Source organism: Nicotiana tabacum, chromosome 7, assembly GCF_000715075.1.
Source record: "Nicotiana tabacum cultivar K326 chromosome 7, ASM71507v2, whole genome shotgun sequence".
NCBI classification, from domain to species: domain Eukaryota; kingdom Viridiplantae; phylum Streptophyta; class Magnoliopsida; order Solanales; family Solanaceae; genus Nicotiana; species Nicotiana tabacum.
In genome coordinates, this window is record NC_134086.1 from 359,452 (window position 1) to 431,540 (window position 72,089).

The 72,089-nt window shown below is 39.2% G+C and overlaps 3 protein-coding genes across 3 annotated transcripts; 1 reads left to right on the plus strand and 2 right to left on the minus strand.

Moving 5' to 3' along the window:
- Positions 1-16,055: 16,055 nt before the first annotated feature.
- Positions 16,056-17,984, minus strand: LOC142182612 (uncharacterized). The gene is made up of 4 exons (XM_075256812.1): positions 17,476-17,984; positions 17,061-17,234; positions 16,463-16,940; positions 16,056-16,343 (listed from the first exon to the last, which is right to left on the minus strand). Exons 1-4 carry the CDS (start codon positions 17,982-17,984, stop codon positions 16,056-16,058), a joined length of 1,449 nt encoding a protein of 482 aa, XP_075112913.1.
- A 284-nt stretch (positions 17,985-18,268) lies between these two features.
- LOC107830860 (uncharacterized) lies at positions 18,269-19,312 on the minus strand. The gene has a single exon (XM_075256813.1). The coding sequence runs from the start codon at positions 19,310-19,312 to the stop codon at positions 18,269-18,271; it is 1,044 nt and encodes a 347-aa protein (XP_075112914.1).
- Positions 19,313-22,614: 3,302 nt separating this feature from the next.
- Positions 22,615-29,687, plus strand: LOC142182623 (rab escort protein 1-like). Its single transcript, XM_075256828.1, has 9 exons — positions 22,615-23,392; positions 23,904-24,026; positions 24,682-24,781; positions 25,756-25,794; positions 25,909-26,155; positions 26,236-26,311; positions 26,807-27,005; positions 28,954-29,040; positions 29,258-29,687. The coding sequence occupies exons 1-9, from the start codon at positions 22,695-22,697 to the stop codon at positions 29,342-29,344; spliced, it is 1,656 nt and encodes a 551-aa protein (XP_075112929.1). The 5' UTR covers positions 22,615-22,694; the 3' UTR covers positions 29,345-29,687.
- The last annotated feature ends 42,402 nt before the right edge of the window (positions 29,688-72,089 follow it).

Sequence of the window (72,089 nt, forward strand, 5' to 3'; positions counted from 1 at the left end):
TCAACAAGAATGAGAGCTCATACCCTTTCCCGAACTTCCTCACCATGTACTTGGAGAATAAGGAAGTCGAGGGAAGGGACTTTGATATGAAGGTGAAACCAAAGAGTCCACTCTCCTGGTACCGACTTCAGGGTTCCGACAACCCCAAGTCCAAGGGCAAAGCTACTACCTCCACTGGCCAGTATGAAGAGCCAGTAGTGGTGGCCACTATTTCTGAGCCCTCCTCTGCCATGCCACAGACTTCCGCAGGACCATCTGCTTTAGTGCCTTCTTCATCAGCATACCCTCTCACTGCACATCGGGTTAACGAAACTCTCTCCAGCATCAACAACTGAATACAGACAGCTTCATCTAAGCTGTTTGTCATATCTAGCACAATGGCAGCTAAGTCCATTCCAACTCAGCCTCGGGTGCCCGCTTCAGTGGAGGAGTCTCTTAGGGAGATTCTGGACAACATAAAAAGTTCCTGGACAACCAGAAGCTTATCATGGATGCTTTGGAGGCTCAAGAAAAAGAAATCAAGGACCTGGACAAACAAGCAAAGAAAATAAAGAAGACTCGGGCGTCAAATAAGTCGGTGAAGCTGCTAAGGAAGGAGGTTAAGGCAATCAGATCAGCTAGAGACATCCATTGGATCTACTCTTGGAGGAGCCAGTTCTAGCATATCAGGCAACACAGGCACCAAAGCAGGAGGCTGACAGAGAGCCCATGAGGAGACGAGTGATCCTTCAACCTGATGACTTGGAGATTGAGATGGAGGACCCTGAGAGAGGTGCCTCAAGCCAGCCATAGGACCCCGAGGGAGGTGACCCCACTGATGTGCAGGATCCGATGCAGACCTCATAAGGAGTTTTCTTTACTCACTAACCCCGCTTTGATCTTATTTTTGCTTTAACATTTTTTTTGGGGGGGAGGGGGGTTTCTATTTTGATGATTTGATGACTGTAATATAATTATGATACTTATTTTCTTTATCGTTATTTTTCACCTTTGGTTTGTATATAACTTTACCATTTATTTTTAACTTTTTGTTATTTTTCAATTTCGGTAGGTATATAAAGTTACTTTTCCATGTATATATTCATTCCCCTTTTATGTATATTCATCTCAATCCCCTATTGTACAAATTCATTTTACTTTCCGTATTTTACTTTATAACTTCTTTTGCAATTTTCCTTAATAACATAACTTCTTATTTCATTTAGTAGCTTCTTTTTCAGTTTGTAGCTTCTTACTTTTACAAGGTTTTGAGATCAATAAGCCTTTGGTTTTCTTAATGTCACGGTTCTTTCCAAAAGTGGAGTTTGTATGAACCGGGTGGCTCTTCCCGGTGATGGATGGCTTGACAACCTTCTTAAGGTTTTGAGTCCATTTTCTTTTTATTTTTATATGAATAGTAGTAGTGAATAAAAGTGACTCAGGCAAATCTTCACTTGGGCCTAGCACATTTACCTTTGACCTTATGCTTAGAAACAAACTTATTTGCAAGGAATGGTGCTAGTTGTGACCTTTAGAATATGTGTTGACTAAACAATCATCGAGTGGTTTTTAGGGACCATTTTGTTTTGCTCAAATCTCAGCTAAGGTTGTTGTGGGACCTCGACTCTGTCTCTTTAGCAATCCAAGAGCTTGTAAGGTGAGGTATCGATTTACAAGTCCAAGTCCCGTGCCAATAAGTGTAGAACTTGCCCTGAATGTTTGTCTAGGCGAAATTCTAAGTGTAGCTCGAATTGAAAAATGATTGTAGGCTCTCCTTGACCCAAATTAAGAGTTGAAAGCATCTATAGCCCACCAAATATGTTATCCCTAGTCAACCCCATTGAGCCATAGCATTTATCCTTTGAATAACCATGATACAAGCCTTTATCCGTTCCAAAATGATGCTCTCTTGGTATCCGATATTTCCTTATCACAATTGGAAAAAGTTTAAGTTTAGGGGGAGAGATGAGGAATGCCAAAGTGATAAAAGATACAAAATGAAGAAAAAGGGAATGCAAAAAGAAAGAAAAAAGAAAATCCAAAAAGTCAAAAAGAAAGTGAAAAATGTAGAAAAAAATGAAGGGATTCAACAAAAGCAATGATGAAAGGCTTGGAATGATTATAAAGGAGAAAAAGGATTGACATGAACAAGAAAGAGCGATAGTGTGTCTCTCTAGTCCCCTAGGGAAGAAGAAAATGACTCAAAGAGTCAAGAAAGTGTGAGCCGAAATGAGAAAATGAAGTGCTTAAAGAAAGATGAAACCTTCATATACCGATATATCCTACCTTGAACCAAAAGCCTTCATTTAATTCTCACAGAAGCCCTATATGATGTCGAGTTGAGTAAGCTTACATTAGTGGAGATTCACATAAGGGGCAAGATTATGGTACTTAGAGCTGGACTTGTGGCCTTCCTTTGAGAGGGATGAGCGTTCTTTTCCACAATCCTTGTTCTGAGTGCTACAATCTAAAATGAGGTTTGCTTATTGAGAGAAGAAGAACATGAGTTTGGGTTCAACAATGACCAGTGTAGTAGAGTTTCATTGATGAGTTAAGTCAACTCTTGATGCTTTTGTGTCGCATAAGGGATATCATACTAAAAAGGTTGTGTGTTTGTTAATAATGCATTTGAGTTGAAGGTAATTGCTAGTCCCATGTGATGCCTACTGAAGTCACCTTGGAACAGCTGAAATTTTTCGTTCTTTTCCCTTTTGGAGGTGGGAATTGCTTTGTTTGTTTGAGAAAAAGCTTGAGTTTGGGAGAGTTGATAACTAGGGATTCTAGCATATCTTATGCTCCTTTTTGCTTATGTTTTGGATAAAAAAATGTGTACAAGTATTCCTGGAAACTAACTTATTGTGCTTGTTTGCAGTGTTTGGTCAAAATGAGGCAAGGAAGTCATAACCGACTCATAAATGAGTGCAACCTGTACAAGTTCAAAGCTGAGCTAAAAATGCTGACAACAATGAAATAGTGCGGCCGCGGAAGGTCCACCGCTTAGGAGACCATAATTTCGCTCTCAGAGGAATTGTGGTTCAAAGAAGGAAATGCACAACAGACACCGCTGACAGCGGTGAAATAGCACTACAGCAGAATTACTTGACCCGGCCGCTATCCATATTCCGCTGAGGGCAAAATTGAGAATCAGAGGACTGGAGATTTGAGCTCAAATGAAGAGTGCGGTCCGCGAACATATTTCGCAACCGCGATTGAAGATGACGTTGAGGCGGTCACTTTTCCACTCCCAGCGGAATCAAGTCCAGACCAAGCTCAGAAGAGAAGAAACGCGGTCCGCACTTTCTTTTGCGCGACCATAAAAATCCAAGCATTGACGCACTCACTATTACGCTGTCAACGAAACCTCCGTAGGGGAATTTTTGTCCAGTAGTTTTAGTTGTGTATAAGTAGTTCTTTTTCACATTTTAGGTTAGATTTTGTTTTTGAAGAACATGTGAACCGTCGTACTTAACTATTTTGAGTAATTTTAGAGTAGCTTTTACCATTAATCTTAGATTCTACTCTTGTAACTTTTTATGGGTTATAGTTCATCTCCATCTTTGATTTCTACCTTGATTATGAGTAGCTAAACTCATTACCTAGGGTTGTGACACAAACCTAGTGTGGGTATTTAATGGATCTTCAATTTTAGGGCTTAATTGTTTATGGGTTAATGTTATTTAGCATGAATAATGTTTTAATTGTTGAATTGGTAGTTGCAAATACTGATTCGTGCCTATATGACTTAGACTCTTCTTGATAAAGAGAGTCTAAGTCTAGGAAATTTAGGCTAACAAGAAATTGGGGTACGTTCAAGAGATTGATAGCCCTAATTAAAGGGTTAAACCTAGAGATAGTAATACCCGACTTGAGCAATTTTGCTTGCATTGTTTGGACACCCAATTGTGCTTGAGGAATCCAATTCGGGCAAAGTCACTCGAACTAGTGAAAGGTATAGAATGAGTAATTATGTGCAATGGTTATGTTAAGATCCCAATTATTACAAGTTTGTCCTATGTTTTAGACCCGATTAGATACTCGCCTAGGTGTAAGTCACTTACCTAATGCCTTTTATTAACTGAGAAAACCCTTAAAAAATATTATACTTAGATTACTTTCAGCATTTATTAGTATAAAAGTAGAATAGAAACAAAATAAAACATTGTTAGAAGTGCAATTAAAAACAACATGCATAGCTAGATTAGATAGAAACCCAACTCCAAACTAATGTTAGCTCCTTGTGAATATCGATCCCGACCTTTCGGGTAAAAGCTGCATCGACCAGTCTTGCCATTTTACAGTGGTATAGGGTTTGACCCGATCACTTTTTGGCATCATTGTCGGAGAGTTAAACGGTTTTAGCTATCTATCTGACTAGTTTTGTGTCTTGTTTTTCTTTCCTTCTATTTTACTAACTTGTGTGAGTTAATCGGTTTAGGTACAACGTGGCAAACAATGATCTTATTGGAAATGTTTAGGGAGAGGAGGTAGATGATAATGCTGAAGATGAGGTCCCTCTAGTACCTGAAGCTTAAAGAAGGGCCCACCAGGCCAATGACAACATTCCAGACCCTCCCCCAGTGCTTTTGCGAGTGGTTCCTTGGGTGCTTCCAAATGAAGGTTATGCGAGTGCAATTGTCCCACCACGGATCCGGGCAGGCAATTTCTAGATTACAAATGTGATGTTGACTTGGAGCAACGAGAGTACTTTATAGGTGCTCCCCATCAAAATGCATATATATATCTAAAGGGATTTTGTGGATACCTGTTGGAGAAGCAAACAAACTAATGTATCGGAGGATGCATTGAGATTGTGATTGTTCCCTTTTTCACTTAGAGAGAAAGCTTTGGACTGGCTTGAAAGGCTTCCCAACCATTCCATCACCACACGGGATGAGTTGACCGACAAGTTTATAGCTAAATATTTTTTGCCAGGGCATATGGTGGCATTGAGAGATGAGATCTTGGCCTTTAAACAAGAACCTAATGAACCACTTCATGAGATCTAGGAAAGGTATCGGACGATGGTGAAAGACTGTCCAAATAATGACATAACCAAAGCAATGATCCAGCAAACATTATACCGTGTCATTAACATGACCAATCAATGTGTAGTGAACCAGCTAGCAGGGGAAACTTTATGAACACATCTTATGCTAAGGCATGTGAGTTATTAGATAAGATGGCAGATACTTCCTCGATGTGGCAAAGTCGAGCTAATGTTCCACAAGGTGATCCCACAGTCATTCACAGCAAAAGGAGCTTCATGACCACGACCAAGCAATAGCGGAGTTGACTACAACAATGAACCAGTTGGCAAAAGCTCAATTGCAGCAAGTTCAAGCGCCAAAACAAGTAAATGCTATGGAAGGGGTAAATATGTTGGTCAATAAGAGGTAACAAAGAGGTCAACAAAGTCAAGGAAATCCGGATCAATATGAGCAGGGTAGTAGTGGATTCAACCAAAATGATGGGTATGACGATCAGAGTGAAGAAGTCCAGTATGTAAACAATTACCAAGGACAACGGGGCAATGCTCCAAACCAACAACAACAGTGGAGATCCCAAGGAAATTGAGGGAATCAAAACCAATAGGGAAATAGCAACTGAGAGAATAACAATCAAAATTAGGGCAACTAGGGTGGCAACAATAGTAATTGGGGAGGAAACAACAACTAGGGGGTCGGAATAATAGTAATCAACGGAATTGTGGGCCGGGCTTTCAAAGCCCTCCGATGTATCAATAACCAAACAACCCGCCTCCATTTCCGTCCCAAGGTTCAGCTCGTCAAACAATGAGATGGGAAGGATCGAGATGATGTTTGAGCAAATAATGAAAAAGAACGCCGACTCCGATGCTCAGTTGGCATCCTATAATACTTCTTCCGGAACTTGGAGGTTCAACTTGGCTAGATTTTGCAATCTTTGAACACTCGCCCTAAGGGGGATCTACCTAATGATATGGTAATAAACCCAAAGGGTGGGAACAATACTGAGCATGCAATGGAGGTGATCACAAGGAGCGGTAGAGGTGGTAAAGTAAATACCTCCAAGCAAAAGGAAGTTATTAGTGATGAGGTTGAAGTGCTAGATGATGATGTTCCAACAGTTGATGAGCAAGTGAATGAAGAGAATTTAAATGCAGAAGTGAGAATTGATATTCATGATAATGAGGTGGAGACTCAAAATGATGTGAACCCGTCTCGGGAACACATGATAGACATGCCGGAAATGGTAGTGCCAAAGGCTAAGGCTCCCTTGCCAAGGCCTCCTCCACCTTACCCACAAAGACTTGTGAAGCAGAAGAATGAAAACCAATTCAAGAAATTTATTGAGATGATGAAAAGCTTGTCAATTAATGTTCCTTTGGTGGAAGCTCTTAAGAAAATGCCGGGTTACGCCAAGTTTATGAAAGACTTGGTGACTAAAAAGAGATCTATGGATTGTGAGACCATCAAAATGACTCATCAAGTTAGTGCAATTGTGCACTCGATGACTCCAAAGCTTGAAGATCCTAGAGCATTCATCATTGCATGTACCATTGGGAGTGTGGATTTTGCAAAGGCATTGTGTGATTTGGGAGCAATTATAAATTTGATGCCTTACTATATGTTCAAAACTACAGGTATTGGTCAACCGAGAGCTACTTCAATGAGATTGCAAATGGCGGAGAGAACAATGAAGTGACCGCTTGGTATTATTGATGATGTTCTTGTCCGTGTTGACAAGTTTATTTTGCCTGCGAACTTTGTGATTCTAGAATGCGAAGTCGACTATGAGGTGCCTATAATATTGGGAAGGCCTTTCTTAGCAACTGGGAAGGCATTGGTTGATGTGGAAGCAGGAGAGATTACCTTTCGGGTGGGTGACGAAAATGTTGTCTTCTATTTGTGCAAATCAATGAGGCAGCTGAATAGTAGTGACGTTTGCTCTTTTGTGGATCTCGTAACGGAGGTGATAGTTGATGACACTGTGAGCACGTGATTTTTTTCCCTATATGAAATACTCGTATAAAATCCCAAGAAAATAGATTTTTCTTAGTTATTTGCCATTTTCAGGAATTTTGTAGAATTTTATTAATTGTTTGCATTTTTGTGCATGTTTAATTTTTTTTAAATCATGAAAAAATACCAAAAATACCATGCATTGCATTTAGGCTTTATTTTTATATTTTTTAGGATTAATCAATAATTATTTGTTTCATTAAAATGAAAATCACAAAAAAATAGCTCTTTTTTTTTTTTTACATTTTTTACCTTTTAATTTTTATGTTATTGATTTTTCTCTTTTAATTTAGAATTAAGTTGTTTTTATAATTTTTATAATTAGATAATTAGCTTAATTTTGCAATTTAGATTGATTAGGATTTTAATTTAGGATTTTTAATTAAAGGAAAAGAAAAAGAAAAGGGAAAATAAGAAGAGAAGTTGAAAGAGGGTGTTTAATTCGAATTTGGGCTATTTTAATACCCCCAAATCGGCCCAAATTACCCCCCCCCCCCAAATCGATCCAGACCCAGGCCTAAAAAGCCTACTCAGTCCAGCCCCCATTAATCAAAATGTCGTCATTTCCCATCCCCTTAATCCCAGTCGTTGGATCATTTTGATCCAATGGCCCGCAACTGATTTCCTTCTTCCCTTATAACTGTCGGATAGACTCCCCTACCCCAAAAACACATTCACAGACCCTACTTCATCTCTCTAAATCGCCGCCGCCAGCCGTAAATCGTCCTACGGCAGCGGCGATACTCCAGACCACCCCAAAGTTTCACCCCATAATCCCTAGCCTCCCCTCATCCCTATCCCACTATCAATTTCCCCAAAATCCCCACCTATTTGCCTTAATTTCGAATCTGAAATTCCAAAAGAAACAAAAGCCCTAATCCGTTGCCTCTTTCTGATTTCAATAACTTTTCAAGGCTCGATTCGTGCCAATCGATTGTTCTTGGTAAGAACAATCGATTAGTATCATCTTTAGCCCATTTCGAAGCATGCCGGATTCCAGTATATTCCTCGCTGATTGGCCAAAGATTCGTCGCCGTCATCATTTCATCTTCACCCATGCCCGGCCAAATCAGTATATTCTTCTCTCTTTCTTTACTTTGTCTCTTCTTTCTTTTGGTTTCAGATTATCAGTTAGGTTTTAGTTTTTGTTTTGGATTGTTCAATCGAGTTTGTTTAAGACAGGAGATTTAGGATTAACTTGTTAATTATTTTGTTAATTGAACCGGTTTAACATTTTTGTTTATTCAATAAATTGTTTTGTTGAACAAGACAATTGGGAATATTAGTCAAGGGAACGTTTGGGGTTAGAAATGTTTGGTTTGAGAGTAATGTTTGAACTTGTGTGTTCTTGTGGTAGTTGTTTGTAATTAATAAAAGCTAAAGGGCTGATGTGATTTGAAAATGGTGTACATTGGGCATTAAAATCAGAGTTTAGATCATTAAGGTGTTTGTTTGTATTAAACAGAACTAAAAGGGTTTAGTTTGAAGGTAGGAATGGACAAACTTTAGGTAAAATATCAGAATGTTCTAAGAATATCATAGTTGTCCCTATCCTTAGCATAAAATGTTAGAGTTGAATAAGAAAAAGACAGACAGTTGTACAGAAATGCTATACTATTCTGCAATATAAGAAATTAAGTCTGGATATTCCTTTTTGATGCTTTTTTGTGCATTCTATAAAAGGGAAACATTACCTCACTCACACACAGAGAATTGAGCATTATTCCTTGCCTAAAAGTTATGAAAAACAGAGATTTAGCATCATATTCTGCCTAAAAAAAATCTGAAAAACACACACATCAGAGATCTTAAAACCCTAGAAAAATACACAAAAACGTTTCGACACTGTTTGATAGAAAAGGGCTGAATTGGTTTGCTTTGGATTTTTCTAAAAAAAATACCGCGACTGAAACTGGCCATCCTAGCTAAGAAAGTCGACTAGCTTTCGATGCTTGGAACGGTACTATCTATACTTGGATGTCATCTTTTTAAAAATGGTCGTCCTCCGCTCCTCCCGCCGGTCGCACTCAATCTCCATAATAAGGGTCTGACATGCAAAAGAAAGAGAGAATAGGTCAGTGTGAGCAAGTTACACATACAAAATAAACTTAACCTAACATGGGAAAAGCAAACTTACTCGCAAATCCATGCAAGAGATACCCAACGATAGATTTGCATCTCTCATCGTCTGTAGCGTCCTATTCTCGGAAGTTGCGCATGGGGGAGCGAAAGCCGACACTGCCTGTTCTGAGTTGGCCAAGAGGTTGTAATCTACGAGAATTACTATATGCCAATTAGGACCCTCCGTCCTTATCTCCATGCGAATATCCCTCTCCACAAAGGTTCGTATCTTCCCAGGGTCGACGTCTGATCCAGAGTTATCGTCCCCAGCAGGGATAGCTCTACCTCTCTAGTCGCCGATGATGAGCCACCTTCAGCAACCCAAGTAATCTCTACGCTACCACGAAGCCCTTCAACTTTAGAGGGCCTCTTCTTCATGGAGGCACCCACCGCAGAAACGGCCTCGACGTCTGGGGTAAGCACAAATTCTGCTTCCAAAGCAATGAATCTTTCCAACTCAACATCAACGGCAATGGACTTACCGGTCTCCACCCTTCGTCTTTTCCTCGGTGATGCCTCCTTGCCGTAAGATGACTAGTCCACAAGGTGAAAGATAGGCTGACAAGAGATTTCATACGGTATGACAACAGTTTGAAGGGCAGAGTCCCTCATTAGCAGAACTTGAGTCTGACCTCCTCGAGCAGACTCAGCTAAAGTGAATTGCATCCCGGCAGAGGCCACCGCCTAGCAAAATGCAAGCACAAGAACTTTCGCCTTTTTGGAAGCTCGCCGACCTAGCACCAATGAAAGGTCACATCAAAAGGCGATAGCGAGCGGCAATAAGTTGGAAGGTAGAAATAATACTTATTGGGCGAAGTCTTGGGCCCAAAATGCTTGTGGGAAGACGCCCAATCGCGAATTCCCACGGTGTGGGGGTAACATGCGAGTCACCTAATATTCAATATCGAAGACGAGAGAAGGTACACGCCTTTCATCTAAAAATAGAGAAGCCATAAGTAGGCCGAAAATTAAAGAAGAAGAAGAATAGAGAAAATAATGAACTTATGGCAAATGATGATAGTTCTATTGCTTAGGGAACCTGGTCGGATGCCACTAGATGCTCGGTCTTGATGAAGAAGTATTTATGCCAGAACCGCCGTTTCGCCTTATCATCCATCCCAACCACCAACCCTTTGGTCCCACGATATCGCAGTTGTATCATTGTGCCTCACAGCCGGCCAACTCTACGTACTTCGCCAGCATCATAAAAGCTTTGTATAAATAAGGGGAGAGCTGCACCGAGCAGACATTGTAAAAGAGGCAAAGATCCTCCGCTAATGGGGGAGAGGAAGAGAATGACCGACTAGGAATGGATAAATATAGAAAGTGCAATATCCGAGTCGGTGAAGTTTTACTATGTTGCCTCCCGCCAGAATAATTTTTACATGAGAAGGAATACCATATTTGGACCAGAGTTTAGCTATTTGACGCAGCCCCGTCTCAGAAAGCTCCTGAGCAGGAGCGGGAACAGGTTTTTTTGGGAAATCATTTCTGACTTGAGGATTCTTAGGAACCACCTCCTCTACGGTGGGGAAGCTTTCTTCCTCCTCAGTCATGGATTCCTCACCAACGGGAGGACTGGCCACCGATAAAGGAGTGGCATTGGAAACTTCGTCGTGAATATAAGGGGAATTTGACATATTTCTGTAATAAAGTGTATACAACAAAGTCAAAAATAAGATATCAACCGGGAAACAAATCAGGGACTAGAACTGAAGAAGCTGCAAGAAATCGGAAGTGGAAATCAGAGAAGAAGATCAAAGAAGAACAATATGCATGCAAAATGGGAAATGTTGAATGTTTCAAAATAAAGCCCTTCTCCTCTATTTATACGATTGGATGATACCAGAATCGAGGCAAAAAGCTATCGATGACACCATAATCAAAGAGACAGAAGCATATACACTGCATTGGGAAGACGCGTAATGATGACGTGCGTGGCCACGACGTCATCCTACATTAGCCACACCAACCGCAGCCTTATGGACAATGCTGCTAGTTTGACCTCAGCCGATTCTATTCAACCATCATGACCAAATTTCCTGTAAACAGTTGCATACAGAATCCACTCATCGAGGACATCCAAGATCATGACCTCAACAAGCGGAGGGAGTAACTGTATTGGTCAAAATTTGGACTGAGATTAATAACTGCAAATGGACGTAGTCGAGGATTCAGCTAACCACGGCACAATGGCGAGAAGTTGTCTTAGGAAGGATTAGTGCCGAGGTTAAGTAAAGAATGTACAGAAGTAATGATAGAGTAAGATTAGAATATGAAGAAGGAATATTCCATTGGATATTCTTTCAGTTGTACTTTTTAGGGTTTCTTAGGAATATCCCCTATAAATAGGAAGAGAAAAAGAACGAAAAGGATCTTCTTCACTTTTGGGATAAAAAACACATTATAAAGGTTGACTACAGAGAATATACAAAGCTTGTTTTGTCCACTGATTCAACTATTCAACATCTATCTTTTACTTACAAGATCCAAGGATCCCTTATCCACCTTCATTTTATATTGTCCCCACGTTGTTGTCAGGAAGGAGAATCACACGAGTCATCTAACATTTGGGTGACAAGTTTCTCCTTATTACATTTATTGCTATTATCTAAATCAATTGCGGGCTTTCTTTATTGCATTCATTGACAGTCATTGAGCGCTCTTAATCAGTATTTAATATTATTGAACACGATAATACATTTATTATTAATACATTAAGTTTCCACATCTAGTAGTTATTATATTTAACTAGGATTCACCCCCTATTTTCCCACTAATTCATTTCAAAACAAGGTTTAACACTTTTTTGGTAAAACATAAAGCTATTTTATTTTTAGTCCGTTCCAAAAAGAATGACTCCTTTCTAAATTTGAAAACAATTTATTTTAAACTTACAATTCTACCCTTAATGAGAAGCTTTTATAATCACACAAATACTCTGGCCCCTTTTTGACTTGTTTAGGACCATAAATTTCAAAAGTCTTCATTTTTTCTTAAACTCCGAGCCCAATCAAACAGGTTCACATAAATTAAAACGGAGGTAGAAATATTTTACATTTTATGTGACAGTTATCTTGTGAATGTGTTTATTCTTAGATAACTAACATTTACCAGCTCATATTGCATTATCAATCTTTCAATCATTTTATAGAATTTGTCTTTCACTTTGATAGGTATCACTGTATCACATAATACTCTAATAGCATCTATGAATTTCATTGCATAACATCTTTAACTATCATACCATTATCTTGAAATACCAAGTTAGACATGTGAATTGTCTGTTTTTGCACGTTACAATCATATCTACCTCTATCTCAACTTCTATATGTTGGCTAAACTTAAAATAATATATTTAATGTTACTCTACTTATTTGAATACACGTACCCTCTAAAGTAATGCTCAATAGTTTAAGATTTTATTACTTCTAAAAAAAATACTTTTGCTTCAACTCAAAAGTACTTTTTTCCTTCTAAAAGCTTAATCACACACCTTATTTTTTTTGGGGGGGGGGGGGATTTTTGGCCAAAAAGAAATATGGCCAAACAGGCTATTAAAACTATGAGTCACGATCATGAAACGCCTTTATATCTTCGATCACTATTCCATAATAATTCCTTTGTACATATATTATTATACTATTTATATATTTAGATCATGTCTATTCTATGGCACATATTGATTTTTGTATTCCCAAATTTACTGTAGACAACAAATTTGCATCGAGAAAACAAAAGCAAAATCAAAAAATATTGCAACAAACGTAATATTGATTTTAAATAATATGAGTGTACAATATATATGAATCCTCTGATTCTTCTTTCCAATAGTAAGTAAATTCAAGGGCCATTGAGCTTGATCTTGAATCTCTATTTGTTGCCCCGAATGATGATCTTGGATTCAACTAGCACAAACTTTGATTTGAACTCGTACTCCTGATTTTTCTTAGTTCTTGAGCTTGAACTTGATTTCTTGAACTTGCACTTGATTGCTTGAAACTTGAAACTTGTAGAGAAATTTGTGGCGTTTGATTCACGAGCTCTCTCTTTCTTCTTGTTATAACTTACGGTATTTTTCCTGGGTAATGAAGACCCCTAGTTATAGTTGTGGGAGGGAAGAGTTATGATAAGAACAAACTCTATCCGACCAATCAAATTGATGTGTGACAAGGCCACATTTGATTGGCCAGAACATGTCACTTGCACCCGTGACGCGGTTTCATTAGCCTTTTAATTTGGCTTGTCATGCCTTATCATTTTGACATATGGCACAATCTTATTGGCTCTTTCGTTTGACTTGGCGTGCCAGATTATTTGACACGTGGCATCAAAATGGGCCTCTAGGAAAATTGACATTTTGGGCTTAATGAAATGGGTTCATCATTTTAGCCCCAATTAAATGGGCTAGCTCAATGAATTTGGACTTATTTATTTAATCCATGTGTATTGGACTTATATAATTAATCCAATTATATTAGCCGATAATATTTATTTGGACTACTACATTTAAAATATAGTCCAAATTACTTTTTGAATTTTGTTTCGATAAAACAGATATGCTTACATTTACATCTTACTACTATTTTTCAAAGATCAACACTCTAATTTGGATGGTTCTGTGATGATCTTATTTTCTTTTATCTTGATTACCACAAATTTTATGTGGATCAATGTTGTATTTGTATAAAATAATTGGATTGTAGCGAGGATTCTTCAAAAAAGCACGAGCTAACTCGAAGATCTGGAATCTTGGCTTAGTAATGAACGAAGGAATGCTTTTCGAGCTTTTACACCAATATCTTATATAGTAGTATTTGATGGAATCCAAAAGTTCTTAGTTTTGACAAGCTTAAATGATCAAAATTACTAAAGATATATGTAAGGTATAAATTACAACTAAATATCTGCTTTAAGAACCTCTGTTTAAAACATATTCAGCTTTTAAAATATTATTTAAAGTTTAACCAGCTTTAATAAACTACACAGGGCTTATACAATTACTGGTGTTGCTGCTACTTCTTATTCTTTAGAAAATTGCCTAAGCCTAACTTTGGACTCAAATGTCTAGAATTTGAAACTTTAAACGGGCAATTTCAACTTCAAACTCGACTTTAATGCATAAAAGTAAGGTGAAAAGGAAAAGTAAAAGGTAAGTCACAGACAATAACCGTTTTGCTAAAGTTTCACGATCTCTATCTTTGTTATAAGGACGTAGTATACTACCAGAAGTAAGGTGAAACTGTTGTTGGAGAAAGTTAGAACCCCCGCCAGATCCAGTAGAAGCGTCAGTACCGCTGCTAAGATTCGGCATTTTTACGACATCTATTTGAGCTTGTATCCATAAAGGTTTGTGTTCCTTAGCTAAGTGCTTGGTTAAACCTCCATCCACCCGATTCTCCATGTGCAAATCGTACCTTACATTTTGCATATATAGCAACTCTGTTGACTTTATCATGTTCAAAAAAAAATTCCATATAGGTGATGTTTCGTACGTTCAGCCTTAACCTTACCCCTTACAGGAGGTACAAGAGGTAAAGCTTCAAACCGAAATTGACTTTGAGTTGGAACTTGTGTTGTTGGACTAGTGGGTGTTTCGTCTAATACTTCTTCCTCAATAAAATATCATTGTCTTTGTAAAGTTTCATGATCTAGTTGTTCTCCCAAATTAATATTATGCGGAGGATCGGGAAAATGAAATTTCATCAACATGAGTCATTTCATCTATATGTTTTCGAATTCTACGAGAATGATTAGGATTAATACAACTAGCACCTTTACTACTTTTTAACTACTTTTTTATTTTTAAAAATGGATGGGGTATGGCAAATACACTTTTAGGTGTCATAATTTTAAATACGAAAATAAATTAGAAAAATTAATACAAAATTTAAAAACGCAAATGAAATACGAAAATAGAACACGTAATAAACAAAAAAAATAATGCACTAAAATGGTACGCAAAAATTAAATATTAAAATTAGGAGATGGAATGAATGCACCGTGATTAAATATTGAAACTTGAAGAAATTGCCCAAAAAATTGCTCCAAATACTTGACGAATTAATTTGAAGCTTGAAAGTTGCTCCAAAATTTTCCCAAATACTTGAAACGTAGTTGATTGTGAGAAAATTGAGAGTAGAACATAGATAGAATGTAAGAGATTTGAGAGAGAATAATTAATTTTTGTGGGAAAAATAAAGAAGGATGGGGGTATTTATAGTTTAAAATAGGAAAATTTTTACATTAGAACAATTGAGCTTCACATTAGAACAACTGAGCTCCCTACATTTCAATTTTATAGCTCATATTTCAATTTACAATCAACTAGCCCAAAAATAATAGGCTAAGATTCAACATTCAACTCCAATGGGTTTTCAAAATTACTATTTAATTTTTAAAAAATATTCCTCAAGCTTTTAAGTTAATTTTCGAATCAGTAACTATGACTCAAATATTAGTTCAACAAACCAAATTCATTTGGGTGGTGAAAATTAGATTTTTAACAAGCTTAAGTATGTGGGTTTAAATTTCAAATTTGATTTTATGAGAAATTTGGAGTGTGTGTTATTTAGACTTGTTAGAAATCGTATAAGGAGGTCGTATATAAAATTTGAAGTCATTTAATGGAGATTTGGACTAGTTTTGAACAAAAATTACAATTGAAAATCGTGAAAGAAGTTCGTCTACAGACGCTAGTATAAAGGTGTATAAGGTGTGTTTCTACACTCATATACATTTTTTTGGTAATTAAACTTTGTATTACCAGGGAAAATATTTACAAGTAAATCAAACCCTTACAATATGACCTTCTTTCCTATACTTCACCCCCTCCCCTTGTACTGCTATTTACATTTGTATCTACCTATTACACTGGGTACCAATCTAATCTATGTAGTATTCCCGCTGTATGCTTGGTACTTCGACAATGTATCTCCTGAATGATTCTCTTACTCACTGCTTCCCAACCTGTCTCCTTTGCTTGAAAAATTTGGTATTCATTTCTTGCCAAACATGGTATATTGTTGCTGCTACTGTCATTTTATACAATTCTGCAGCAGCTGTATTTCTTTTAGTCTTTCTTTCAGCCCAACGTAGTTCCTCATCCCAGCCAGCTATAGGTCTTCTAATTCCTTGCCATGTTAGCAATGTGCTCCATAATGCCTTTGCATATGTGCATTCAAAGAACAAGTGTTGTATAGTTTCATTGGCTTGCTTGCACAAGACACACTCCTGGTCCACCTACATCCCCCACTTCTGCAGCCTATCCATTGTATATAGCTTCCCATGAGCTGCCACAGTTAGCATAAATGTCCATCTTGGGCATCCTGTATTGTGGCAGACTACCCTCCTCAACTAACCTTCTCAAATCTTCCACGTAGCCTGTGATATATGTTTTTGATTGAGCAACTTTGCATGTTCATAATGTCTTCATAGCTTAGCCCTGCTTCCATGAATGTCTCCTTTGCTTTTATGATCTTCTGCACCATCCAAGATGCTTGTTTCAGTTGAACATCCCATATGTGTCTCCCTTTGATGTAATAACTGTGTATCCATTGGATCCACAGTTTCTTTTTCTCCTTGCATAAGTTCCAGAATTGCTTGCAGATGGTAGCCTTGTTCCACATAGCTATGTTCATTATGTTGAAGCCTCCTGCAGATTTAGGCAAACAGACTTTATCCCATGCCAATAGTGCCTTTTTTGATATACTTCCATCTCTAGTCCACAAAAAACTCCTACACATTGCTTCAATTAACTTTGTAATCTTTTTAGGCAATACAAAGATTTGTGCCCAATATGTCTGTATAGAAAACAACACAATCTTGATCAGTTGGACCCTGCCAACATAAGATAGAAATTTGGCAGTCCATGATTCTATTCTTCCCATTATCTTGCCAATTAGAGATTGGCACTGAGATATGGATATTCTTTTTGAACTTAGTCGGGCACCTAGATACCTTACTGGCAGCTCACCCTTTTTGATTCCTAGGAACTCTGTGATTTCCTCTTGATCAGTTTGTGTTACTCCCCCAAAGAAGATAGAACTCTTGTGTTTGTTGATCACCAGGCCAGAGGCATTTGAAAACTCCATGAAGCATTGTAACAAAAGCTTTATTGAAACTATATCACCCCTGCAAAACAATAAAAGGTCATCAGCAAACCCCAGCTGCAAGATTTTCATCTTTGCACACTTAGGGTGGTAGTTAAAATCTGGGATTTGGTTCAGTGTTTTGAGGATTCTTGTTAAATATTCCATTGCTAGAACAAACAGAAATGGAGACATAGGGTCTCCTTGCCTTAACCCCTTCTTAGCCTCAAATGGTTTTGTCAGGTTCCCATTTATCATCACAGTATAAGTAACAGTCTCCATACATGCCAATCCACTTCACAAATTTGTCTAGGAAAGCCAGTGCATTTAGAACTTGTTCCATGAATGGCCATTCAATGGAATCATAGGCTTTCTGTATGTCCAGTTTCATCATACATCTGGGTGATACTCCTCTCCTTCCATAGCCTTTCACTAGTTCATGACTTAGGATTATGTTATCAGTTATCACTCTTCCAGACACAAAAGCTGATTGTGTGTTATCTACTAAGTCATCCATAACTTTCTGCAATCTCCTAGTTATAACCTTAGAGATCACTTTATACAGAACTGTGCAACATGAGATAGGCCTATATTCTTTAACACTCATAGGGTTTCTGACCTTAGGCACTAAGGTTATTGCTGTACAGTTGATAGGTTTGTGCATCTGTACTATTTCAAAGAATTCCATCACTGCCATTGTTATATCTTCCCCTACAATCTGCCAAGTCTTTTTGAAAAATAGAGCATTAAACCCATCATAACCAGGTGCTTTAAGATCACTGATATCCTTCATGGCTTACCACACTTCCTCTTTTGAGACTATCTTTATTAGCTGAACCTGTTGGTCTCTATTTAAAGTTGTTCCCAACTTCATGACATTTGGGTTGATGGCTGGTATGCTTTCAGCTCTTGATCCAAGCAATTTTTTATAATATCCTAGTATCTCTGCTTCTATATCATCCTCCATAATAAGCTGAGTTCCCACCTCATTTGTTAAACTTTGAATTCCATTCAAGTGATACATGTTCTTCATTTGTGCAATAAAAAATAGGCTGAATTAGAGTCTCCCAACTTCAACTAGTGCACTCTTGACTTTTGTCTGTATATGCTTTCTTCTAATTTTTCTAATTCACCCTTCAGTTCTTTTTCTTTGTCAATCAACTCCTTATTCTGCAGCTTTGAACTCATTTCCTCCTGTATTCCTTGCAATTCCCTCCTTAATTCTTTTATCTTGTCATCAACCCCTTTGTAATGTTGAGTGTTTAGGTTCTTGATGGCCTCCTTTACCCCTTTGAGATTGTTCCATACTTTCTGCATTCTACCATTTGTGCTTCCATCCTTCCAAGCTTCTTCTATGTGTTGCATGAACTGAGGATGTTCAGCAATACAGTTAAAGAACTTAAATGATTTGTTCTTCTTTCCTTGTGCCTGACAGATTACTAATTTTAGTGGTGAATGATCAGATACCATTGGTTCCAGTATCTGAACTTTCACATGTGGCATAGTCATCATCCAAGCTATATTTACAAGCCCCCAATCAATTCTGCTATAGGTATGATTATTAGTCCAGGTGTAGTGCCTCCCCACATACTGCAACTCATTCATCCCTGTATCCCTCATATACTCCTTAAAATCTTTTGTTTCCATATCTTGGACCTCTGTACCATATAGTCTATTTTGTGAATGTACTACAACATTATAGTCTCCCATAGCTAGCCAAGGTCCTTGTTGTATGTTGTGGATTTGCCTCATCTTGTCCCATAGCTTCAATCTATCTTTCACAGTATGTAATCCATGTACTGCTGAAAAACCAAATATAACAGCTTTTGCAATAACTCTGACTTGACCATGTATCAGTTGCTCCTCTATTTCCACTGGCTCAAATATGTATATTCTGGGATCCCACATGATCCAGATTCTGCTTTTATAGTTTACACTTGAATTGGATACCCATTCCCAACCAGGTGCTATTTTCTTGATCACTACATTCTCTTTTTGATCTTTTACTCTATGTTCTACTAAAGTTATTATTGCTTTATTGTTCCCTCTTATAAACTCCTTTATCTCCTTTTGCTTATAAGTTTTATTCAGTCCCCTCACATTCCAAGTTATCACACTCATACAGGTATAAAGTATGGGTGGTGATACAACCCTTGCACCTCTGAACTCCTCCCCTGCATAGCACTTGTACCTGGTTCATCATATGCTTGATTTTTTGCTAGACTTTAGAATCCATTGCTTCCAGATATCTCCTGGTCCTCTGCTTGTTTGGCTTTAGCTGCCCTAGCTACTCATTTTCCTAGGACAGTTATCCACCCCTCTTCCTTTCCCAGGCTATCATTGCTTGTTGGATTTGGTTCATTCTGTTGGTTAGCCACTGATGCTTCATTTTGTACATCAACCTTTTTCTCATCAGCCTTCTTCACATTATCATGTTGCCTGTCATTTCTGAGCCAGACTTGCTTATTCTTTATTATCTTCCTCTGCTGCACCACTCCCTGAGGCTGCACTATTTTAGTTTCTACACAATCATGCCCTATTTTCAAGCATTTTGTGCAGTATTTTGGCTCCCAATCATAAGTGACTTCTTGCTGGATTAACCTTCCCTTGTGATCCTGTAGCTTCACATATCTAGGTAGAGGCTTTGTAATGTCCATTTCTATCAGCATACGTGCATAAGAAATCCTAACTGACTCAGTAGCACATTCATATGCATATATTGGATTCCCCAATGTGCTTCCTATCTTGCTTAAAGCCTTCATACCCCAGCAATTTATGGGTAAGTTTGGAAACCTCACCCATAGGGGAATGGTTTTCACGACCTCATCTTGTACATTAAAGTCATCTGACCAAGCCTTCATTATCATAGGTTTGTTGTTAGTCGTATGTGGACCAGAGTATAACACTTGATCCCTCTCCTCTAAATTAGTGAATCTTATTACAAAATATCCCTCATTATGATAGAAGATTTGTGGCTTCACTGAGAACTTACCCACTGAGGTCAGAAATCGATCCATTGCTCCAATTGTGGGTGTTTCCCCAATCACATATAGAACAATAGCAGACCTCCATTTCTCAGTTTCTAGTTCGACATCTTCCATTTCTAGCTTAGCAATTTCCCCCCATTTTGAACTGTTGGAGCTATGTACTGTAAATTCATACCTTTCATAGCCAACCTGTTGCCTGCAACCACATTTGCCCAGGATTGTTCCATGTTCATCTTCCTTGCTTCTCCTTGCTCACCATCTTTAATAGTACCTGAGCTGTATGGTACTGTTGCATTCTTATTCTACTTCACTCCTTGTGTTTGTACTGCCTTTTGCCCGGATCCTTCAATTATAGCTTGCTCAGCTGCAGGAGTAGTTGGAATTTCCTTCGATTTACCTTTGATCAGCAACAGATCTGCTTCTACTCTGCTCAGCTCACTTTGTATGTTCTTAGGAGTACAATTTCCACTTGGTTCCTCGATTCGTACCCCTTTTGGTGACATAAATAATTCTAACACAACATTCCTTGTTTCCGTTGATCTCTAATCATTCACTGGTATCTTCGTCTGATTCTGTTTGGGTCTGCCTCTCCCTCCATGGCTTCCAAGCACACGTTAGCAAGGCCACGTTAACGTGCGCCGAGAGAAATGTTAGAATAGTACACTCATATACATTATTATACAAGATTATACATAGTTATACAAAAACTGACTTCGTCTTCTTCCTATCGTCTTTTTTGAAATTTTATTCAAATCTTGCTCAAATCTACTCCACATCACTTCAAATTTAAATTTGTGAACTCATTTTGATATTTTCAGTCAATCCGAATATCACCAAATCCAAACAACTAACAAATTCATAAATGCCTATTTTCGAAAGCAAAGCTTTGAATGATCTTCAATGGTGGACTTCTACTCTTTAATTTTCTTACATTACAATCAAGTGACACAAGAGTAGAAGCAGAAAATACACGATCCCTTGAATCATATGTAGAAGATGTGAGAAGAAGAGAGAGTGAAAGCAATGGCCGTGAGAACACAAATTTAACTCCATAGATGTTAGAAGCAATGGTTGTAAGAACACATATTTTGAATTTGCTAGTGCTTTCAAAATATGTACAATGTGGGCTAGGTAGGGTAAAACATAAAAATATGGGTCATTTTTTGTTATGGTGTGAAGTCATGTGTATTTACTTATAATTCTTTCTTTAAAATAGGCCAAAGCTGTAATTTAATAAACTTAGGAGTTAAATTAAAAGATTGGAGGTAGGGCGTGTTTTGGAGGGTAGGGGCCAAAAATGACCGTTTATAGCTGGGGCCAAGGGCTAGTTTTGCAAAGAATGCCGTTGGCCGGCAGTTCTTTTTACCAAAACAAACCACGCGGGCTGGCGGGTCAGACCGGGACGAGATGTGAACGAGCTGGCCCATCGGAACAAAATGGGAAGCCTGTCCCATTCCCTTGTCCCTTTTATTATGGGCCCAGTCCCGTTTAAGAGTTAGTGGGCCGTGCCGGGACCGGACGGGGACGGGCCAACCCGTTGGACAACTATAGTTTTATTATAGCTGTCCCTTTTATTCCCTTCCTCCAGTTTTATTATTGAGAATTTTACACCCTATAGAAAATCTTAGTACCCTATTTATCTTAAATAAATACCATTTTAAAATATTACATCCTATAAATATCTTTTATCCTTTATAGCAAAATATCTAATTATAGTTACATCCTACATTTAAGGCACCATATATGCTAAATAATATTTTTCTCTCTCCTTTTTAGTATTTTCTCTCACATAATCACCATTTAACTCCTAAACACGTTCTCTCTCTCTTTTACATTGTGAAATATGCAATGTATTCAACTGTATTTTTGTTTGCAACTGTTCAATTTTCCAGTAAGTTTTCAAATGTATTCATATGTATTCAGCTTACTTATTTTTTATGTCATGTGTGTGGTATCTAGTTTTTAATATGTATTTAGCCTTGTTACTGTATTTAGTCTTCTCTAAGTGTTTGTAGTTGTATTGATATGTATTCAAAATTGATTTGCTATGAAATATGCAATTCTGTAAGTGTTTGCTCTGTTTTTTGCTTCTTTTCACGAAAAAAGGGAGAAGATTATTCTGCTTTCTTTGAGCAGATTAATATGTACTCGTATTATTTCTTTGAGTTAAATTAGGAGACTATCATGTGAATTTATTTCCTTCCGTTTTTAACAAGTTTAACTTCCTAGAATTTGCGCAAAAATGTTACTGTATTTTATTTGTATTCAGCTTGAATACAGATAAATACAGATACCCATTAACTGGAGTTCCCGTTTTTACGTCTATTTTTTTGGTTGTATTAATGAATACAACTGCTTAAATATATGAAATACATTGTATAATTTATCTATAACAAGTAATATAACAAAGCGTATCTATAAATGACTAATTAGGGCTAAAAGGTGGTGCTTTACGAAAAGTTCTCTTTTATTATTTTCTCTGTATATTGACAGCCTGCTCGTGGTTCGCCGAGCCGATGGATGAAAGTGGGTCGTATCCTCCAATTGAACCATCCAATTTCGACCTTATAGTGGTCGGCACCGGTCTGCCGGAGTCCATACTAGCCGCCGCTGCCTCCGCCGCTGGAAAATCAGTCCTTCACCTCGACCCTAACCCTTCATACGGTAGCCACTATGCTTCTTTTCCCCTTCACGAATTCGTATCATATATCCAATCTCAATCCTCCTCCGAACCCTCAATTCCACAACCTGACACCGCTTCGGGTTTCACCCGACTTCCTCTAACCACCCGCGCGCTCTACTCCTTTATAGAAATCACCTCTTACTCCTCGGAACCCTTGGAACAATCTCGAAAGTTTAACATTGATTTGAGTGGGCCCAGGGTTTTGTTGTGTGCTGATGCTATGATTAATTTAATTTTGAAGTCGGAGGTGAATCAGTACATGGAGTTCAAGAGCATTGACGGGAGTTTTTTCTACGACGGTGAGGGCAATTTGGAGAATGTACCTGATTCACGTAGCGCAATATTCAAGGACCGGAAACTAAGCTTTACTGAGAAGACTCAGTTGATGGAATTCTTCAAGCTGGTGCAAGGGCATTTTGAAGCAGCAGCCGCTGCTTATGGTGGGGAGAGGAAGAGCATTTCAGAGGAGGATTTAGAGAGTCCGTTTGTGGAGTTTTTAAGCAAAATGGGGCTTTCTTCTAAGCTAAAATCGTACAGATCGAATCGCCTTTCTCTCTTAGTCATAGTTTCCTGTTTTCTGTTATTCCTTTTACTTTTCCTGTCGTTGTCGTTTGATTATGTCGTATGCTTATTTCATGAATCAAATAGTCCTAATCAAATATTAAGGATTATTGAATGTGTGATTTCTGTATGATTGTGATGTTGCAGCCTAATAAATTAGGAAGCTTTTCATTTTAGATTGAAAGCATGCGATACTTTTCTAAAACTACTTCAGTAAACAAATTAAACTGTGAGGATATTGCTTGTACTGCTGTTTTGCCTTTCAACATATGGAGAAGAAAATGGTTAATTAATATATAAATGACACTGCTTTTCGATCTTTATCACCTTTTAGCATTTCAATTCAATGAACGTAAGACTGTTAGTTCCCACTTTCCTTTTTATGGTTGTTTATCCAGAATTTGGGAATCAGAGTAATTTTTTTTTGTACATTAGATTCTAGCTATATTCGTCTGACTTAGTAGTGATCTTTTCTTTTTAGGATTATTCTATATGAAATAGCAATGGCAGATTATGACCAAGAGAATAGGGATGTTTGCAAAAGTGTTCTTAAGACAAAAGATGGTATTGATTGGTTGGCCCTTTATCACTCATCCATTGGCAGGTTATACTCTCACCCTTCCTTTGTACTTAAAACAGTCATGTAGAAATCATAAATACCTCTTCCATTTTTGTACATAAAACAGTATAGTAGTGCACTAATCCTGAATGTACCTCGCCCATTTGTACATAAATTGGTAGTTTACTAATCATGAAAGTATCTTTCCATTTACTGGCTGTTTAGCTTTAGCTTTACCTTCTTCTATGTCCATAATTGAACTTCATACTCCTAACTGTGGAAATCCTGAAAATGATATTATTAGGCTAATCTATTTTTATTGTCAATTCTCATCCCTGATACTGAAAATAATAGTTCATTAAGATGCATGCTTAGGTTATACTTGCATGTGCGGATGAAAGAGGTCTAACCTTGGAATACCCACTTATCTGTTTTTTCATGTCTGAGATTCAAAAGTCAACCTGGAAAGCTCTATGTATAGTTGGGTTAGTCTTTTTGCCAATGCAAATACTCCCAAGAATTAATAATTTTTTGGAACTGTTAGAAAAAGAGAAGGGGATTCTATCTTGAGACTAGTTAATCATAATCATTGACCCTCTGAGTTGGAAACTTATCTTTGTATGCCATGACATCTTATGGTCATATGCTTCCTTCTCGTCAGCCAAATTCTTATAGTTTTCCCTTTGTTTACAAACTTTAGGTTTCCTAATGCACCTGGTGCTATGATTTACCCCATTTATGGTCAAGGGGAACTTCCACAGGCCTTTTGTCGTGGTGCTGCAGTAAAAGGATGCATTTATGTAAGTCTTTTAACATGTGTTTTCCTTGGACAACTCCAGTGTATTATCACTTAGTTTTGCAATTTTGTTCCACCGAGATTCTTTACCCTTTTTTCCCTTGTGTTGTTGATTGCAATGCATGGCGGAGAGCAGACAATGTCCAAATATGCATTATGTTTCTGATCATTTTTGTGTTTTGGTTTTATAATTATCTTACGCCCTGCCATCCTCCTAAAAATAGAGAAAAGTTCGTGTTTTGTGAAAATTCCATCATAAGGTTCCACTAGGGAAGTGATAGAGGTGCATAACTTAGGACCAAAGAGATCTCCTAGAGATCGCAAATTTGCAGTTGGAGACTTATCAGATCTCCCAGCATGTAACTTGGGGAGCTTAGCTCTAGCCAGGAAGTGTATTAAACAACTTTGCAGCTAGTTGTGGCCTTGATTTCTTATTCCTCACAATGCTAGCTATACATTTGTGATGAGCCCCTACTGCTTCACAGTTAGAAATGTTGATGAGCTTGCTTGTAGTACTGAAAGAAGCTTTTTTCAAGCATTCAGGAGCATTGACACTGTTGTTTACGTCCTGAAGGATTACTGTTTTCTCAAACTCAATTAATCTTTAATTTGAACAACTGCTGAATGAGCTTAACTTTAATTTTTTGGTAAGTTGAATGAGCTCAGCTTTTTACGTTTCATTTGACATCAAATAGAAGATATCATCTTGATTGGTTTCTCTTCTGTTACCTTTTCTCGTGTAGTCGGAAAGTAATCTCTTTGTCTTGATTTCTTCATCATTGCTTATACTATACATTGTATTGGTAATTTGCAAATGAAGTTCTTATTGTGCTAAACATCATATTCAAAGTTTTTTATGGTGTCCTTTCCTCAATATTCATTATTTGATGTTTAATTTCCTGGAATTCCTTGAATTGTTATGTCATTAGTAGTCTTCCCTGAGGCTAATTTCTATCTTTACTTCGACTTTGTTTCCAGGTTCTTCGGATGCCTGTTAATTCTCTCCTCATGGACAAGGTTCGTAGTGATTCTCTTCTTGTTTCTTAATGACTTTTAACCGTCCTCATTTGGTAGAATTGAACCTTTTTGAAGTGCATGAGTTGTTGACCTGTCACCTTGATGATTTCACAGGCTACTGGGAATTACAAGGGTGTTCGCTTGGCTTCGGAACAAGAATTGTACAGCCATAAGCTGATATTAGCTTCATCTTTTGTGTTTCAATTACCACCACCTCATTCTTCACCTGGTGCTCAGCAAAATGTTTATTGTGATTTCGGCTCAAAAAATACAACTGAGAAGCTGGCTAGGAGTGTATGCATCACAAAGCACTCTTTGAAATTGGATAAAGCCAATTGTCTGGCATTTTTTCCTCCTCGATGTAAGATATGCATAACATGCCTTTTGTTTTTAAGTGATTTTAATATTTCAAATTTTTTACCTTATCAATTTTTTCCCCAGCTCTCTTCCCTGAGCAGGTCACAGCAATCCATGTCCTTCAGCTGAGTAGCAATGTTGCTGTTTGCCCCTCTGGAATGTGAGTTCACCTGCCTAATTTCTATTTAGTCACCACTATTCTAGTGCTGTAGGGTGTACTGACACATCGGTGTTAACATATCATTTTTCAGAATTCATTATCTTTTTAGGATGCGCTCTTTAGCCTGCCTTTCACTTTTAGAATGTTATTGCCCATGTTACTAACCTTTTTTTTTCTTCCATTAAGTCTAAAATTTCACGAATAAACACCGAGTTGGTGTCAAGAAGTATGCGCAAGTCATGTATATATTTCAACCAGTCATTTACAGGCATCTATCAAGTTTGTTCAGCTACCTATCTATACTAGTGTTCCCCGTCAAGCTTCTGAAACCATGTTAACTACTCTAAGAATGTGTTTGAGACACTTAATTTTGAATTCCTCTAATTATAGAAGCAATTGGTACAATTAAGTTGTATGGAATTGGAGTTACAAACTCTCAGTTAATTCCTCAAGTATCTTACACTAACCCACTTGGTTCGTTGCTTTCTCTTTCAGGTTTTTGACTTATCTCTCAGCCATATGTGAGGATGATGTTCAGGGGAAGAAGCTATTACATGCAGCTATCAACGCACTGTTTTCCATTCCTGTTTCTGGAAGCTCTGAAAATGATAATTCTGCGGAGAAGCAAAGTGAAACTAGAGATGCAAAACCTGCTTTACTTTGGAGTGTCTTGTATACTCAAGAGCTTAGTAAGGTATCTGCAATACCCTTTTTTGCCTTTTCTATTTTTGGTTTTGCTCTACACAACTACCAGCTTCCATTTTGTTTCTATATGAATTTTCCTTGGGTCTTTCTTTTATTTCGCGAAGGAAATGTGGTTTTCATTTTGATAATGCTTTTTGTTTGTAAAAATACTGAAACGGCTATCAAGCCAGTTCGCCTTTTGGGCCTTTACTTTCAGTCAATTTTGTTTCCTATAGGGTTTTTGATTATCTTGTTTATTTTGGCCTGGAATCTTCTGCACAGTAAGGTAGAGGTTATCAACTTATCATATAGAATGTCTAACATGTTCATTAGTGTATACATAAAAAGAAAACATGCTCATTAGTGTGGCTGAGCATAGTGCATTAGTTGGTTGCCACATAGGAATTAATTACTCTTGGAGTTTATCACCCGTGTTTTGTTCAGAGTTGAAAGTCAGACTAGAGCAGTTGCTTATCGCCCAATTCACTCATTTTTTTTGTCCCGGAGAGGTGTGGTATCGAAATCCATGGATTAGATTCCATGGGATTAAGTGTGAGTATTCCGTTTGAAAATGTGTGAGAATTTCCCTTTAGATCCCCACTTATAAATAGGGCTAAATTAGCTTTTGCTTCATTTCTGTTCCTCCTTACCCTTCATCTCCCTCCAACACAGAGCCTTTCCAGTTACATCTTGCTACCTCCAGCTATTCCTCTTCCTTGCTGATTGCTTTACCCTGCTGTCGGTTGATCTTCATACCCAAGAGAAAAAAGGCCATGTAGCTGACATTATGATTTTCTGCCTCCTATCTCCTCCTCTTGTTCCCTCCCTTCAGCCGATTCCTCTCTCACTTTCCTTTCATTTGTCTTCCTTGTATTTCTTTCTCCTGCCCTTGCAATTTAATGTTCTCCACCCCTTAATTTGTTTTCTTTTTGATTTTTCCCTTTCTTATTCTTCTCTTCTCCTTTTTGCAAAAAAACATTTTATTTTTATGTCCTGAATTATATAAGTTTTGCTAACTATGCAACACTTATAGGCATGACATGGCTAGAATGCGGGTTTCCGAGGACATGGCCCTTGATAGGAAAGTCTGGAGGTCTAGTATCAGGGTTGTAGGATAGGGGCTCCTAGAATTTTTCGTACTCCTTTCATGGGGTTGGGTGAGGCTTGGCAGGGCTATCCATAGATGATTTGTGTATTTATTGTGTCTCCCTTATGGTAGTTATTTATGGTAGTTACTGTTTGATACTATTGCATGCCATTTTATTTATGGTTCTTATGTTTAGATAATTATTTACGCGATTTCTGTTGGAGTTACTAATGCTCTTTTGTTTTTGTTTTTCCTTTCCTTCCCTGAGCCGAGGGTCGATTGGAAACAGTCTCTCTGCCCTTTCGGGTAGGGGCAAGACCTGTCTACATATTACCCTCCCCAGACCCCACTTTGTGGGACTATACTGGGTAGTTGTTGTTGTTGTTGTTGCTAACTATGCAACAATCTTCTTCTCTCTCTGTTTTCTTCCCAACAATTATTATATTCTTTTATCCAGGTCGCGATTCTTCTTTTGTACATTATAGGTTATGGTTGAAAATTATGGATAATTAGTGTTAGATTGATGGATATTGGACGGAGATGAATATGTGATGGAAAAATCAAATACTTTAGTGTAGTCAATAAATCTAGTTTCGTATAGATTAGAGAAAGCCATCGTTTTGCATGAAGACTATTATGTGAAACGCAAGATTGGGTGGGCTACTGTTAAGATACCACATGGGGATTAAGCAAATTGTACCAAACGGCAAACATAGAATATCAGGCTGTGATACACTTTACAATCCCCAAATAATTAATAATTTATCCATGAGTTAATAATCTCAGTTCATGCGACATGCTACCAAATGATCCCTGCGTACAAATTTATGCCTGGCGTGTTGTCCTGACTTTTCCTATTTTTGTCCTTCAGTTTCAGGATGTTTTAGGTAACATAATTTCTGCCTCCATGCCAGATGCGAGTCCATACTACCATGATCTTCTGGGTGCTACAGAAAAGGTAATATGCATTCTGCTTTTCTTAAATTGACTTCTTTTACACTGGTCCGTATCCTCTTTTTCCCCTGACAGCTGTCGCCTTTTTTATTCTTTCATCTTGTGCTTTACCTACTTTGCCATGGCCTGTTTGCATGCATATATGTAGGGCTTATAATAATTTAGGAGAAGGGTAGATCCTCAGACACTGACCCGTTTGATGTTGTGCTATTTTTGTGTAGATATTTGAAGAGCTGTACTCTGGTGAAGTATTCTTTCCCAAGACAGCCTCATCGGAGGAGGGTGCTGTCGAGGAGCTCGAGGACTAGAGACCAAATTGATGCTGCTGGATATGCTGTCATTTTAAGCTGACCGATGGGTGGCGGAATAATACAGTTTGCATCGATAATGATGACGAGAATATAGTTTACGTGGTTTATGTCCCTATATACCTATGTTAATGTGTTTATGCGAAATACTTTGTTGGTGTAAGAGTAATATCTATAGCCTTCTAGTTTCTTCGGCCTACAATGAACAGAATTGAGTATAGAGGTTTGGGACGAGACTTGGTAGTGTTGATGAGTTTGCCTACTTTTGCAATTTTTTATTGCGGTGGTTGATCTGAGACTTCCCATGACTTGAACCTACTTTCAATATAGAAATATTTTGACATGTCAAAGTGCAAATTGTGGAGTGCGTAGAACTGATAAGGCAAAGTTAAGAGATTGGAAGCTGCACGCAAACCTAAAGAGGCAGTGAGTTCTTTCAATATAAACTTGAGGTGTTTAGTGAGGTGAAAATTAACTAGTCGAAAAAGCTTTTAGTGATTAATGTTGAGTTCTACTTTATCTAGATACTCCTATGCTAATTGGCGCAAGCATGTTCATGATGACTTTAGAACTTCTAAATATATCCCATATCTACGCTAGTATTAAAAGATAAAAGGAAAATGGCTAAATATATTCCTGTACTATAGAAAAGGTTCAAGTGTATCACTTGTTATACCTTGAGTTCATATGTACTCTTGTCGTTATACTATTGGTTCAAATATATCCCCTTTTCATTAAAGTTTGTCCAAGGTGGATAGATATTTGATGAGGTGGATGCCACATGGCTTGCCGCCTCTAACCCATTTTACCTCTCTTATAATTTTTTTTCCACCACTAAAATTTTCTTCCCTTCCACCACTATTGCTACTATTACAGCTATGGATTAGAGGTACTGAGATGGCATGCCATGTGGCATCCGCCTCATCAAATATCAGTGCCACATAAGATTGGATGGCCTCCTTGGACAAACTTAACAGAAAAAGGGTATATTTGAACCGATAGTATTACGAAATGGATATATTTGGACCTAAAGCATAACGAAGAATATATTTAAAGGGCATTTAACACCGTATACCCCTCTATAAATCTCTCTACTCACTATGCCTTAATTATGAAAGTTACATTGTATACCCATAAAGAAATTACATGGCATATCTTGATAGAGAATCAACCACTATTAGTAAGAGGATAATATCCCTTAAATTGTTGAAACGTGTACTCAATAATTTTGAGATTCACATCTTTCCTAATTAAACAATATTCCTAATATTTCATCATAACTTCTTTTCTGATATTGTATATTCTATACCTTCAAATCTTCCTATATATTTTGAACATACCATAATATTCTAATTTAGAATACAATTCAAATCGAATATATCACAATATTCTAATAACAATTATAATATCTAAACCAACCATATCACAATATTCTAATTTAGAATATATTATTCAAATTAAATATACCATAATATTTTAATTTGTAATACATTGTTCAAAATATTAAAATATTTTAATTTGAAAAATCTGGTTTGAATTTTGTATTCCAAATGAGAATGTTGTGGTATGTTTGATTTGAATACTATATTCAAAATTAGAATATTATCGTATGTTTGATTTGAATATTGTAAACCAAATTAGAATATTATAGTTGTTTGATTTGAATATTGTATTTTCTATTGGGATATTGTGGTTTATTGGTTTGAATAACATATTCTAATACTTTATTTATTTTAGATATTATATTCCTAATTAGAACATTTTCACTTCATTATTTTATTTTTCTTTTGATTACATAGATGAAAGAGAAGAACAAGATTATGAGGACTTTATAGAGAAATTACGGAGATTTGGACTTTTTGATAAATATGTATAATTTCTATCCTTAGAAGTGGGATGATGGAGTATTTTAAGGGATTAAGTTGGAGTGAGGGATAATTTAGTTTCTTAAAAGGTGGGATTTATTTAAGGACATATAATGATATTAAAAGTTTAAAAAATAATAAACTTTTATAAAGTAGGTATACAGGGTAAAATAAATATTTCAAAGGTATGTGAAGTTAACTAGCATTTCTAGTAGGCGTACCGTGTAGATTACAATCTTTTCTCATAGTACATTGATATATTCGGCCCTTTGCCGTAAAAAATAATCGCGGTTTTGAAACCTTAGCTCTCTCCAAGTTTGAAATGCAAAGAAAATTATAGATCCTTGGCGAAATCTCCTAAAGTTCAAATTTGTCTATGTAGCAAGACTTGTGAATAATTTAACAAGATAGGTATAATGAGAACAAAATCAAGTTATGCATGTACACAAGACTTGTGACCAATTGAATAATAAAGGCAAGAAGATTTGCCAATCTGACGATACTCATATACAGTTTAACAAGATGTGCAGAATAAAAATAGTATACAAGCTATGTCAGACATAACTTATTTAACAAGGAAAGAATGTCATTCGATAGACTTTGTGAATGATTTAATAAGATATGTAAAATAAAGATAGTATTAAAGTGTGTCCCACCTGACATAACTTTGATCAATTGAGCAAGTGAAGTTTTTTCATTCTTTTGGATGCGTATCGCCATGGCTATTTTGCAAAACTTCCTTAATGGAGACAAAATATAAAATATCGGTCTCAAATCATGCTATTGTGCAAATCTATCGGGAAAATGCAACTCCACATTAGAAAGCCCAAAATCATTTGAAGTCTTTTAACACAAGACGTTTGTTTTCTTGGGTTTGATAGTCGTGCATTACTACATCCAACAACTAATAAAGGGGAAGTGCACGGTTAGCCACTAATATCACATGTATTTACTTTTAAGTCACCGTTTAAAATTTCTTTAGTCTTTAGCCATTGCTTTAATAAACTTTAACTGCCCGGACGAAAATACCCTTCTGCTCATGTCCTTAACTTCAGGACTACATGTCCTTAACTTTTGAACTTGGAACTCTAAGTTCAAGACTTCAGGACTGCATGTCCTTAACTTTTGAACATGTAACTCTAAGTTCAGGACTTCAGGACCTATTGTCCTTAACTTTTGAACTTATAACTGTAAGTTAAGGACTGCTTGTCCTTAACTTTTGAACGTGTAACTGTAAGTTAAGGACTGTCTGTCCTTAACTTATGAACTTGGAACTCAAACTTCAAGACCAAGCGTCCTTAACTTTTGAACTTGTAAGTTAAAGTTAAGGACCTATTATCCTTAACTTTTGAACTTGTCACTGTAAGTTAAGGACTGCTTGTCCTTAACTTTTGAACTTGTAACTGTAAGTTAAGGACTGCTTGTCCTTAACTTTTGAACTTGTAACTGTAAGTTAAGGACTGTCTGTCCTTAACTTTTGAACTTGGAAATCAAAGTTAATGACCTATTGTCCTTAACTTTTGAATTTGTAACTGTAAGTTAAGGACTGCATGTCCTTAACTTTTGAACTTATAACTATAAGTTAAGGACTGCTTGTCCTTAACTTTAGATCTTGTAACTATAAGTTAAGAACTGTCTGTCCTTAACTTTTGAACTTGTGTCCTTTACTATTGAACTTAACTTTAGGGTTTCAAGTTAGAAACTCATAAGTTCACCAGCGCGGATGGTTAAACGAAAAAAGTATGGATGGTTAATGTGACGACCCGACCCGTCGTCTCATGTGTTTCCATCCCATTTTTCCCATTTTATGCTTCTGTATGTTTCATTATATGTGTTTGGTGAATTTGGAACAATTCAGATAGAGTTTGGGTAGAAATGAGACAATTAGTCTCTTTAAGAGAAGGTTAGTTTGGAAAAGTCAACCGGATGTTGACTTATGAGTTAGAGGGATCAGAATGGATTTTCGATGGTTCGACTAGTTTCGGGGGATGATTTAAGGCTTAGGGGATCAATTAGAAGTGAATTCGGAGGTTCGGTGTAGAAGTTAGCCTATTTTGGCGAAGTTAGGATTTTAGCGAAATCCGGTTGGTATGCGAGATTTTGATCCGAGAGTCGGAATGAAATTCCGAGAGTTTCAGTAGCTTCGTTAGATGATTTTGGATGTGTGCGCAAAGTTTCAGTCGATTCAGAGGTGTTTAGGTCGGGTTTGGAATCGAATGCGAATTTGGAGGGTTCTAGTTTAACTTAGGCTTGGATTTGAAGAAATTTGAGGATTTTGATGTTAATGGTAGTGTTTTGAGGATTTGAGCAAGTTTGAATAAGGTAATAGGTCATGTCTGTGCTTTTGGTTGAGGTCCCGAGGGCCTCGGGGTGAGATCGGGTTGTTGACGGAAGGTTTTTGGAGTTAATTGCAGATTCAACTTTGCTGGTATCTGTTGGTTTCGCACCTGCAGTTATGGGACCGCAGGTGCGGTATCGCTGAAGAGGTTGGAAGATGCGCACAAGCGGAAGTCTTGGCCCTTGCCAGATTCCGCAGGAGCGGAAAAAGGACCGCATAGGCGGCCTCGCGGAAGCGAGCTAGGCACCGCAGAAGCGGAAACCTTCCCTAAGTGAAAGGTCCGCAAAAGCGGACGTTGAACGCATAAGCGGAAGCCGCAGAGCCGGTATTGGATCCGCAGAAGCGGAAATCGACCTGGGCAGAAGGTTTAAAATATCATTTTTCATCCGCGAGGGTTATGTATTTTCTTCCATTATTGAGCATTTTTGGAGCTTCTTGAGAGCAAGTGAAGAGGGATTCCAAGAGGATTGATTGGAGGTAAGTTTTATGGACTCAAAACATCATTTTATTAAAGAATTAACCTGTAAATTCATGGAATTAAAGCAAAAAAAGGGGAAGAACTAGGGCTTGGATTTTTGAATGAGAATTGGGATTTTGAGGGAGCAATTGGACTCTGCTTCTGATGAATTTTATATTTATAGACTCGTGGTGAGATAAGGATCGTTTTGATGTAAAACTTTCTGGATTTCGAGAAGTGGGCCCGGGGCTCGGATTTTGCTAATTTCGCGATTTCGATATTTTTCGAGGCTTTTCGATTGGGTTATATTCCCTTAGCCTATTTTAATGTATTCGTTGTGGTTTTGGCTAGATTCAAAGCGCGAGGAGGTCGATTCGAGAGGAAAGGGCTCGTGAGCTAGTTTTTGGCCGGCTAGAGGTGAGTAATGCTAGTAAATGATGTTCTAAGGGTTTGAAACCCCGAAATTTCACATCGTAATGCTATACTGATGCGTGACACACACTCCATGATGAGTGCGGGGTCGGTTACTATTGGGGATCGTGACTTGGTCCATCCCGAGTGAGATTTATATTATATTGGCGATTGATACGCACATTGTAATGAGATAATTGGGCTTGATGCCGTGTTTGGGGCCTAGTGCCGACTTGTAAAATCCTTCGGGGTTTGATATTACTGTTGTAGCATGATTTGCATATCATTTGCTCTCAGTCCATGGTTTTAAACACTGTTTTGCAAACCCAATCGTATTTCTAAGTTTCAAAATACTCAAATGCTATTTTAAATGTTATTTCGGCTGAGGATCATTGTTTTATAAATGCCCAAGGGACTTATGGTGCTTTCTAGACTGACTATGGGTGGCTTGGGCTGCGCGCAGCAGATTGAAAACAGTGGTAACATTGACACTGTGTGATATGAGCGGTCAGTTAACATTGACTGACCTGTTTTTGATTATCGCCACGAGATGGCTGGTTATTGCGCTTGGGCTGTAGGAGCCCCTCCGGAGTCTGTACACACCCCCAGTGAGCCCCGTCGACGATAAATGTTTATGGGTGGATCGGGCTGCACGCCACAGTGGGTACTGGATTGTACCATCATATGCATTGCATTTCATCTCTGCATTTGCACCTTACTTATTGTTCAGCTGTTCAGTTTCAACTATTGTTGCATATTGTTCTTTAGCTTGCTTTGTGCATTTACTGTGATTTCTTACTTTCGGACTTTATTTACTGTTATTACTCACTGGGTCGGAGTACTCACCTTACTCCATGCACCTTGTGTGCAGATCCAGGGCAGTCTCAGGCTGAGTAGATCCAGCAGTCAGAAAATTTCAGTTGTTCGGGAGTGTCAAGGTAGCTGCACGGCGTTCGCAGCCATTGAATCTTCTCCCCTCTATCCCTATCCCTTATTGTCTTCGTATTTTCGATTTTTGTCAGATTTTGTATCGGTGATGGTATTATGTATTCTAGAGGCTTAGACTTGTGACACCGGGTCCTAGAGGGATTACTCTTGTATTCAGCTATTTTCCGCATTGTTTTTAGCAAAGTTAAACTCCCATTATTCTGTGTATCTGTTTATTAAATATACCTAAATTTGGGAATTTTGGTAACAAGGTCGGGCTTGCCTAGTAGTGTGCTGGGCACCATCACGACCTGGTTTGGGTCGTGACAAGTTGGTATCAGAGCCTAGGTTACTTGGTCTCACGGGTCATGATCTGGTTTAGTAGAGTCTCGCGGATCGGTACGTAGACGTCCGTACCTATCCTCGGGAGGCTGCAGAACCTTTAGGAAATATTTCACATTCTTGAAATTCTTATCGTGCGACTTTATTGATCCGAGAACTAAACTTCTGTTATTCTATTCTCTCGCAGATGGCGAGAACACGCGCTACCGGACGAGGTGGATGACCTCCAGTACCACCTACTAGAGGTCGTGGACGCGATCGAGGCAGAGGCAGCACCTGTTGATCCACCAGCTGCCCAGGCTCAAGATCAGACGCCAGCTGTTGAGACTCCAGCATCACCTGCTCAGGCACCAGTTGTGCTTATTGTGATTCCGGGTCTTTAGGAGGCCCTAGCTCAGATTCTATCGGTTTGCACTGGCCTGGCTCAGGCAGTCTCAGCTAATACTGCGGAAGCTACTTCACAGGCCGGGGGAGGCAGTCAGACCCCCGCTGCTCGCACTCCTGAGCAGGTAGTGCAGGGTTTGCAGACGCCAGTGGCACCTTTAGTACAGCAGGTTGCTCCAGTCCAACAGGTTGCCCCAGTTCAGCCGGTTGCTCCGGTTCAGGATGTTATGGGTTCGGCTATGTCTGACAATGAGCAGCGTCATCTTGAGAGGTTCATCAGGCTTTCACCTCCTACTTTCAGTGGTGCTCAGGGCGAGGATGCCCAGGGATTTCTTGATAAGTGTAGACGTATGCTTCGGACTGCAGGGATCTTGGAGTCTAGTGGTGTATCTTTTACTACTTTTCAGTTCTCGGGAGTAGCCTTCATTTGGTGGGAGGAATATTAGCAGCGTAGGTCGGTGGGTGCAGCGCCTTTGTCATGGCAGGAGTTCTCCACTCTCTTTCTGGAGAAGTGGGTACCGCAGTCCCAAAGGGAGGAGCTACGGAGACAGTTTGAGTACCTTCGTCAGGGTGATATGATCGTGTCGCAGTATGAGATGAGGTTCTCGGAGTTGGCTCATTATGCTCCATGGATGGCCCCGACTGATCGGGATATGATTAGGAGATTTGTGGACGGACTTATTTATCCCATCCATATTCTGATGTCTCGAGAGAGGGTTCTGAGTCATACCTTTGAGGATACAGTGGATATTGCTAGAGATATTGAGACAGATCGTCGTCAGGAGAGAGAGGATCGGGAGGCCAAGAGGCCTCGTGGATCAGGTAGTTTCAGTAGTGCTCCGTCTAGGGGCCAAGTTCAGCAGAGCAGAGGTCTCCCTTTTAGGCATCATCAGCCGGCCCGTCCCGAGTATCGCGGGGCGCCTACAGGCCGTGGTCATCAGGGGTCCCAGCAGGGTCAGTCTTCACTGAGTGCTCTCCCAGCACAGAGTTCATCATATGCTCTTTCAGCTCAGGGTTCGTCAACGCCGAGTGTGTTGGCTGGTCATTCTAGTGCGAGGGGTTCTCTTCAGTCCCCTTCTCCAGCACCAGGCAGTTGTTACGAGTGCGGCGAGTTTGGTCATATTAAGAGGTATTGTCCTAGGCTTCGTGGCAGTCAGTCTCAACAGAGGGATCAACCCTCATTATCTAGTCCAGTATCTTCTTCATCTGCCCCACCAGCTAGGGGAGGAGGTCAGGCAGCTAGGGGCCGTCCAAGGGGTGGAGGTCAATCCGGTGGTGTCTAGGCCTGATTTTATGCATTTCCAGGCAGGACAGATGTCATCGCTTCAGATGCTGTTATCACAGGTATTATCTCAGTCTACCATAGAGATGCCTCTATATTGTTTGATCCCAGTTCTACCTATTCATATGTGTCTTCATATTTTGCTCGTCATTTGAGTATGCCCCGGGAGTCTCTTACTTTGCCTGTTTATGTGTCTACCCCGGTGGGCGTTACTATTGTTGTGGACCGTGTATATCGGTTGTGTACTGCGAGTATTAGGGGTTTGAAGACCCGAGTTGATTTATTGCTGTTGAGCATGGTAGATTTCGATATTATTCTGGGCATGGATTGGCTATCTCCGTGTCATGCTATTCTGGACTGTCATGCTAAGACAGTCACATTGACTATTTCGGGTGTTCCGAGGATCGAGTGGCATGGTTTGTCAGATTATGTCCCCAGTAGGGTTATATCTTTCTTGAAAGCCCATTGTATGGTTGGGAAGGGTTGTTTATCCTATTTGAACTTCGTACGTGATGTTGGAGCCGAGGCTCCCAGTATTGATTTTGTGCCCATTGTAAGGGATTTCCCTCATGTATTTCCTGCAGACCTGCCGGGCATTCCCCCGGACAGGGACATTGATTTTGGTATCGATTTGGTGCCGGGCACCAAGCCCATTTCCATTCCACCTTATCGCATGGCACTAGCGGAGTTAAATTAATTGAAGGATCAGCTTCAGGAACTCCTAGAAAAGGGGTTTATTCGGCCTAGTGTGTCCCCGTGGGGTGCACCTGTCTTATTTGTGAAAAAGAAAGATGGCACAATGAGAATGTGCATTGATTATAGGCAGTTGAACAAAGTGACTGTGAAGAACAAGTATCCTCTGCCTCGTATTGATGATTTATTCGACAAGCTCCACGGAGCGAAGGTGTTTTCTAAGATTGATCTCCGTTCGGGCTATCCCCAGTTGAAGATTAAGTATTTGGATATTCTTAAGACTGCATTCAGGACGCGATATGGTCAATATGACTTTTTGGTTATGTCTTTTGGGCTGACCAATGCCCCAGCAGCGTTCATGCACCTGATGAATAGCGTATTCCGGCCGTATCTGGATTCTTTTGTTATCATGTTCATTGATGATATCCTGGTGTATTCGCGTAGCCAGGAGGAGCACACGGAGCATTTACGTGTGGTGTTGTAGAGGTTGAGGGAGGAGAAGCTTTATGCAAAGTTCTCCAAGTGTAAGTTTTGGCTTGGGTCCATGTCTTTCTTGGGACACGTGGTGTCTAGTGATGGTATTCAGGTTGATCCAAAGAAGATTGAGGCGGTGCAGAGTTGGCCTAGATCGTCTTTGGCCACGGAGATTTGCAGCTTTCTCGATTTGGCGGGCTATTATCGCCAATTTGTCTAGGGTTTTTCATCTATCACCTCGCCCTTGACCATGTTGACTCATAAGGGTGCTCCATTTGTATGGTCGGACGAGTGTGAGGAGAGATTTCAGAAGCTTAAGACAGCTTTGACCACAACTCCAGTATTGGGATTGCCATCAGCTTCAAGTTCCTACATCGTTTATTATGATGCCTCGAGGATCGGGATTGGCTGTGTGTTGATGCAGGAGGGTAGGGTGATTGCTTATGCTTCTCGTCAGTTGAAGCCCCACGAGAAGAACTACCCTGTACATGATTTGGAGTTGGCGGCTATAGTTCATGCTTTGAAGATTTGGAGGCACTATCTATATGGCATATCCTGTGAGGTATTCACCGATTATCGTAGTCTTCAGCACTTGTTTAAACAAAAGGATCTTAATTTGAGGCAGCGGAGGTGGCTTGTGTTACTCAAGGATTATGATATTACGATTCTGTATCATCCTGGAAAGGCCAATGTGGTGGCCGATTCTTTGAGCCGGAAGACGGTCAGTATGGGGAGTTTGGCGTTCATTCCAGTTGGGGAGAGACCCCTTGTAGTTGATGTTCAGGCCTTGGCCAATCGGATGGTGCGGCTAGATATTTCTGAGCCTAGCCGAGTGTTGGCGAGCATGGTTTCTCAGTCTTCCTTATATGATAGCATCAGAGAGCGCCAGTATGATGACCCATATTTGCTTGTTCTTCGAGATCGGGTTCAACACGGCGATGCCAGGGATGTGACCGTCGGTGATGATGGTGTATTGAGGATACGGGGCCGGATTTGTGTGCCCAATATGGATGGTCTTAGAGATTTGATACTTGAAGAGGCCCACAGCTCGCGGTATTCCATCTATCCTGGTGCCGCGAAGATGTATCAGGACTTGAGACAGCATTATTGGTGGAGGATAATGAAGAAAGACATTGTGGGATTTGTGGCTCGGTATCTCAATTGTCCGTAGGTGAAATACGAGCATCAGAGACAGGTGGTTTGCTTCAGCAGATGTCTATTCCTGAGAGGAAATGGGAGAGAGTTACTATGGATTTCGTGAGTGGTCTTCCTCGGACTTTGAAGAAGTTCAATTCGATTTGGGTGATTGTGGATCGACTGACCAAGTCCGCGCATTTCATTCTAGTGTGTACTACATATTCTTCGGAGCAGCTGGCAGGGATCTTTATTTGTGAGATTGTCCGATTGCATGGTGTTCCAGTTTCTATTATCTCGGACAGATGTACTCAGTTCACTTCTCAGTTCTGGAGGACTTTTCAGCGAGAGTTGGGTACTTAGGTGGAGCTGAGCACAACGTTTCATCCTCAGACGGACGGACAGTCCGAGCATACTATTTAGATATTGGAGGATATGTTGTGTGCCTATGTGATTGACTTTGCGGGTTCGTGGGATGAATTCTTACCACTTGTAGAGTTTGCCTATAACAATAGTTCAGTTCAGTATTCAGATGGCACCGTATGAGGCCTTGTGTGGGAGGCAGTATAGATCTCCGGTTGGTTGGTTTGAGCCTGGCGAGGCTAGGTTGTTAGGGACAGATTTGGTCCAGGATGACTTAGAGAAAGTGAAGGTGATTCAGGAGAGACTTCGCACAGCTCAGTCACGGCAGAAGAGTTATGCGGACCGAATGGTCCGAGATGTGTCATTTATGGAAGGTGAGAAGGTTTTGTTGAAGGTTTCACCCATGAAGGGTGTGATGAGGTTTGGGAAGAAAGAGAAGTTGAGTCCGCGGTTCATCAGACCATTTGAGGTACTTAAGAAGATTGGAGAGGTGGCTTACAAGCTTTCCTTGCCACCCAACTTATTGATTGTGCATCCGGTATTTCATGTGTCCATGCTCCGGAAGTATGTTGGGGACCCGTCTTATGTTTTGGATATCAGCACGGTCCAGCTAGAGGATGATTTGACTTATGATGTGGAGCCAGTGGCTATTTTGGGTCATCAAGTTAAGAAATTGAGGTAAAAGGATATAGCTTTGGTGAAAGTTCAGTGGAGAGGTCGTCCCGCAGAGGAGGCTACTTGGGAGACCGAGCAGGAAATGTGGAGCAGATACCCTCAGCTATTTGAGACTTCAGGTATGTTTCTTGACTTGCTCGAGGACGAACGTTTGTTTTAGTTGGGGAGGATGTGACGACCTGACCCGTCGTCTCATGTGTTTCCATCCCGTTTTCCCCGTTTTATGCTTCTTTATGTTTCATTATATGTGTTTGGCGAATTTGGAACAATTCAGATAGAGTTTGGGTAGAAATGAGACAATTAGTCTCTTTAAGAGAAGGTTAGTTTGGAAAAGTCAACCGGATGTTGACTTATGAGTTAGAGGGCTCAGAATGGATTTCCGATGGTTCGACTAGTTTCGGGGGATGATTTAAGGCTTAGGGGATCAATCAGAAGTGAATTCGGAGGTTCGGTGTAGAAGTTAGCCTATTTTGGCGAAGTTAGGATTTTAGCGAAATCCGGTTGGTATGCGAGATTTTGATCCGAGAGTCGGAATGGAATTCCGAGAGTTGCAGTAGCTTCGTTAGATGATTTTGGATGTGTGCGCAAAGTTTCAGTCGATTCAGAGGTGTTTAGGTCGGGTTTGGAATCGAATGCGAATTTGGAGGGTTCTAGTTTAACTTAGGCTTGGATTTGAGGAAATTTGAGGATTTTGATGTTAATGGTAGTGTTTTGAGGGTTCGAGCAAGTTTGAAGAAGGTAATAGGTCATGCCTGTGCTTTTGGTTGAGGTCCCGGGGGCCTCAGGGTGAGCTCGGGTGGTTGACGGAAGGTTTTTGGAGTTAATTGTAAGTTCAACTTTGCTGGTATCTGTTGGTTTTCACTTGCGGTTATGGGACCGTAGGTTATTGGCCCTTGCCAGATTCTACAGGAGCGGAAAAAGGACCACATAGGCGGCCTCGCGGAAGCGGGCTAGGCACCGCAGAAGCGGAAACCTGCCCTAAGTGAAAGGTCCGCAAAAGCGGACGTTGACCGCATAAACGGAAGCCGCAGAGGCAGTATTGGATCTGCAGAAGTGGAAATCAACCTGGGCAGAAGGTTTAAAATATCATTTTTCATTCGCGAGGGTTATGTATTTTCTTCCATTGTTGAGCATTTTTAGAGCTTCTTGAGAGCAAGTGAAGAGGGATTCGAAGAGGATTGATTGGAGGTAAGTTTTATGGACTCAAAACATCATTTTATTAAAGAATTAACCTGTAAATTCATGGAATTAAAGCAAAAAAAAAAGGGAAGAACTAGGGCTTGGGTTTTTGAATGAGAATTGGGGTTTTCAGGGAGCAATTGGACTCCGATTTTGATGAATTTTATATGTATAGACTCGTGGCGAGAAAAGTATCGTTTTGATCTAAAAATTTCTGGATTACGAGAAGTGGGCCCGGGGCTCGGGTTTTGCTAATTTTGCGATTTTCGATGTTTTTCGAGTCTTTTCGATTGGGTTATATTCCCTTAGCCTATTGTAATGTATTCGTTGTGGTTTTGGCTAGATTTGACGCGCAAGGAGGTCGATTCGAGAGGAAAGGGCTCGTGAGCTAGTTTTTGGCCGGCCAGAGGTGAGTAATGCTAGTAAATGATGTTCTAAGGGTTTGAAACCCAAACTTTCACATCGTAACGCTATACTGATGCGTGACACACACTCTATGACGAGTGCGAGGTCGGTTACTATTGGGGATCGTGACTTGGTCCATCCCGAGTGAGATTTATATTATATTGGCGATTGATACGCACATTGTAATGAGATAATTGGGCTTGATGCCGTGTTTGGGGCCTAGTGCCGACTTGTAAAATCCTTCGGGGATTGATATTACTGTTTTAACATGATTTGCATATCATTTTCTCTCAGTCCATGGTTTTAAACACTGTTTTGCAAACCCAGCCGTATTTCTAAGTTTCAAAAACTCAAATGCTAAGGATCATTGTTTTATAAATGCCCAAGGGGCTTATAGTTCTTTCTAGACTGACTATGGGTGGCTAGTGCTGCGCGCCGCAGCGGTGATTGAAAACAGTGGTAACATTGACACTGTGTGATATGAGCGATCAGGTAACATTGACTGACCTGGTTTTGATTATCGCCACGAGATGGCTGGTTATTGCGCTTGGGCTGTATGAGCCCCTCCGGAGTCTGTACACACCCCCAGTGAGCGTGGTCGACGATAAATGTTTATGGGTGGCTTGGGCTGCACGCCGCAGTGGGTGCTGGATTGTATCATCATATGCATTGCATTTCATCTCTGCATTTGCACCTTACTTATTGTTCAGCTGTTTAGTTTCAGATATTGTTCTTTAGCTTGCTTCGTGCATTTAATGTGATTTCTTATTTTCAGACTTTATTTACTGTTATTACTCACTGGGTCAGAGTACTCACTTTACTCCCTGCACCTTGTGTGCAGATCTAGGGCAGTCTCAGGCTGAGTAGATCCCGCAGTCAGCAGATTTCAGTTGTTCGGGAGTGTCAAGGTAGATGCACGATGTTCGCAGCCATTGACTCTTCTCCCCTCTATCCCTATCCCTTATTGTCTTCGTATTTTCGGTTTTTGTCAGACTTTGTATCAGTGATGGTATTATGTATTCTAGACGCTCAGACTTGTGACACCGAGTCCTAGAGTGATTATTCTTGTATTCAACTATTTTCCGCATTGTTTTTAGCAAAGTTAAACTCCTATTATTCTGTGTATATGTTTCTTAAATATATCTAAATTTGGGAATTTTTGTGACAAGGTCGGGTTTACCTAGTAGTGTGCTGGGCGCCATCACGACCGAGTTTGGGTCGTGACAGTTAAACAAAAAAGTATAAGGTTAATGCCAGAAAGGAACGAAATATTCTTTTAATAAATAAAGAAGAACGTTCTAGCATTGATATTCATTCGTAAGTCAAGTATATGTTTGAATCAGAGTTACATCAAAAGAGAATTGATCAAGTACGATTATAAACGTAGGTGCAAATGTATTGGCCAATAGTGCGCCAGAACTTGAGCAAAGTCCATTCCCGTTGTATTTCTCAAAGCATTTCATTCCCGTTCAATACAGTTTTTCTCCCTAACATGAAAGAGATGGACGAAAGGGCAACACAGTCTTTTCATATTAATTTTAATAGACTAGTGGCTACTATTGCTAAGCATTGAAAATGCTGGACAAAAAGTAAATACCACTTTAAAAAGTGGGTACCCCACACAATATTTACAATAATAAATGAGCTTAGAATTTGGATTGTAACTCGCATCCAATTCCTAATGAAACATTATGCAAAAGTTTATTCCAATTCAACTAAGCCTGATCGAATCATCTTCAATTTCTTTTTTTTTTGTTTTGTTTTTTCATCTTCAATTTCTCATGAGCATAAAATACCAGAAAACGGAAGGTTCCAATTCTTTTCTAAGTTGGCCCAATTGACAAGTGTATTGGAGAAGACCAATTACTTTTATTCTTTCCTTCTTTCATATTATCTTTCCGTTTCAATTTATGCGATGCGTTTGACTGAGTACAAAGTTTAAAAAAGAAAACAACTTTTAAAACTTATGGTATTATGCATATCATAAGATTTCATAAAAGCATGCTATTAAAGCTATATTTTAATTTAAATTAAATTATTTTTCAAATTAAAAATATATCATCCTTTTCAAAATAGACTAATAATTAAAGATAAAAAATGGAATAGATCGATTTGTTAATGTGAACGAGTAAAATCAGAAATAAAGTTACCCCTAATTTTCCAGTAAAAAACGAGAGGAAAACACGATCCAACATAGCCTTGAAAAAAAAAACACCCTAAACCCCCCAAAGCCCAGGTGATTTCTCTGTCTTCTCTCTAGGAAGAATAGTGAATAGTGATTTCGTCACTATTCATCGGGCATATTTCCGGCGTCCGGTGGCGGATTGTCGCAAACTTGGTGTCAAAAGAAGCATCTTCTCCTTGTGCACAAACCCCAATTGATTTCATACTCAAATCTGTAACCAATTGGTAAGGATCTTAAATTTCATTTTACGATTACTGTAGCAACCAGGCTCTTTTCATTATCTTCATCTGATTCTTCACGTTAATGGAGTGTTGAAGAGTCTCATGTCTGCCGCATCCTCTCCCCAGCCTTTGGCTGTGGGAGAGCCATCTATTAAACCAACATATGCTGATCGGATCCAAACCAAAACACCAACACAAATTGCAACAAAAACAGTGTTGAAATCGATTCAATATGTACATGGCGAACCAACTGTTTATTTTACCATGGAAGAAAGGCGTGAATTTGTAATGGAGGAGGGGTGACATGAATTTGTTGTTTTTAAAATATCTTCAGGTGCACCAGATCTCAAAGAGGTAAGAACTTTACTGCCCAAACATCTAGGAACAAAAGGTCGATGCAACGTAGGTTCACTCGCACCAAGACAAATTCTGTTAAGGTTCGATCAAAATGAAGATTATGTACAAGCCTTAGCTCATGCAGTAAATTACCTATCATGGAATGGCAAAGAACACCAGTATAGAGTCTTTCCATGGACAATTGGATTTAATCCAAACGAAGAAACTACAATGGCAGTAGTTTGGATTTCGTTGCCGAATCTGTCGCCGGAGTTATTTGCTATGCGTTCGTTGCTATCAATTGTTTCTGCTGCTGGAAAACCTATAGCCATTGATAAAGCGACACAAATTAAATCCAGACCAAGCACAACGAGGGTGAAGGTAATTTTGGACCTGATGAACAAGCATCCCAAGCGAGTGAGAATCCAAAGTTTGGATAAAAATTCTGGAAAAATCATTGACGTTTTTCAGGAAATTGTGTATGATAATCTACCTTTGTATTGTAATTGCTGTAAACATCAGGGCCATGATGAGAAAACATGTCGATATATATCGAAAAGGGCACACAAAAATGATGAGATTGAAGATGTAGAAGTTTTTCAAGAACCAATTGATCAAGGTCCTGTAGAACAATATCAATGAGATTTAAGGCAATTGTTGAATGCAAGAAAGATGCAACAAGTTTTCTAATGCAAAAGTGTGGATCCAGATAAATTTTTTGAAAATAATTCCCTTTTTTATCATCAAGGAGCTGATGTAAATAAGCAGAATATTGCATCAGTCTGCATTGACTGATGGTCCACGACCAGCTGTTGTTCAATCTACTGATGTTGCATTGAAAAATACTGTTGCATTGAATACAAAGTTGAGTGATATCCCTGCTTCCACAGTATTTTCAAGGATGTATGAAGGAGACAAAGGAGTTGATTGTGTTAATGGTGTGGATGGGAATCGAGCAAGTGTTGAATCAGTTGTTGCAACTGATAAAAAATTTTCTGCTGAAGCAGGGCAAAATTCTGTTTCTGGTGCAAATATTCCAGTTGCTGCAGCCATTGCAAGAGTGTTTCAGGATTTGATGAATGCAAAAAAAAATATTGCTGGGGAGTCTAAAGATGAAACTATTGAATCTGGGCAACTTCAACTTATGATGGATGATAATGCACTAGCCTCCGCTGTTCGAGCAATTTTTTACAAAAATAATGCAGCAGTAACAGAAAAATTGACTGAGCAGAGTTTACCAGTTATAGGTGGTAATGCAGTAAATGGAAAACAATCAGCTATGGTGGTGTCAAACTTGGAACCAACTGTTCCATCAAATGATACAAGTGATCGAGGTGGTGTTGGTTCAATTGATGCAACTGGGATTATTGATGTGCAGGATGGTGAAGAGTGTAGTCGAGTTGCATCAGTGTTTAATGCAATTGATCGAGGGGTCTACAGTTCTACCCAGATTGCTGGTGCTTTGAAGGCAACTGGAAATCAATTGAGTTTTCATGAGCAATCAACTACTGATTTTGCAGTAGTTGGGAATAAGGTATCTCATGTTTTAGAGGGGGGAAAGCAGGCTGCTGGAGTTGGTAAAAAAATATTGCTCAGTTGAAGGCAAATCTGTTACAGCCTTCTACAGGAAAAACATGACATGATTTTGAAGGCAAATACGATACAGCCCAGTTGGAGGCAACAAATAATAAAAATCCAGATGTTCAAGCATTAAATGGTAGGAAATGGGCAGTGGTGAATCGATCACCAAACAAGCAAAATGTTCCAGCTAGCAAAAAACAGTCTACAACAGCAAAGAACATTAGTGTCTCCAACTCTTTTGGTGCATTATTGAATGAATCTGAATTGGGAGATGTTGAGAAGAATGTACAGTAGGGTGGTCATAATTTAGTCTCAGATAATGGTTCAAAACACCAGCAATCCATGAAGAACGCAGATGATGGCTCAAAAGTCTCAAAGGATATTTTTCTTGTTCATGTCGACGAGAAAACAGATGGGACAGTACCTAATGTAGCCTCACCAACTTTACACATAACAAATCCAGATCTCGAAAAAATGGTAAAGGATGCTCAGGCTGCCATGTTCATAAACACAACTCCAACGGTCAAGGCACCACAGGTTAATTTAAATACTCGTGGTAGACTAGTTGATGCGCAACAGACCGAGGCAATCCAATTGACTACTACAACCACAATGTCCAATACTCCTAAGCTACATATTTCCAGTCCGGTAGTAGCAAAAATAATCAAACATACCCAGCTGGACATGATGATGAATGCAAATCCTTTGGTCAGGCAACCTTTGGTCACTTTGAATACATCGATGCAGGATGTCCCTTCTCAATCGCTCGAATCATATGGTGAGCATGTTGGTGAATCTGGGCAGATGGTGTTAGCAAATATGAGGGACATGGTAATTAATTCAAAGCTATGGGATAACCAACGTGAATATGATGATGAAGAAGATTTGGGCATTGGTTTTGTGGAGGAATCTTCAGATGAAGGTGAGATGTGTAGTGGGGATGACGAGGTGTTGTCAAAAGCTGCACCATCTCACTCAAATCTTGGCAGTTCATCCAAACTAGGATCCAGTAGCAAGCTTAAAGCTGAGGATTTTTTAAGCATAGGATTGTTAAGCACGAGCAGACTGAACTTACATGCTCCTGCTTTTGTTCCCAGAAATTCGCCCATAGTTGCAATGCAAAATGCAGCAGCTGGAAGTTTGCTTCAAAATGTAACACCACCTTCCAAGCAAGTTACTACAGGAGCCTATAGCAACTCTCCAAATAGAATATCAATCCAAGCTGCAGCAACAGGTACAAGGCAGAATTTTCCAGCTGAAAATCCTACAGGTGATCGTGTAAAATCTGGGCAGCAGCAGTTGGTTACCATTAATCCTGCTATTTCAGAGGAGGAGAGAATATTGTTGGATGCACTGGTAAGTTCCATACCTGTAAATCCTACTACACTTAGCACAGGTCCTGTAAGTAAGAGCAAAAAAAAATACAAAACACAGGACAACAACAAAGCAAGACAATCGTGACAACTACATAAGGAGAAGCTGCCTTAGCGACACTCGATAGCGTTTATAATGCTCCACAACCTGTTAATTTGGGGAGGGAATTTATGGAACAAGGAGAAGAAGAGGCAATGCTACAATAATATAGAGAAGAGGCGGCAAGAAAAAGTGATTTATCACCAATGCATAACGGCAAAAGGAAGAAGACTAGTACAAGGGATAAAAGCTGGGACGGCAGGCAATGCAGTTACGATGGAAAAGCAACACAAGAGGTTGCCCTTAGGAAACCACCAATGAGAAATGCAAAGCAAAAGGCGAGTGTACCTACCACTTCCGCAAAGTCAAATAAATCAAAAAAAATGATAAAGTTTGAAGAATATTTGAAGAAAGCGGAAGAAGAAGCAAAAGAGCTACAACTTGAAGAATGCACAAGTTTCAACAAATACGGCAAAGACTCAATTTTTTACATTGTATTATTTTACCATTTTTTAAGTATTATCATCTGTAATATCATCACAGAGTATGCTATAAACTCTGTGATGATCACTAAATATTTAGTCTTAGCAAGTTTTTTCTTTTTGCATGCTTGCTAGAGAGGTTATTTATGCCTCATAGGATTGGTACAATAAGGTTAGCCCGGTTGAGTTATATGGGTAACAATACCGATGCTATTGTCCCTTATTTGTACTTTTTTCTATTTGTTGTATTTTATTTTCTGTTAATAATAAAAACCAACCCTAGGCACTTGCCTAGTGGATTCAAAAAAAAAAAAAACATAGCCTTGAGTAAAGCCGAGGGATTCCATGTCTCAGAGCACGAGGAGGACGAAGAGTGAACCCGAGACCGGACACGGCCGAGCATTGGGCCCGAGCAGAGTGAAGAGCCGAGAATAAAGGAAAAGACAGTCGGACAAGATGAGCGAGGGGCCGAAATATACTCCCTAACCGGATATTACAACGAATCTCGCCTGATATCAACTGCGTATCAATGCTTACCGGAAGGAGAAATATTTTTTTACCTTATTTAGACTTGTACTAGAATTGCAACATTCCTACTATGTAAAGGGGAGAACTTTTATATTTTAAGGACCACTATTGGCACACATATCAAAGGAATAAAGTTAAATCTTGTTCTTTAGCTACTGTTCAAAGTGTTCTTAAGTTGCTTGCTTATTGAGTTGTAACCGAGCCCGCTCCGAGAGCTAGAACGGAACTGATTTCCAAACGTCCATTGCGAAACTAGACTTAATCATCCATTACATTTGGTTTGATCGCTCTGATTTCCTTTAATTCAATTATTCATTGTTCATAGTTCATTCGTGTTAAATTAAATCACATATCCTTTAAACCGCATATAAATTTAATTGTTACTCATTTTAAGAATAAATAATTAATAAGAAAGTCTAAATAGATACTCTTTCCTGTCCACTTTAATTAAATTTTGGCTTTTTTGGTGGTCCACAATATATGAGTTTTTCATATATCGAGAAGAAATTAATTTCTTTTTTCAAAGTTGTCCTTGGAGTAAAGAATCTCGAAGTATCTGTTGTAATTTCAGAGAACAAATTAAAGGTAGAGCAAAGATTAATATAGTCATTTTGATTATTAAATAATTAATGCTAAAAGATAAATTCCTTAATATATATGAAAACAACCAAAAAAATGGACACTACAACATGTACCCCGAGATAAAAACAATGAGGCCGATGCATTGGCTAATTTTGGGGTTGTTAGTCGATTCTGATGAATCCAATTCCGGAGCAATGATGCAATTGATGAACTCAGTGATAGAGCAAGGCCACGCCGAGGTAAACTAAATAAGCTTAACTTGGGATTGGAGAAACAAATACATAGACTACCTTCAGAAAGGGGAACTACAATCGCATCCCAAAGAATCAAGGGCCCTATGTACTAAGACTTCTAGGTTTGGCTTGCTTGGTGGTAAACTATACCGAAGATCATTTTTCGGACCGTTATCAAGGTGCTTGTGTTCAGGGGAAACCAACTACACGATGAGATAAGTGCATGAGGGTACTTGTGGGAACCATTCAGGAGCAGAGTCCTTGGTTCAGAAATTGATTAGAGCCGGTTATTACTGGAACGAGATGGACAAATACGTGAAAGACTTCGTTCAAAAGTATAACAAATGTCAGAGGCACACCCCGATGATCTGCCAACCGAGAGAAATGATTCACCTGGTCCTTTCCTCTTGGACATTTATGAAATGGGGAATGAACATCATCGGCCCATTGCTGTGGGCATCCGTCAAAGCACAATACGTCTTACTTATAACCGTTATTTCTCTATTGGGTCGAAGCACATGCGTTCGAGAAAGTTAGGCAAAAGGAGGTCATTGACTTTATATGAGATCATATAATATGTCGGTTCGGGATACCGATTGAGATCACGTGTGCTAGCGAGAGTTAGCTCATTGGCAACATGATTAATAAGTTTTTTGAGGATCACAAGATAGAAAAAATTTATTGACACCCTACTACCCAAGTGGGAATGATCAAGCAAAATCAATGTAACGATCCGACTGACCGTTTCGAGATTTAACAATTTTATGTGGTTTGAGGCCTTGAGTAGCTACATATTGTGTATTTTTACTTGTGTGAATGGTCGGATTTGATTTTTTGGATGGTTCAGAATGAATTTGGATGAGTGGTTCTCACTTTAGAAGCTTAAGTTGAAAATATTGTCCGAGGTTTGACTTTTATGAAAATAAACCCGAAATGATATTTTGTCAGCTCTGATGGGTTCGTATCGTGATTTTGGACTTGGGCGTATACGCGAAATCAAATTCGAGAGTCCGTAGGTTGATTTATGATATTTTGCTGAAAGTTGGAAATTTTAAGGCTTTGAATTTTCATAGTTGACTTCGTAGCTATCTTGTTTGGATTTCTATTTCAGGATTAGGAATAAGTCCATTTTGTCATTTTAAAACTTGTCTGCAAGGTTTGGCATCATTCCGAATTGATTTGATAGGAATGGGAAGCACAATTGTGTTTTTAAGAGATTTTGAATTTCATGTTGAATCTTTGTGTTTTGAGGTTTGATTCGTGGTTTCAGATATTATTTTGATGATTTGATCGCGCGAGCGCGTTTGTGTTATGTTTCTAGACTTGTGTTGATGTTTGTTTTAGAGCCCCGAGGGCTCGGGTGAGTTTCGGATGCGTTGCGAAGTACTTTTATAGAGTTCAACATTGCTGGTTTTGCGCAGAGTTAGGTCTTGCAATTGCAAGACATGTGTCGCAATTGCAATATTCGTTGTTTTCTGTTACGTTTGCATTTGCAAACAAAAAGTTAGCATTTGCGAAGGTAGGGTTGGGCAGGTTGTCTCGCATTTGCGATAAGTCAGGTCACATTTGTGAGGTGTCATTGTTTGCATTTGTGAACCCCGGGTCGCAATTGCGAAACCTGCAACTATGCATATGAGTTGATTGACGGGGGTTTGGTCTCATTTTCATATTTTGGAACCTTAGACTCGGTAGGAGGTGATTTTGAAGAGGGATTTTCATCCACAAACTTTGAGCAAGTAATTCTATTCTATTTATAATCATATTCCATCATTATATATATTGAATTTTAACATCAAAATCAAGTGATTCAAAGTGAAAATTTGTGAAACTTTGCCAAGTTTTTGAAAATGAGAACTCGAGTTTTGAGAGTCGATTTGGACTCGAACTTTGAAACTAATCACATATATGAACTTGTGGGGTCATGGGTAGACGAAATCTACCATTTGACCCGGTGGATCTCAGGTTGACTTTTCGGTAATTGTGTAAAGATCGTAGCTTTAATTATTAGAATTGATTTCTCTTGTATTAATTGATATTATAAAGTCAATTTTGGTTAGCTTTGTGCCGAGCGAAGGTGAATTGTAAAGGAAAAGCTATATTTGAGAATTGATTGAGAGCTTTTGAGGTAAGTATCTTGCCTAATATTTTGTGGAGGAACTCCCTCGTAGGAATTGAGTTGTTTGAACTATTTGAACTACGTGAAAGACGTGTACACGAGGTGACGAGTGTGTACACGGCTTATATATGAAAATTTGACCGGTTTACTCTCTTAGGTTCTTATGTTTATTAACAAAGAAATGTCTTATCATGTTAAATCCTCCATTTGCTAGATTCCCCCTTACATGTCTTATTTGAAGTTGATTGATTCATCTTCTACACTTGTTATCAAATAAGAAGTCGTTGCTTCTTTAATTGCCATGCCATCTCTACCGTAATTACTTAACCTTAATTAGAGTTATTGTTATCTTCCGTAATTGCTTAACCTTAATCGAAGTTATTATTATCCTTCATTGTTAATTATTATTGTTTGAAGTTATTGTTCGTGTTTTCTCATTACTTATTGATTTTTATGACTTGAATATTATCTCTTTTATTGTGAGTTAGTCTTATCTAATATTATGGTTATACACTATTCATCTCATTGTTGAGTTATTTGGTGTTGAAGTTGTGAAAGTTGTTAATATATTGAGGCGATGTTGGTTATTGTTGAAACACCTATCTTATTGAGCATTTTTAATCATTGTTGTTGTTGATTTCTTATATACGTTGTGGTGGAGCCACGGGCTATTGTTGTGGATACATTGACATTGTTGTTATTGGCAAGTAATGATATATGGGCACTTGTGGTGCCAATTGTTCTTGTGATATGATATTGACGCGCATGCGGCGGTATAATGCTTGGGGTTGATGTTCATGCGGTGGTATAAGGTGGGACTTATGTGCGTGTTGCTTGTAGGGAAAATATGTGAAGCCACACAGCGTCATAAGGTGAGCTAAAGTGCGTGTAGCTATTTGGAAAAAACTATTTTCAAAACCTATTTCAAACTCACATGACAATATAAGGAAAACTGTGATTGAAATTGAGAAATATGAATACGAGGCGGTACCTCGATTATGATTCTTGATTATATGAGGCGGTACCTCAGTTTGATTTCATTATACACAAGGCGGTACCTCGTTGTGGTTCTTGCTATTTATTTCATGTTTTCAAAGTATTTTGGTGGAAATATTCCTTGTTGCTTCATTCTTTATTGTTCTAGTAGTTGTTGTCTGTTCATGATCATTGTAGCCCTTTATTCGTTTCTGTTATGCTATCTTGGTTTCCTAGGTACCATTCGTTGTCTCTACTCTTACCTGTTGACTTGAGTTGTGGCAGAACAGTTGCACAAGACTACACGTAATTAATCACCCATATCGGTTAAAGAAGATGAATCTTGGCGTTTATTGACCATTTACATATATTTTCGCTTACTTGCCTTCTGTGTGAGAGTTGTACTATTGGCATATGAGCCGTCCATGCGGTTATGAGATATTTTCACTCCCTTATCATGTGAGTTGTATGTGCATCACATGAGTTGTCCGTGCGATTGTGAATTGTAATGTGGACACAAGATACCAAATGATTAAGGTTTGTGAATTGGGACCCGTGAATTGAAATTATGAGGTATATGTGGTACCTTAGGGAAATTCTTAAATAGATCTTGTGTTAAAGCAGTTGTTACTCATTTTCCTTGCATGGTTCCACCAGACTTAAATTGTATTCAGTTTATCCTACGGTGTTATTACTAGTTTGTTCCTTGTTGACAATTATTGTTTCTAGTTTTCTGTTGCAAGAATTATTGTCCTTTACCATGCTTAGCTCTATAGTGGTATTGTTACTTGTTATTTTCATATTTATACTCGTACACATTGTCATGTCTAGTAGGTGTATTGACTGTTCCTCGTCACTACTCCGCCGAGCTTGATACTTACTGGTTACTGCTGTGGTGTACTGATGCTACTTTTTTTGCATATTTTTGTGCAGATCCAGGTACTTCGGAGTTTGTGGATCATTAGCTGGTTGACCGATCATTACTATGGAGACACATGGTATACCTTCCATTGCGTTCGCAGGCCTCTGATTCACTTTATAATATTTTACTTTGTACAATTTATTTCTATTTCGGAACAATTATACTTAAAAATTTCCTTGTTAACTCAGTAGAGCTTATGACTTGTACTACCGATTTTTGGGAGATTGTATTGTACTCGAGTTTGTTGGCTTATTATAGAAGATTATGGCTTATATTCGATAGTCTTAGAGATTAGGTGCCATCACGACTTCCTACGGAGGAAAATTAGGGTCGTGACAATTAACAAACTAAACCATACTCTAGAACTTGAAGAAGAGATTGACTGACTCGAAGGGGAAATAGAAAGAAATTTTGCCCGAGGTCTTATGGGCATATTGATAACTAGGGATTATAGTTCATTTTACACTCCTTTTTACTTGATTTTATATTAAAAATGTATACAAATAGACCCAAAGGCTTACATGTTGTGCTTGTTTGCAGGGTTTGGTAAAAAAGGTGACAATTAGCCAAAACCAGCTCAAAAAGGAATGAAACGTGCACAAGTACCAAGAACAAGTCAAAGTACAGTTGCAACAGACCAACCATGGATGCAATCCATTTAGTGCGGTCCGCGGTGAGGAGATTTAGAGAGGTGTAAATTTTGGAGGTTCAAGCACTGCGGCCGCAACCCATTTTGTGCGGACTGCAGTACCCTCTTCGCGGTTGCAATCCATTTTATGCGATCCGTGGAGAGGGGATTCAGAGAGTTGGTAATTTGGACGAATGAAGCCAGCGCGGTTTGTGGAGCATTTTTTGCGGACCGCAATACCTCGTCAGGGGTATTTTTGTCCAGAAAATTTGGCCTGGTATAAATACATTCTTTTCACATTTTTAGTGCATCTTTTATAATCTGTTAGATCCCAAAGCATGTGAACGTTGTTTTGGACCTATTTTGAGTAATTTTATGGCTAGTTCAACATTGAATCTTTATTTCTTAGTTTGTAATCATAATTTATTGGTTATTCTACATCTATTTCTCTGTTTTCTTCCATTATTATGAGTAGCTAGATCCATTAGCTAGGGTTGTGGCTCAACCCTAGTGTGAGTATTTGATGGGTCTTTTGATTTAAGTCTTAGAGGTTTATGGGTAGTTGATATTTGGACTGATTTGTGTTTTTCATGTTGAATTAGTGGTTGCAAATACTAATTTGTGCCTATTTGACTTGAGCTCTTCTTGAGAAAGAGAGATTGAGTCTAGGAAAATCAGTACAACAAGGAATTGGGGTGTAATCAAGAGATTGATAGCCCCAATTAAAGGATTAAATCTAGAGAGAGTAATACCCGACTTGAGCCTATGTTACTTGCACACTTTTGACACCCAATTGGTCTTGATAAAGTCAATTAGGGCAAAGTCACTCAAGCTACCGAGAGGTATAGAGTGAGTAATTGAGTGCATTGGTTATATCGCAATCCCCAACATAACTTCTTTGCCTTAGGCTTTAGATCCCGTCAAGTATTCACCTAGGAGAAAGTCATTTCCCTAGTGCCTCTTTAACTATTTAGAAAACCTTACAAGCAATCACTCTTAGTTTAATTTAGCATACTATTAGCATAAAAATTAGAAGCAACAAAACAAACGAATATGATTGAAAATGTAATTAAGAGCACTACGCATTTCTAGTTTATATAGGAATCCAATTCCCAATTCTAGCTCCCTGTGGATTTGATCCCGACCATTTTGGGTAAACGATGCTTCGACCTCTCTCGCCACTTTGTAGTTGTGTAGGGTTGGCACCGATCACTTTTTGGTGCCATTGTCGGGGAGCTGTTTTGGCTATCTATCTAAATAGTTTGTGTGTTGTTTTTCTTTCCTTCTGTTTTACTAACTTGTGTGTGTCGAATACTCAGTTAAGAAATGGCGGCAAACAATGCACTTCTTGGAGACCTTCCACCGGGGGATCAGTTAGATGACAATATTGATGATCAGGTTCCTATAGTGCCTCAAGGACAAAGGAGAGGCCGACATGCCAATGATAATGTTCCAGACCCTCCCCGGCCACCTCCAAGAGTGGCTCATCGAGTGCTTCCCAACCAAGGATATGCTAGTGCAATTGTCCCAACCCAGGTCCAGGCGGGCAATTTTCAAATTACAAATATGATGTTGACATTGTTGGAGCAGCGAGGGAATTTCACGGGTGCTCCCCATCAGAATGCTTACAAACATCTCAAGGGTTTCGTGGATACCTATTGGGGGAGAAAGCAAACTAATGTGTCAGAGGATGCACTTCGGTTGAGATTATTCCCTTTCTAACTTAAAGGGAAGGCATTGGATTGGCTTGAACGACTTCCCAACCATTCCATCACTACTTGGGATATGTTGGCAGATAAATTCATTGCTAAGTTGTTCTCGCCGGGGCATATGGCAGCTTTGAGGGATGAGATCTTAGCTTTCAAGTAGGAGCACAACGAACCATTATATGAGATATGGGATAGATATCGAACCATGGTAAAGGAATGTCCCAACAATAATATGATTGAGGCAATGATACAACAGACATTCTATCGGGGCATTAACACAACAAATCAGTGCATAGTGAACCAACTTGCCGGGTGTAATTTCATGAAGCTGTCTTATATTGAGGCTTGTGATATTCTTGACGAGATGGTTGACACGTCCTCCGCTTGGAAAAGTAGAGCCAATGTGCCACAGGGTGACCCCACGGTCATCCACTAGCACAAAGAGATCCATGATCATGAGCAGGCAATAGCAGAGCTGACAACAACAATGAACCAGCTAGCAAAGGCATAATTACATCAGGTTCAAAATCTAAGATAGGTAAATGCTATGGAGGGTGTCAACATGCTAATGAACAAAAGAAGACAAAGAGGTCAACAGAACCAAGGGAGACAATGATAGTGGTGGATTCCAAGATGATGTTTATGATGGGTGGAATGAAGAAGTGCAATATGTGAACAATTATCAGGGCCAAAAGGGGCAATTCTTCCGACCAACAACAATGAAGACCCCAAGGCAGTTGGGGCAATCAACAACAACAAGGGAATAATAATTTGGGAAGCAACAACCAAAATTCCAATTGAGGTAATCAGAACAATAATCAGACCAATCAAAATAATTGGAATGGCAACAACAACAACTGGGGTGGAAACAACAATTAGGGTGGCTGGAACAATGGCAACCAAGGAAATCGGGGGCAAGTCTTTCAAAGGCCCCCAATGTATCAACAACCAAACAATCCACCCCTATTTCCATCCCAAGGTTCTAGTTCTTCCAACAGTGAAATGGGGAGAATTGAAATGACGTTTGAAGAGATGATGAAAGAGAATGCGAACTCTCATGTTCAGTTGGTTTCCCACAATACTTTAATCAGAAACTTGGAGGTTCAATTAGGACAAATCTCATAGTCCTTGAATACTCGTCCTAAGGGGGCTCTACCTAGTGATACGGTAGTAAACACGAAGGGTGGGAACAATTCCGGGCATGTAATGGCGGTAACTACAAGAAATGGATAAGGTGGTGATGTGAATGCCCCCAAGCAAAAAGAAATTTTGAGTGATGAAATTAAGTTGCAAGAGTATGAGATCCCTTTTGTGGTTGAAAATGTGATTGATGAAAACGTGAATGAGGAAGTGAGGATTGATATCCAAGATGCCGAGGTGGAAACTCAGAATGACGTGAACCCATCTAGGGAACACGTAATAGACATGCCGAAAATGGTTGTGCCTAAAGCTAAGGCTCCTTTGCCAAGGCCACCTCCACCTTATCCTCAAAGGCTAGCGAAGTAGAAAAATGAGAACCAATTTAAGAAGTTCATTGATATGATGAAGAGCTTATCCATTAATATGCCTTTTGTGGAGGCTCTAGAGCAAATGCAGGGTTATGCTAAATTTATGAAAGATTTGGTTACAAAGAAAAGATCCATGGATTGTTAAACTATCAAGATGACCCACCAAGTTAGTGCAATAGTGCACTCAATGTCTTCAAAGCTAGAAGATCCCGGTGCTTTCACCATTCCTTGCACCATTGGAGTGGAGACGTTGCTTAAGCTCTATGTGATTTGGGGGAAAGTATCAACTTGATGCCCTACTCAGTTTTCCAGACTTTGGGTATTGGGAAACTGAGGCCGATTTCTATGCGATTGCAAATGGCGAATAGAACAATGAAGAGACCTTTGGGTATAATCGATGATGTTCTTGTCCGGGTGGATAAATTTATCTTGCCGGCTGATTTTGTGATCTTTGATTGTGAGGTAGATTATGAGGTTCCAATCATATTGGGAAGACTTTTCCGTGCAACGGGGAAGGCCTTAGTTGATGTGGAAGTAGGGAACTCACCCTCCGGGTGGGTGATGAGAAAGTGGTATTTCATGTGTGCAAGTCAATGAAGCAGCCTAACAGTACTGAAGCGTGCTCTTTTGTGGACCTTGTCAAGGCAGTAATAGTTGATGATACTAGTGCAATGATTAATGTGGAGGACCCTCTAGAGGTGATATTGTTGAATCTTGATGTAAATGAGGATGAAGGCCGAGTGGAGTGTGTCAACGCCTTACATGGAATGGGCTTTTACTCTTATGAGCCTAGGAAACTCTCATTGGATCTTGAGAATAGGAAGCCTCCACCAACAAAACCTTCAATCGATGAGCCTTCGATGTTGGAGTTGAAGCAGTTGCCTCCCCACCTCAGGTATGAATTCTTAGGCCCTAGTTCAACTTTTCTAGTTATTCTTTCCTCTTGTCTTACTAACATGCAGGTTGATGCCACATTGGCGGTGCTCCAGAAGCGGAAGAAGGCAATTTGATGGACCTTAGATGATATTCGTGGGATAAGCACCGCATTCTGCATGCACAAGATTATTTTGGAAGATGATGCAAATCCATCCTTGAACATCAAAGGCGGTTGAACGAGGCAATGTAAGAAGTTGTGAAAAAGGAGGTGATCAAGTGGTTGGATCCGGTTGTGTACCCTATCTCTGATAGCTCTTGGACTTCGCCGGTGCAATGTGTGCCGAAGAAGGGTGGTATGATCGTGGTTACCAATACACAAAATGAGTTGATTCCTACCAGGACTATCACCGGGTGGAGGATGTTCATGGATTACCGCAAGTTGAATAAAGTGATCCGTAAAGATCACTTTCCATTGCCTTTTGTATATCAGATGTTAGATCGACTTGCTAGGAGTGCCTTCTACTATTTCTTGGATGGGTATTCTAGGTACAACCAAATTTTGATTGCTCCGGAAGATCAGGAGAAGGACACCTTTACTTGTCTATATGGTACTTTTGCCTTTTCTAGGATGTCATTCGGGTTGTGTAATGCACCAGCTACATATCCGCGGTGTATGATGGCTATTTTCACCGATATGGTGGAAGATATTTTGGAGGTGTTCATGGACGACTTTAGTATTGTGGGTGACTCATTTGATGAAAAATCTTGATAGAGTGTTAACCCGTTGTGAAGAAACCAATCTTATTCTCAATTGGAAAAAATGCTACTTCATGGTTGAGGAGGGCATAGTTCTTGTGCATAAAAATTCAAAGCATGGTATAGATGTGGACAAAGCCAAAATTGGTGTGATTTCAAGACTCCCCCCACCTTCTGTCAAGGGAGTTAGAAGTTTTCTTGGGCATGCGGGGTTCTACCGGAGATTTATCAAAGACTTTTCGAAGGTAGTGAATCTCTTGTTCAAGTTATTGGAAAAAGATGCCAAGTTCGTGTTCGATGAGAGATGTATGCAAGCCTTTGAACTTCTCAAGCACAAGTTGACCACCACTCCTATTATTACCGCACCCAATTGGAGCTTACCTTTTGAGCTCATGTGTGACGCGAGTGATGTTGCGGTTGGGGTGGTCTTGGGTTAAAGAGTGAACAAAATATTTCATCCGGTGTATTATGTGAGCAAGATAATGAATGATGCTCAAGTGAACTACACGGTGACTGAGAAAGAGCTTTTGGTTATTGTGTTCGCGAAGGTAGTACAAGGAAGTTTTTCCAATTTAAGTGACATTATTCGAAATGGGATTATTTATTTATTTTTGTTCAGAGTCACCACTTGGGGTAGGTCTATTTTCTGGTGTCCCAAGTCACCGGTTTATTTTAAATTCCAAATCTAGGAAAATTCGTGTTCCTTGTGAAGTTTGCGAACCAAAAATTCTGAATAAGGAATTTTGTAAACCTGAAGGAAGCTGTTAGGCACCGTCGGATTCCGTGGTTCTAGCACGATCACTTAAACTACCATAATTGGCCTGTTATCTGATTTTAATACATGTTATAGCCTATGGTATGATTTTATAAATTATTAACCGCTTTTTTTATTTTAAAGAAGATTTAACGTCGTTTAAAACATGTCTTTGGATCGCGCCACATGAAATGCACACCCGAGTTTAGGAATGTAATATTATTAAAATAACGCGCCTAAAGCAACTACGCATTTTTAACTTTGCGAGGGCCATGGAAAATTTGCTAAATGGAACACCTCGAATTCTAAGAATTTTAAAAGAAATAATTAAATGAGGGCCACACATTTGAGATTTTATTTGGCTTGGCGCACCTCAATTCCATTTTAAAAGGGAATTTAAACTAACTCTAGAAGTCCATAATCAATTTATACTCTTAAATATGGCTCGCCTCCAATTTACCTCTAAAAGCCCAAGAGATTGATTAAGGGCGGTTTTGAAAAAGCCCTAATTACTCTAAACTAAAGTCCAAGCCCAATTTATTCAATAGAAGGGCCAACACTAACGAGGCCCAGTCTAAATTATTTCGAGGCCTGGGTCTGATGTGAGGCCCAATAACCTAAAACGAGATTGCAAGATTGCAAAATTGCTGATTTTTTAAAAGCTCAAACCCCAACGGGAAGCCCAACTCTAAAAATAAACCATTATTGTATAATTGGGGCTCAATGTCGAGTCCCTTCGATAGCACAAAACACACATTGGGATTCAGGACTACAAACTAATCCATATCCGACTTAACCCAACTAAAGCAATATAATAAAGGATGAACCATCACTAAGCCACAACGCCATTTTAAAAGAAACATTTCCTGAATTCAATTACTCTAGTGACACCAATTGCACAATATGATACTTTCATTTAAAAGCTCATTCTAATTTACCACTAAAACGTCAAGACTTGAACCCCAATCAATCTCATAAATCCTAGAGAGATTGATATTATGCAACTATAATTTTAAACAACTAACATTCAAACATAAACCAAGGAACATGGATTTAGAAAAAAAGAAGTACTGCCTAGATCAACTAACTATTAGCTGGGGGATCATCCATGCACTTATGCCCTACAAACATGTTGATAATAATTTTAACTGAAACACAAGGTAAAAAAAGAATCCACAGGTAGTCCATATGGTACCATTTAGCATAGTTGAATGCACAAAGCTAGCTACTAATTCGATTAAACATGCCATTTAATAAAATTTCATGATAGTTCGAGATCAAATACAATGATGAAAGTTCAACCGTCAACAATCAACAACTAGCCATAAGATGTTCAATCGAAAGTTGAGTCCCCCATTAAATACAAAAAAAAAACAGATTCAGCTCTCAGAAGAATATTTGTCAGCAAACAACAGAATAGAATGTACCATAGAACTCAGAACAAACAAGTAAAACAACATAAAAACCAAGCTGTAAACCAAAACAAATTGAGACTACACTAAAAGCTCCAGATTTCCATTTCAACTTCAAATCAGGCCTTACATAAGGTAAGATGTGGAAGTATGTACCTGGAAATTGAAAAAAGGAAAAGAAGTGCGGGCAATAAACAACTGCAGTATTAGTGTAACAGGATCTAGCAACAACAAAAACCCAATTTCCAACCAAAATAGATATGAAGCAAGAAAAAACAAGTCTCAATCGAAAAGCAACCCAGAATAGCTTTAGAACCAAACTTTAAAAACAGATTCAATCCATTTTTAAAACCAAAATGAATTAGAAAATGTTTTAGGATTAGAAAACTTCAGAAAATCACCAAAGAAAACCAATGGAACAGTGTTTCCCCTAGAATTTTTCAGCCGTTTTCCTTTCTCTGGATTTCTATCTATTTTCCACAATTTTTATTTTTGTAGCTTAGTCCCTCATTTTCTGACTTGTTGGCGAAGTAAGGCTATTTTCAGCTTCTAGGAAGCTTCCTAAGGCAGTTATCCAGAGATTCCCTAAGTAAACTTCCCAAGTTACCCTTTAAATCTCTGAAAATTACTCTCAGCAGATCAAATAGGTCAAGTCGACCCAAAGTCAGAACAGATGCGTGTTTGAAACCCAAGTGGCAATCCCTCTTGGGCCCTTTACTTTCAGAGTCCAGTTCAAATTACCCAAATACTCCAATTTTAAATATGACCAATGTTTCCCAAAAGAATAAACTCGGAAGACTTTTAAGGAATGTGATCAAACAAATACGAGGGTAAATGAGTTTAACAACTTGACTATAGGACAAGAAATTACCAAGTCATGGGCCCAAATAATTTACCTAAATGACCGAACAAAAGCAAACTAGAAGATTACAGACTAAAAGAATCCGAGAAATAGATTTAAACAAAAAATAAAACTAACAAGGAATCACAAGAACAAAAATTATTCACAACTAGAAGATTAATCGAGTTTCAGTTTAAATCGACCAGAGAAGACAAGAAGAGATGAGGAGGAAGCAAGACTGAAGAAATGCAAGAACGAATAAAAAGAAATGAGAAAACTCACCAACCTATGCTCGAACTTGGAATTGGCCCTCTGAGTCAAGCCAACAATAATGTCAAACATTTGTTCTTGGTGGAGAACAAATGAGCATCATTATTTTATGCTAAAACAAACTTGAATAAGCCAAGCAATCCATAAAAATGACCTTGCATGCGCAGGTTTAATTTTGAAAACCTAGAAGTTGACCTCGGATTCAATATTTGAGCAGTTTAGGGGGGATTAAATTTGGAAAGAGGGGAGTGAAAAGGTCATCTAGTGTAAATTTGGTGGTGGTTGGTGGTGGCACCGCCACAGGAGGAAGTTGGGCGGCGCTAGCATTTCAAATTTTGTTCTAAAATCCGAGCAATTCTGGATTGATTTGAGAGGATTTGTTTGGAGATTTGGGATGGGGTGGTGGAGAGGATTCAGGGATGCATTTTTGGTGGCGATTGGCGGTCCACCGCCGCCATGGGAAATTTCGGGCGGGCGGCGGACGGTGGTTTGAGGCGACATAATTTTTGTTCTCTGAAGGGTTGTAGAGACGATGATGGGGTGGTGGTGGTAGGGGCGTTCGGACATATATATGTTAAACCATCATCAGTTCCGAACTGTTGGATTGAAGAGATCCAACGACCGAGATTCAAACGGCACAAAACGGGGTCGTTTGGACTGGGGTGGAAGTGGACTGGATCAGGGGTAATTTGGACGGGTTTTTAATGATTTGGGCTGGGATTTTCTGGGTTTTTGGCCGAGTTAATGATTTGGGCTGGCCCAAAATTATTTTCTTTTTATTAAAAACCTTTTTCTTCTTCCTCTTTTTTTCATTTTCAAATTTTGTTAATTACAAATTAAAAATAAAAATTTAATTTAATTGTAAAACTAGATTAATAACTAATTGCTTCTCAAAAATTAATTAAGTCCTAAATTAAAGGAAAACAATAATAAATTCGAAAATTAAAAAGTCAAAAATGCAAAAATGAACTATTTTTGTTATTTTCTTTCATTTTTATAACATTAATTAACTATTTATCCTAAAAATATAAAATAGGACCCTAAATGCAAATGCAACATATTTTTGTATTTTTATGAATTAAATAAATTAAACATGCACGCAAAAAATGCAAACAAACACAAAATCATGCAATAATTCCTAAAAATCAAATAATTAAAGGAAAAAATCTGATTCTTTGGGATTTTGTAGGAGGAATTTATGTTAGGCAAAAATCACGTGCTCACAACTGCCCCTCTTTGCTCGGAGACACGAAGGGTTTTTGGGCAATGATAAAATGAGCAATTATGAGGGATTTTTGCCTGCTTGGCACTCCATGAGAAGCATTTTTTTTAAAAAGGTCTGACCGAACCTTGCTTCTGAGGTTGCCTGCATATCCTTGGCTATAAAGGAATCAGGTCAGTGTAATTCTGGAAGTGTTTGTAGCTGGGACTACTCGGAAGCTGTGATTTCACTGTTGCTGCTACTGCTACTGCTTAGCGACCTCATTATTACACCAAAAAGGAAAATCAGAAGCTAATCTAGCTAGGCCTATCAACTACGAGTTACAAGATTCCTATCTATAAATCTCTTGAAGCTTGATCTTGAGTCTTAGATGGTTTTTGCTATTGACTCTGATATGAATCTTGATGCTCGTCAGCTGTATGTGTTGGTTCTTTCTTCAGCTCTTGGATCAAAGCCGAACATGCGAAGCTTGTGACTTCAATCAAAATTTGAGCAGCCCGCATCTTTGTCTGCTTCAGCACTTTGAATTCACTTCTTTTTTGTTCTTTTTGTTCTTTTCTTTATTCTGGACTGAGTCTCATTCTTTCAACCACTTCAGATCCTGTGCTTTGAAGTCAAACCTGTTCTGACGCCAAAACAAACAAACGAACGAAATTTTTCTACCCTAGTTTTCACTAGGAAAATTTCGTGAGTTATTTGGTGACAAAAATCTGAACTTCTTCTCTTTTCTCTTGTCCTTTTTTTCGAAATAAAATAAGGATTGTGTCTATTTGGAAGGGAAAGGATCAGGGGATGGAGCCGTATATCTAAAATGTTAACTTAGGGATTGGAGCCCTAATGTTGGCAAAAAGCCGACTAGGGATTGAAGGCCCTATGTCTAAAAACTCAACTTAGGGATTAAATCCCGAATGTTGGTAAAGAGATGACTAGGGAATGAAGGCTCTACGTCTAAAAACTCAACTCAGGGATTGGAGACCTAATGTTGGTCAAAAAACGACTAGGGAATGAAGGCCCTATGTCTAAAACTCAACTCAGGGATTTGAGCCCTAATGTTGGTAAAAAAGGTGAATATGGAATGGAGGCCCTATATCTAAAAACTCAACGCAGGAATTGGAGCCCTAATGTTGGTAAAAGAGGAAACTAGGGAATGGAGACCCTATGTCTAAAAACTCAACTCAGGGATTGGAGCCGTAATGTTGGTAAAAAGGCGACTAGGGAATGGAGGCCCTATGTATAAAAACTCAACTCAGGGATTGGACCCCTAATGTTGGTAAAAGGCGACTAGGGAATGGAGGCCCTATGTCTAAAATCACAACTCATGGATTGGAGCCCTAATGTCCGTAAAAGGCGACTAGGGAATGGAGGCCCTATGTCTAAAAATTCAACTCAGGTATTGGAGCCCTAATGTTGGTAAAAAGGCGACTAGAGAATGGAGGCCCTATGTCTAAAGACTCAGCTCAGGGATTGGAGCCCTAATGTTGGTAAAAGGCAACTAGGTAATGGAGGCCCTATGTGTAAAAACTCAACTCAGGGATTGGAGCCCTAATGTTGGTAAAAAAGGGTGACTAGGGAATGGAGGCCATATGTCTAAAAATTCAACTCAGGGATTGGAGGCCTAATGTTGGTAAAAAAGGGCAACTAGGGAATGGAGGCCCTATGAAAAAACTCAACTCAGAGATTGGAGCCCTAATGTTGGTAAAAGGCGACTAGGGAATGGAGGCCCTATGTCTAGAAACTCAACTCAGGGATTGGAGCCCTAATGTTGGTAGAAGCGTAAAAGATTGAGGTTGGGAATACAAGCTATCATTTTTGTTTGGATTTTCTTATTTTTTTTATTATTTCAATTTTCATTTCATTTTATTTCAATAAAATGCAGGAGAGAATTTTGTAGGAAAACTTCCCTTTTTGGTTGATTGTTACTGCGAAGCTATTTCTAGCTTTTGCACAACTTTTCTTTTGGTTGAACCTGCTTTTGCACGGTTTTCTTGAATTGCACCTGTTTTAACTTTCAAACAAAGAACAATTGTTAGTTTGAAACAGTGGTTGGTTTTGTGGCCTTGATTGTCTCGATCGCTCGATCTCGGCCCGAACCTTTGTTGAGAACCTCTGCTGCTTGCTGGTTTCTGAAGATTGATCTCTCTTTCAAACCGAGGGACTCAACTTCTTAAGATTTCATGACATCTCACCCGCGTGGGGCTTCGACCCTTTCACTTTATTCTGTCTTTAGGGCTTTTGCCTTTGGCTTTCTTTTCCTTTTGAATAACTTTGATTTCAGAGCATCGTCCATCATGGCCAATCGGGATCGACTTGATGCACCCGCTGACGTTGGGTACTTTTCTTTAGCTTTTGTTAGGCAGAACCCTGTAAAGCCAATCTTGCCACCCTTTTTTTGTATTAGTTTCGGAAATACAGTTAGATAGAAAGAGATTTAAGGAAAAGTAAACAAAAGGCAAGAAAATGAATTTAAAGAGAAGTGTCCCTAAGGAAGGACTTATCTGTGGTGCATGCAGGCTTCAATAGACATGACATGCTTCTTAGACTGGATACCTGACCCGCACAAACTTTCCCAAATTCTCATAAACCCACTGCGACCCGTGCTTCAAAACTGGGAAACCTTGCCAGGACTCTTTCAGGGGTATCTTCTTTTCGATCGATGGCACCCTTTGCGGGTTTTCGCCAATCGACCTCTCTCATTTCTCTTCTCACCGTTGTCTTATAGTGCTCTTTACGAGTTTTCACTAACAAAACTCTCTCATTTTCAATTTCTCTGCTCACCATCGTCTTACAGTGCCCGTACGTTTTCACCCATAAGACTCTCTCATTTTATTTCTCTCATCTTAATTGCATCGGATCCAAACAACTGCGTTCTCCAATTTTTGAAACCTTTTGCCGATTGATCGGAAGGTCTTGAACAAGGTTTGGTTAAACAATCTGGATGGAATTACAACTTTGGAACCGTTCAGGTGGGCTCATTGTCGAACCATTATAACACCTGCCCCAATTTCACTTTTGGAGAAAATTGGATTTTTATTTTTGTGTGACTGAACCCAAGAGAGAGGCTGCCTACGTATCCTTTCGGAATCAAGTCGAACATAGTTAAGGAAATTTTTGTTTTTTCATTTTTTTTCATTTTGTTTTCTTTTTATCATCATTTTTTTCATCATTTGTTTTTGTCCAATAGCACTTTCGGGTTCCAAAGAGGGTAATCAAGGAAGAGTAATCGACTCAAAGGGTTTGCAAAAGATTGATAGTGTTTAGATAGAAAGAATGAAAGCCTTCATCATCCCAATCAAATAATGTCATTACTGCAAAAAGCCTAAACATAGTACCTTTTTACTGCACCTGCATTCAAGGCTACTTCGGGACCATTTCCTTCAATGTCTCCTAAGTACAATTCTCCTCTGGGTAATATCTTTCTGATGATGTACGGGCCTTTCCAATTAGGAGCGAATTTTCCTTTCGCTTCCTGATGATGGGGAAGAATGCGTCTTAACACGAGTTGTCCCACATCAAAATTCCTAGGCCGCACTTTCTTATTATAAGTGCGGGCCATTTTTTGTTGGTACAACTGCCCGTGGCAGACGCAACCATTTGCTTTTTATCAATCAAGGTCAACTGTTCCAGACGAGTCTTGACCCACTCACTATCCTCGATTTTGGCTTCAACGATGATTCGGAGAGAAGGGATTTCAACCTCTGCGGGTATCACGGCCTCAGTGCCATAGACCAAGAGGTATGTGGTTGCTACTACCGATGTGCGTGCACCGTAGTGCGATATCCCAGTAATGCAAAAGGAAACTTTTCATGCCATTGCCTGGAGCTCTGAATCATCTTTCTCAAAATCTTCTTGATGTTCTTGTTTGCTGCCTCGACGACACCATTGGCTTTGAGCCGATATGGAGTAGAGTTCCTATGCATTATTTTGAATTGTTCGCATATCTCCTCCATTAGGCGACTATTCAAGTTTGCAGCATTATCTGTGATAATAGTTGTAGGAATTCCAAAACGACAAATAAGATTGGAGTGCACAAAATCTACTACAACTTTCTTGGTGACAGATTTGAGAGTGATGGCTTCAACCCATTTCGTGAAGTAGTCAGTGGCAACCAGTATGAATCTGTGCCCATTTGAGTCTTTCGGCTCGATTGGCCCAATGACATCCATACCCCAAGAAACAAATGGCCATGGTGCTGACATGGGATGCAGTTCTGTGGGTAGTGCATGAATCAAATCACCGTGTACCTGACTTTGATGACACTTCTAGACAAAGATCAAACAGCCTTTTTCCATGGTTATCCAGTAATAGCCTGCTCTAAGGATTTTTTTTGTCAGAACGTATCTGTTCATGTGGGGTCCACATACTCCCGCGTGTACCTCATGCATGATTCTTCCAGCCTCTTCTGTGTCAACACATCTTAACAAGTTGAGGTCCAGAGTTTTTTTGTACAATACATCACCACTCAAAAAACCACTCACGTGCCATCTAATGTTTCTTTTTTGGTCCCCACTGGCTTGCTCGGGGTATTATTGTGTTTTCAGAAACCTTTTGATGTCATGGTACCATGGTTGGGTATTTGGTGCTGCTTTGACCGTATTACAATAACCATGCCTTTCCCGGATTTGGATTTCCGAGGGATCTATGTGAGCATTGCCTGGATATGGCAGTATTGAGGCCAAAGTAGCAAGTGCGTCGGGCAATTCATTGTGACAACGAGGGATGTACTTGAACTCTATTGACTTGAATCGCTGGCTGAGGTATTCCACATGCTACTTATAAGGGATAAGCTTAACATCTCGGGTTTCCCATTCACCCTGGGCATGCCGAATAATCAGATTTGAGTCTCCCATGATCAACAACTCTTCGACGTCCCGGTTGATTGCCATGTTTATACCCATGATGCAGTCTTTATACTCGGTAGTGTTGTTTGTGCAGAAAAATCAAAGCCGGGCTATGGCTGGGTAATGCTGTCCAGTGGGCGAGATCAAGATTGCCCCAATTCCAACACCTTTTGTGTTTACTGCTCCATCGAAGAACATTTTCCAAGCATTGTTGTCTTTGGATATTGCCTCAACTGAGTTTACCTCTTCGTCTGGGAAGTAGGTATTTAAAGGTCGGTATTCATTATCGGCCGAATATTCAGGCAAATGATCTGCTAACGCCTGTGCTTTCATTGTCATGCGGGTGACATAGACTATGTCAAATTCCGTAAGCAGGATCTTCCACTTTTCTAATCTCCCCATTGGCATCGGCTTCTGGAATATGTATTTTAAAGGATCCAACCTGGTTATAAGGTAAGTGGTGTAAGCTTGCAGATAATGTCTCAGCTTCTGAGCGACCCAAGTTAGCGCGCAACAAGTTCTTTCCAATAAAGTGTACATGACTTCATAACTGGTAAATTTCTTGCTCAGATAGTAAATGGTCTGCTCTCTCTTTCCGGTCACATCGTGTTGCCCGAGGACGCATCAGAAAGAATTTTCCAAGACTGTCAGGTACAAGAACAAATGCCTCCCTGGCTCAGGTGGGACCAAGATTGGCGGATTTGACATATATTCCTTGATTTTATCAAAAGTTTCTTGACATTCATCTGTCCATTTGATTGCCACATCTTTCTTCAGCAATTTAAATATGGGTTCAGACGTGGATGTCAACTGAGCAATAAATCGGCTGATGTAGTTCAATCTTCCCAACAAACTCATAATATCTTTGTTAGTTCTTGGAGGAGGCAATTCTCAAATAGACTTTATCTTTGTTGGGTGTAACTCGATGCCCCTCCAACTTACTATGAATCCCAAGAGTTTGCTGGATGATACCCCAAATACACATTTGACTGGGTTCAGCTTCAAATCATATATGCTCAATCACTCAAAGAATTTTCTCAAGTCCCGAACGTGGTCATCATGGGTTTTGGATTTGATGATTACATCGTCCACATACACCTCTATCTCTTGATGCATCATATCATGAAAAATGGCAGTCATGGCCCTCATGTAGGTTGCCCCGACATTCTTCAGACCAAATGGCATGACTCTGTAACAGTATGTATCCCAAGGTGTGGTAAAAGCTCTCTTTTCTGCATCTTCTTCATCCATCAACACCTGTTGATATCCTGCGTAGCAATCCACGAAAGACTGTATCTCATGTTTGGTGCAGTTATCAACAAGGATGTGGATGTTCGGCGTTATGTTTGGGACTTGCTTTGTTTAAATCTCTGTAATCCACACACACTCGTGTCTTCCCGTCTTTCTTTGGCACTGGAACTACATTAGCTAGCCATGTGGTATACCAAACTACTCGGATCACCCCTGCTTTCAACTGTTTCGTGACTTCTTCTTTGATCTTGTCACTGATGTCAGTTTTAAACATTTTTGCTTTTGCTGAATAGGGGGGTAATCAGGGTAAGTTGGCAACTTATGAACCACCAAATCGATACTTAGTCCCGACATGTCATCATATGGCCAAGCAAATACATCTTTGAACACAAACAGGAGTTGGATTAATCCATCCCGGGTTTTCCCATCTATGTGAATGCTTATCTTGGTTTCCCTGATTTCTTCAGAACTACCCAAATTAACCGGCTCAGTATCGTTTAAGTTCAGCTTAGGTTTAATCTCAAATTTTTCTAATTCTCTATTTATTTCCCTAAAAGCCTCTTCTTTATCGTATTCCGGTTCTTGGTTCATTATTTAGTAGTTAGACAGCGTGTTGGGATCTGGGCATGAAGTCCACAAGCATGTCATATTATTTAAATTCGCATTATTAGAACTGAAAGAATAAATAAAAAAGAAAAATAACAAAATCAGAAAGAATAAAGAAAGATGAACGATGAAATATTGATTTCATTTCATTGAATTTGAAGATAACAGGGTTTACATTGGAGATAAAAGACAAGAAACTAAATAAAACATCCGAGTTACACTCTGAAATAACTTGTGATGCAGAAAACGTGGAGAGAAAGGTCTATCGGGACTCCCTCCTGATTGGGAATGGCGTAGCCTTCCAATTATGCAGCTTGGCATTAGGTCCCATATACAGCACCTCAGTGGTACTTGAGCCCTCCCCTGGTTGGACCATGTGGGTTTCATATAGTATCTTCCTCATTGCCCCACATATTTCTTCAATTTCTTCGGCCGTAAAGGCCTCATCTTCCTCTTCTTCATTGTATTTAAGCTTGACAAATGTTCTGTACAGATGTAGCACCAGCTGAGGAAAGATCGAACCATCATTATTTCTATCATCTGCCCATCTTACATCAGCTGGAGTGGGTCGAAAACCTACCCCGAAGAACTTTTCGCTGGCAAGCAAGTTGATAGGTTCAGCTATTCCTTGCAATGATTTCCCGAGCCCCTTCCCTGGTTTGAAGCCATGCCTGATCATTTCTTTGTCCACCATGATTGATACATTAGAGAGGAAGGGTTGGGGGAAAGGGTTTCCTTCTTTGTACTGGCCTGCGACCACAATTTCAAAGGCCTGATAGACTATGTGCTCACTCCCCTCTCTTGCTTCAAGACATATAAATGATGGGTCCTGATAAATTGATTGCTCATCTTCCCCGTGGACCACAATCTCTTGATCCTCATTCTCGAACTTCACCTTCTGGTGAAGAGTAGAGGGTAAAGCCCCCACTTCACGAATCTATGGCCTCCCCAAAAAAATGTTGTAGGATGTGTCCATGGCCAGAACCTGGAAGGTTACTTCAAAGTCTACTGGGCCGATGGTCAGAATCAGATCGATCTCTCCAATTTTGTCCCTTTTTATACTATCGAAGGCACGTACATAGACATTGTTGGGTTGTATTCTTTCGATACCGATTTCCATACGCTACAGAGTTGAGAGTGGGCAAATGTCTACCCCAGAGCCTCCGTCCAACATAACCTTTTTCACGTAGTACCCTTCGCATTTGACTGTCAGGTGCATGACTTTGTTATGTACGGACCCTTTTGGGGGAAAGTCATTTTTGCTGAAGGAGATCTGGTTGATTGCAAAAAATCTTTCTGCCATTCTCTCCAACTGCTCTACAGAAGTCTCAACAGGCACATATGCTTCGTTAAGGGTCTTGATCAATTCCTTTTGATGTTTGGTGGAGTTCATAAACAGAGATAACAAGGACACTTGTGCGGGAGATTTTCGAAGCTGGTCGATCACCTCATAATCTGCCATTTTCATCTTTTGAAAGAAGGCCTCCACTTCTTGAGTACTCATGGGCTTCTTAGATGGGAAGCGCTTTCTAGTGGCATTGTTCATCTCTTCCAAATTGAAATACTTTTCT

Bases quoted from the DNA above. Each gene is read 5' to 3' on its own strand.
- LOC142182623 (XM_075256828.1), top strand. From the start codon at position 22,695: ATGGATGAAAGTGGGTCGTATCCTCCAATTGAACCATCCAATTTCGAC. The intron at 23,393-23,903 runs GTACAGATCGAA...TTTTCTTTTTAG, and splicing joins CTTTCTTCTAAGCTAAAATC to GATTATTCTATATGAAATAG. The intron at 25,795-25,908 runs GTTCGTAGTGAT...ATGATTTCACAG, and splicing joins ATTCTCTCCTCATGGACAAG to GCTACTGGGAATTACAAGGG.
- LOC107830860 (XM_075256813.1), bottom strand. From the start codon at position 19,312: ATGAGTGTGATAACTTGGAATGTGAGGGGACTGAATAAAACTTATAAG.
- LOC142182612 (XM_075256812.1), bottom strand. From the start codon at position 17,984: ATGAAGGATATCAGTGATCTTAAAGCACCTGGTTATGATGGGTTTAAT. The intron at 16,941-17,060 runs GTATCTAGGTGC...TTATGTTGGCAG, and splicing joins AAGGGTGAGCTGCCAGTAAG to GGTCCAACTGATCAAGATTG. The intron at 16,344-16,462 runs GTTAGTTGAGGA...TGGGGGATGTAG, and splicing joins TACGTGGAAGATTTGAGAAG to GTGGACCAGGAGTGTGTCTT.